Source organism: Patiria miniata, unplaced genomic scaffold, assembly GCF_015706575.1.
Source record: "Patiria miniata isolate m_02_andy unplaced genomic scaffold, ASM1570657v1 HiC_scaffold_23, whole genome shotgun sequence".
In the NCBI taxonomy this organism is placed as follows: Eukaryota; Metazoa; Echinodermata; class Asteroidea; order Valvatida; family Asterinidae; genus Patiria; species Patiria miniata.
Window position 1 is genome coordinate 4,782,418 of NW_024037062.1, and position 56,548 is coordinate 4,838,965.

Sequence of the window (56,548 nt, forward strand, 5' to 3'; positions counted from 1 at the left end):
GCTAGGCTGAGCCGCAGGTGCAGCATGCCCACTGTCACATTCCAACCTGGTTGCCTAGAAATACTGTTGCTAGGGAGGCTCCCCTGTGATGTCCCAGACTGCCGGTTGCGTAGCCAGAAAATCTTGCATGTGAGAGAGGGTGTGACTATTTTCTCGATTGCTGACGCTTTGGGGACATTTGTGAAGGCAACAAACAAAAAAAGTTCTGATTCCGATTATTTTTACATGGCGTTCAAAAATACGGTGTGTACGGTAGGTAGGGAATGTATTTTTAATTTTTGTTGACATTTTTTTTGGGTAGGATCATTATGGAGACGTCTGCGTGTAATCAAGGGTAAAAGGTAGACATTCATGGTATTGGGTGTTTTGTTCTCATTTTCACATATAAAAATAGGGTAGGTAGGGAACCTGAAGCAGAAGTTTCTTTTGTCCTAAGATGCAGCTTCTATTTTGTTTAATATTTTTTTTTTAAAGAAAATCTGAGCTTGTACGTTACGTACAAAATACAAATAAATGATCTTCCTCAGGCCTGGAAAATGTCTTTCTTGAAGTGACATTTTTGAAGTGACAGTGACACTAGATTTGACAACACTAGCAGAAGATTGAGTTCTTTTTTATTTGTATTTCGCCTCAGGAAAATTGTTGTTTTCTTCCTAACATTTTCGTATTCCCCCCCCCAAAAAAGAATTCACAGGCAGCCTCTCAAAGAAAGAAGCCTGATTTCCCCCCGGCATGATACTATATAGGTCGTTTTTTAGACCGCTCTATGGATACGTACGTACTATACAGTCTATACTGTAGAACGTTTTCGTGAAATGTTCTGAAAACCGGTATCCACTCATCATACTCATACTGTAGTGTAGCGGCCTGTTGGTACACATGCACATGTATGAGTGCAGAATTACTCCAGGTAACAATGTTATTTCGCAGTGTTTGCTAAGGATTAAGCACAGATAAGAAGCGTTCGCCGACCTCATAAAAACGAACTACCACTGCGAGATCTGCCTGTGGTTGATTGGTAAACAAAACAACGTGTACTGCAGCAATATAACAATATAGACTTACCGCTTGACCGCAGGATCGTTTGTGGTTTTTTAATCCCCGATAATCAGCCTTCCGTAGTGGGCAGGGCTGAAACCCTTTGACGAAGAACGTGTTTACCGTTTATCGGGAATTATTAACGCTGAGCGGTACTGTACGGCAAAGGTGCTTTACAAAATTTGCGGTGCAGTTTTGTTAGGCTGGTCCTGCTTTCGGTGACCAGAAACGGGGTAGAATTAGGCCCATGTTCAGCTGTCAAGCACAGTGTGAAGAGCATCAGGCAGGTACCGGTAGTTATTTGCCACATGGTGCAATACAGTTGAATATGGTAATCGTACTGAGGTACCTTGAGAGTTCTGCTCCGGATCAGCTGTATATATGTATGTATCTTGCTGGTTACATTTCACATACACAGGGATGATAAGTTCAACAGGTCCAAAAAGAACACATCAAATGGTCAAAATGTCAAAATATACAGTTCAGACGACGGTGCAAACATGAAGGTATAAATCAGCAATAAAAAGTTGGCTCGATGGCACCATACATGTACGACATGAATTTAAAACGATTTTAATTTAAAAAGACGGAGAGTAGATTTTTAAAATGGCAGCAGCTGAACAGCGCCCTGTAGTTAGTGAATCAGTATTTGGATTGTTTGTAACATTCCGTCACCTTTGGGGGATGGGATGTCATGACATGACATGTTTCACTGTGCGCCTTGTGCAAAGTCTTTCACGCCTTGTGCAAAGTCTACAATGCCCCTGATGTGAAGACTAACCCCGCACTACACACGTGTTTGTAATGTCAAAAGTCAAAGTATCATGAAAGTTTGCTCCAGATTTCCGTAGTTTTCATCATTCTTTGTAATTCAAGGAATCACACACAGTTGTTGAAATAATTTAAACACTGTAAAACAGACCAAAATGTGTACTTCAATGGTACATCACATTAAATGAGAAGACAGTTAATTCTAACAACGAGAACTTTGTGATCTTGTGACAACTGGTAGGTTCACGTATAAGTTGCGTCATTTGGAACACACTAAAACATGAAGTTATAAGGTTTGAGGAAGTACGTCATCGTCCTTGGAAATATCACAATTAAAGTCGCCAGCTACAATGATTTCTCTACATTCACATGAGGCTCTATCTATAACACTACTGATTTTATCTACGAACTCAACAGAACTTGAAAATAGAACTTGTAAGCACAGGCTTCCTTTGCTTTCAACCCATAAACCCTTGCCATCATCTGTTTCTAGGTCATCACGGCGGATGAATGTTAAATTAGTTTGGATAGGGGCCTATACATTGCCACCCCAAACCCCTGACGGTTTCTATCTCTTCTGACAATAGAGTATTTGAGGTTCCCAACTATACGATGACATACATGGCATTAGCATAATAAACTCTGCATGGTACCTAGAGCATTGTCGTATCAATACCACATTGACTTGTCATGGTTCCGGACTATACGATGACGTATGCATTAGCACTATAAAATTTGTGAGATGTGCTCAGTATGTCGTGCACAATGTTTGCGTGCAAATCAGTGCGACTGTGCCTGTAGATTTGGTGAGAAACTTGTCTGGAAAATACACTTTTAGAAAAAATATAAAATATTAAAAAAATCGATGTGGGTGAATGAAAAACCAGCTGCACTTTGATTGAATGAATACGAGCTAGAATGGGGTTTCGAATGACGAGAACCAACACGCGAATGGTGTTCACTATTAAACAGGATTTTCATTCCCCACTTATTGCGGAGTAGATGAGGAACGTCAAGAACAAAGATAGTGGACTTACATGTAGACCACATACCACAACCACAACATGTGTTAATCTTGTGGATAAACTTAAAAAAGCATTAATTGCTATGTGGTTTTAAAAGTGGCTACACAGGCTGAATGAACCAGGCTGGGAAGCTGGACTGATTCGGTATGTACAGGTTAACCCCCCCCCCCTAAAATGTACCATTTTAGGGGGGGGGGGGAGGGGTTAATGGCCTATGTGGCATCGTTACTTTTTTGAGAGATTGAATGTGAGCATTAATAATGTCAAAATAGCAGGGGGAAAAATGAGAAATAACCACTTTTTATAGGAAATTTCATCACTGTAACACCTCCTGATTTAAAATAATTAAAGTGGTCCATGAAGTGAGACAACTTACCCAGAAGAACCCCCATCAAATTCAAGTTAAGTACAGAGTTATTATAAGCTTACCATGTGTGCTAGTATTTGGCATGCATCACACAGCAATTGGTCTGGCATGTGCAGTGAGTGATGGTCCTCATCATCAAGGTCAGGAGTTGTAAAGGACATCTTACCAGATGAGGCAAATCCAGAATCGTACACCTTTAAACAATGGTAACATATCATGTTAATATGCAATCAGTTCATTTAAACTTAATAAAAATATATCTACAGAACTACAAGGCCGATCGGGTTCAAACATTGCATGTACCGGTATACGTACTAGGCCTGTACCACTAGTGAATTTCAATAGTTGCGGTGACTATCGATAAAAAGTCATGACTACTGGTATAGTGTTTAATTGGCTGTTTCAGCAACCGGCCTAAACAGCCTTTGTTTTCGTTAAAGTTTTTATTTTTAAATTTTTTTTGGGCTGTTTCGGCAACCAGCCGAAACAGCCTTTGTTTTCGTTAAAGTTTTTATTTATTAGCTGTTTCGGTGACACACCGAAACAGCTCTTGTTTTCGATAAGATTTTTTTTTTTCTTTTTTTTTTTTTTTTTTTTTCTCCTTTTTCAGACTTTTTCTCCATAGGTTTAACACACGTTTCTTCTACCAGTCCACTTTGCCATTTTTTATAATCCGATTGATTTCAGACTTGATACATATTTAGACCACCACCCACAGATGGTCCTAGAAGAAATTTGAGATCATGACGTCATCAGGTGTCAGGTTACATCACATTAAAGATGCATTTTTCCCCATATGTTTTGTACACGTTTTAAAACACTCCACTTTGGCCTCTTCGTAAATCCGATCGATCTCAGACTTGATACATACTTAGACCACCACCCACAGATGGTTCTAGAAGAAATTTTTGATCGTGACGTCATCTGGTGTTGGGCTACGTCACATTAAAGATGCATTTTTGCCCATAGGGTTTGTACACGTTATAAAACACTCCACTTTGGCACTTTTGTAAATCCGATCGACGTCAAACTTGGTACACACTTAGACTACCACCAACAGATGGTCCTAGAAGAAATTTGTGATCGTGACGTCATCAGGTGTTGGGTTACGTCACATTAAAGATGAATTTGTCCCAATAGGGTTTGTACACGTTTTGAAACATTCTACTTTGGCACTTTCGTAAATCCGATCGACGTTAGACTTGGTACAGACTTAGACCACCACCCACAGATGGTCCTAGAAGAAATTCGTGATCGTGACATCATCAGGTGTAAGGTTACTTCACATTAAAGATGCATTTTTCCGCATATGTTTTGTACACTTTTTTTTTCAATTCATACTTTGGCACTATATGTCTGATTGACTTTTCTCTTGGCAGATGACATTCGAAGTGACTTCATCAAGTGTTCATCACGTGCACAGAGTATTTCAAATATCCGAAACAGCTTGTGTTTGTCCACAAACACATTTCTAGTTTTATTTTAATTTTTTTTCCCTTCTTTTTCAGCCAATGCCCATAGCATTTGTACACGTTTTTACAGTGGAAGGCACTTTGGGCACTAAAATCAATCCGATTGACTTTATACTCGGCACACACTTAGACCAGCATCTAACGATGTGCGCCGAACATTGACGTCATCATGACGTCATCACGTGACCCATGACGTCACAATATAGGTGCATATTTTGAAGGCCTATATCTCCATAACTACAGGTCCAATTGGGTTGAAACTTAGTATGTACCTAAACAAGGATGTGTTATAGATGAAAATATAAATGACGTCACGATGACGTCATCACGTAACATGTGACGTTATATTAAATGTGCATATTTTAAAGGCCAATATCTACAGAACTACTGGTCTGATTGGGTTGAAACTTGGTATGTACCTAAACAGGGATGTGTTATAGATGAAAATTTAAGTAACGTCACGATGACGTCATCACTTGACATGTGACGTCATATTAAATGTGCATATTTTAAAGGCCAATATCTACAGAACTACAGGTCTGATTGGGTTGAAACTTGGTATGTACCTAAACTGGGATGTGTTATAGATGAGAATTTCAGTGACGTCACGATGACGTCATCACGTGACATGTGTCCTCATATTAAAAGTGCATATTTTGACAGCCAATATCTACAGAACTACATGTCTGATTATGTTGAATGTTGGTGTATACCTAGACGGTGATGTGTTATAGATGAAAATTGATGTAACGTCATCATGATGTAACGTCATAATCACGTGACATGTGACGTCATCATTCAAAGCCCTATGAAAATGTTGTCACCTATTATATGTCACCATTTATTATAAATAGAACTACACATCCTTCCTTATACTTGAAACTTTACATGTCACATGTCACAAAAAGTTACCGAAATAGCCCTATGTTTGTCCACAAACATACTTGACATCAATCTAGTTTTTCTTCTCTTTTTCTTCTTTTTCAGCCATTCCCCATAGTATTTGTACACGTTTTTACAGTGGAAGGCACTTTGGGCACTAAAATCAATCCGATTGACATTCTATACTCGGCACACAATTAGACCAGCATCTGAAGTTGTGCCCTGAACATTGACGTCATTATGACGTCATCACGAGTCACGTGACGTAACATTATATGCGATTTTTCTATTGTGACCATTTTCTAGCAGAATTCGGCTAGATCTGACAGATTGGGCTATATCTCCAGAACTACAGGTCCGATTGGGCTGAAAGTTAGTATGTACCTGGACTGGGATGTCTTATAGATGAAAATTAACTTGACGTCATGATGACGTCATCACGTGACATATGACGTCTAACATATATTTTGAAGGCCTTTATCTCCAGAACTGCAAGTCCGATTGGGTTGAAACTTGGTATGTACCTAAACCGGGAAGTGTTATAGATGAAAAATGAAGTGACGTCACGATGAATTCATCACGTGACATGTGACGTCATATTGAAAGAGCATATTTTGAAGGCATATATCTACAGAACTGCAGGTTCCATTGGGTTGAAACTTGGTATGTACCTAGACCGGGATGTTTTATAGATGAAAATTGAAGTGACGTCACGATGATGTCATCACGTGACATGTGACGTCATTTTAAAGACGACAGCTGACGTGCATATTTTGAAGGCTAATATTTACAGAACTGTATTGGTCCTGACCACTCTACCGCACATGTTGTCCTATCAGCCTGACATGACATAAAAATACAATAACAAATTATTTTCTTTTTTGATGTGACGTCATCATGACGTCATCACGTGACATGGGACGTCATAATTCAAAGCCCTATGAGAATGAAATCGCATATTTATATGCCACCATTTAATATATACATAACCACACATCCTTCCTGGATGGGACTTATACTTGAAACTATGTCACATACATATTTCACAAAAAGTTACCGAAACAGCCCTGTGTTTGTCCACAAACATAAATCTAGTTTTTTTTTCTTCTTTTTCAGCCATTCCTCATAGCATTTGTACACGTTTTTACAGCGGAAGGCACTTTGGGCACTAAAATCAATCTGATTGACTTTATTCTCGGCACACAATTAGACCAGCATCTGAAGTTGTGCCACGAACATTGACGTCATTATGACGTCATCACGAGTCACGTGACGTAACATTATATGCGAATTTTCTATTGTGACAATTTTCTAGCAGAATTCGGCTAGATCTGACAGATTGGGCTATATCTCCAGAACTACAGGTCCGATTGGGTTGAAAGTTGGTATGTACCTGGACCGGGATTTCTTATAGATGAAAATTAACTTGACGTCATCACGTGACATATGACATCATATAAAATAAACATATTTTGAAGGCCTATATCTCAAGAACTGCAAGTCCAATTGGGTTGAAACTTGGTACATGTATGTACCTAAACCGGAAAGTGTTGAAAAATGAAGTGACGTCACAATGACGTCATCACGTGACATGTGACGTCATATTAAACGTGCATATTTTGAAGGCCAATATCTATAGAACTGCAGGTCCGATTGGGTTAAAATTTGGTATGTACCTAAGCCGGGATGTGTTATAGATGAAAATTGAAGTGATGTCACGATGACGTCATGATGGGTCACGAGACGTCACGTTAAAGATTATTAGATTTAATCTTTAAAATTACTATAAAATCAACCGTGAACGACCTGAACTTGACGTTTGCAGGAATGGATAGAATAAATCCAGGGTCTTCATTTTTTATAGTATGTGCAAAATCACGTGACCCTTCCTTCTGGTTGAAACCGGAAGTGCCTTGTAATTTAAAATTGGTGAAAGAAGTGAACTTGCTTTCAACGATGTATGCTCTGGATATGTTGTTCTTTACCATAAAATTATAGTTATACATAAAAATTGATGTGATGTCATCATGACGTCATCACGTGACATGTGACGTCATAATTCAAACCCTATGAGAATGTAATCACATAGTATATGCCACCATTTATTATAAACAGAACTACACATTCTACCTTGATGGAACTTATACTTGAACCTTTAAATGTCACACGTCACAAAAAATTACCAAAACAGCCGTGTGTTTGTCTACAAACATAAATCTAGTTTTTTTCTTGTTTTTATATCTGATGAGAAGACATAAAGGCAGTGGGGCAAATAAACAATTTGTTTGAATAAATAAATGAATAAATATAACACTAAAAATTGTCTTTTCCTCTCGACCTTTCGGGGGGGGGGGGTGTTTTTTTTTTAGTTTCCCACCTGATGATCCATTGTCATACAATGGGTATATTTTGTATATTTATGCAAAACATACACACAAACATTTATTATCAACATTAGTTTGTGGAAAGAAATTTTTAGGGATAAACATTTACCAAAACTAAACTACATGTACTAAGAGGCGTACATTTATACAACTAATACCGCTAAATGGTCAGCAAGTAAATATATTTAAGCAGCTATGGCAAATAATGATAATCATCTCATACAAAGAAAGTTTGTGTACACTCTACAATGAGTGAGAAACCGGAGAGTTGGGAGTAAAACTATATGCATTTTTGTGGCCTTAATTAATATTATATATTTCTATTAAATCTTTAGGACTTTATAGAGTTATTCCAGGCCTGAACATATTTTTTTCTTTTTCTTTTTTATTTCACTAAAAAAAAATTACTTCATATATGCGGTTACGATTGTATTTCTTTTGATGTACTTGTGACGACCCAATGTGCTCTCGTGCTAGAGAAAGGGGCCTACTCATCCTAGCTTTTAGGTCCCTTACATAAGCGTAAGGTTCATCCTTTTCTTGGCTATTGGGCGGTGAGCTGAATACTAAGTCCACTGGTTGTCTAACTTCTCTGCCCAGCATCATTAAATTAGGGGTCATGCCTGTATACCGGTTTGGGAGACAGCGGATAGCGGCTGTTAATATGGGTCGATCTTTATCCCACTCAAGTACCATCCAGAGTTGCTGACTCGAGTCATGTGACTTGGACTCGAGTCGGACTCGAGTCGCTATTTTTGTGACTTGTGACTTGACTTGTAAATACCAGCTTTGACTTGTGACTTGACTTGGACTTGCAAACAATGACTTGTGACTGGACTTGGGATTGCAAAAAATGACTTGTTACCAACCCAAGTCAGACGCTACTCGAGCGACCCAATACACTTGAATTAAGCTATTATACTTTTAATTAGCTTTTTCATTCCAGAAAATAGACCTCAGTGACTGAATTCAGTAAAATGAATAGTTCCCACTAGTTTAAAAGTGTTCAATAAGACTGTCACAACAAACTATTGTTTTCAATGACCAATTGTCTCTTGCTTAATGTATTGGTTGAACAAACTTTGAAAGGAACCTTTCATGAAAAGAAAGCAGGCCTTTGTCAATTGCATGTAAAATACCGGATAGCCTAACCCATTGGTAGGCGTTTAGTATACATGAAAATTGAACAATAAAGTGTTAGTATACTACATGTAATCGAGTGAGGAAGTCTTTTTTTTACGGTCATCTCAACATTTATTTCTACAATGTAAAGTAAATTTATCAAAGTATACAAAGGGCTAATATCCGACAGATATGTGATAAACTACAAGAATAGTAATTGCAACACATTGAAAAAGGGGAATTAAGGAGGCATGTTCAAAATAACTCGTAAGTTCACGCCAGGTTAATTCTTTTAGCTTATTACAGCTGGACAAAATAATGTGCAACTTGACGTGTTCTTGGACAAAGATACTTGTGACTTGACTTGTTTTTAGACCAAATGACTTTTGACTTGACTTGTGACTGGACCTAAGGACTTGTGACTTGACTTGTGACTGGACCTAATGACTTGTGACTTGACTTGGACTTGCAAACAATGACTTGTGACTTGACTTGGACTTGCAAAAAATGACTTGCTGCCACCTCTGGTACCATCCCCTTTAAATGACACCTCATTACTTGTAAAAGCGTTCTGTTGTATTTACTCTTCTCTTCATTCTACAGAAATAAAACTTGGCCGTTTGAGCAAGGCCGATAAGGAGTTGTTCTGGTCTTTGCGATGTCAAGTAAATCACAGACTGTCTTAAAAAGAGAGCTTGTGAAGTTTTTACCCTGATCCGTGTGTATTTGCAGGGGGCACCCAAACCGAGAGATAAAATTGTCTATTACAGCTTTTGCAACCGTGTCCGCAGTTTGATCAGAAAGGGGATACGCCTCTATCCCTTTGGTAAATTGGCAGATCAACATTAGAATGTATTGGTTGCCTGATGACGATTGAGTGAATGGACCCAGAATGTCGAGATGTATCCGTTCAGCTGGTGCCCCCGCAAGGTATTTTGTCATTGGCGCATTTGCTTTGCGTGTTGGTTTCTTATATACATTGCATTCTCTACATGCCTTAACATGTAGAGTAACGTCTTTTGTCATCTTATACCAGAATGATGTTTGTCGCACTTTTTGTAATGTTCTAGTTATACCCGGATGCCCAGCCATTTTGGTGCCATGACAAAGATTAAGGACTTCACGCTGCAACGTTGCTGGAACGAATAATAACAACTTATGTGAATGATCATCATACCACTTGTAATACAGAACTCCGCCAGACAACTGGAGGAGGGGGGGGGGGCGTTTGTCCACAGGTATTTTACTGCAGGAGATGGAGCTTGCAGTTCATACTGTTGGGGTGCAAACGTACCTGCCGTTTTTATTGATTCTTCTTTCCATTTAACCAAGTGTTTGAGATCGGGGTCTTTGAGCTGTAAGTCCCTTAACTGTAAACTGGAGTATTTGGTGAATATTGATACTTCTTCAGTTGACTGTTGGGTAATTCCCTCATCCAGCATGTGCTGGTTGTTAGGGTTTAACCCATTTGAACTTGCTGTATTTTCCTTTGTTGGAACTACAGATGCATTCCCCAGTACAGGTTGGTTATTAGAATCAGGACCTCCACAGTCAAAACGTGTAGGTGGTGGGGCTACAGAGACCTTTCCCTCATCCAGCAAAAACTGGTTGTCAGGGTCAAGGCCCCCGTTACCATGATATCAGCAATTGTTTGTGTTGGATTTGCACTGAATGGTGAGATGTTTTATTCCTAGTGATTTTGTGGACGGCCAGAGGAATGACATCGTCAACGTCATCCTCGAATCGCTGCCATTGGGTGTGAACACGCGAGCAGTGCTTGCAGCCTCTGCATGGGAGGTTCTGAACGTCACACCCCGCGAAATAGCAGTCACAACTTGATATGTCGCTTGGGATCCGAGAGAGTGAATCTGCATTGATATGTTTTGTCCCTTTCCTATGCAAAATTACCATGTCATATTGTATTGACTAAGTTCCTCCATCCACCTTGCCAACATTCCAGATATGTTCTTAAATCACATTAACCATACAAGACTACTGTGGTCCATTCGGACATAGAATCTACGACCCTGGACATAGTGACAGAACTGGCGCGTAAATCTAACTACTGCAAGGAGCTCCTTACGAGTAGTACAGTACTTCCTTTGGGCTGGCGACAATATGTAACTCCCGTACCCCAGTACTCGTTCAACCCCATCCTGAACTTGAAGTAATTCTGCTCCAATAGCAAATTCAGAGGCATCGGTACCTATGATAAAAGGGTTGTCGTTGTTTTTTCTAGGAAAGGACAATACCGGACTCGTAGTAAGTGCTCGTTTTAGTTGCTGCAATGCATGTTCATGTTCACTTAGCCAGGCAAATTTCTTGGTAAGTTCATATAGGGGTTGTGCCAATTTTGCCAAGTCTTTGATATGTGCTCTATGGTAGTTGACAAGCCTCATGAATTTCTCTACATCTTTACTCGAAATGGGTATGGGCCAATTTTGAACTGCTGTGATGCTACTAAGGTTCTAGCGAGATTCCCCTATCACTGACTAGTTTCCCCAGAAAAATTACTTCTGTCTGAAGCAATTGGCATTTTTTGGCTTTTAGCTTGATGTTATGTTTTTGGAACCTTGCTAAGACAGTTATGAGTTTTCGTACCGATCCCTCAAAGTCTTTGCCCAGAAAAATCATTTCATCTAGATATGCAAGGACCTCCTTCCAAGTAAGTCCTTTGAGTATGAGGGTCATTGCGCACTGAAATGTGGCCAGGGCTTTGCATAGTCTGAACGGCATGCGTTGATACTCAAATAACCAGTATTTGGTAGTGAAAGCTGTTTTATGCATGTCATTCTCATCAAGTTCAATTTGGTAATATCTGCTACTCATATCTAGAGTGCTGAAAAACTTGGTGCCTTCGAGTATGTCTAAGCATTCGTCAATATTTGGCAGAGGGAAAGCGTCTTCGACAGTTACACTGTTTAGAGCTCGATAATCAATGCAATAGCGGACCTTCCCATTTTTTTCCTAATTAGTACAGGGGGAGAGGCCCTGTCTGAAGATGAGGGTTTGATCACACCTGTTGCTAGAAAGGCATCTAGATGGACCTTTTCCTCTTGTTCGAACCCCAAAGGCGTTCTTCTCATCTTTTGCTTTTTTGGCCTTGCATCCCTGGTATTAATTGGATGTTTTATCGAGGAGAATCTCCCTAAATCAGTGTCATCTCTTGAAAACACATCACCGAATTCAGAAAGGACATTGGCTAGTGTGTTTGTTTGATCAGGGGTTACATTTTTGCTAGAATGTTGCCAAAGCTCAACAACATGTAAGGGTAATTCTTGTATCTGTCGTACAGTAATTTCCTGGCTTTCGCCATTTGACTGACATTGCTGGTATATCTCAAGGTCTGGGGGGGGGGGCATCTGTTGAATGTTCACTATCTGATATAACTTCTTCAGCCCTACCGATCAAGTGTCCCCCTTTAAGGTGTATATATCGATCACTATCGTTCCGCAGAGTTACGAAAGGACCGTTTTTGGCTGTATGCAAGTGTTTTGTGTTATCCTTTAAGGAGACCAGACTGTAAGGTATACTCAAACCTTTATGAACAAGCTCAGGCGCATGAATCATGTAGAGCTTGTCGGAATCGTGACTGAATTTAACTTCTGCGCTAACCAGTGAATTAGGAGGTACAACAGTTTTCCTTTTCAGTTCAACTCTTTGTACAGAATAAAGTTGATCTTGATTCTTCCGCATATCTGCATGTATTAGATTACCATTGAGAATAACGGCATCGTTTGACAAATCAATTCTGGCATTGTTTGCTTTTAGAAAGTCCAACCCAAGTATGAATTCATCTACAATCGGTGCAACTAGGATATCCCAAGGGTAATCAATGCCTCCTATTTCTAGTGGTAGTCTTGGGACTCTGGCGGCGATCATATTACTGGACTTTTCAGCACCTCTGAGTAAGACCTTTTCTGTCGTTTTCAGTGGTGGGCTTAATTGTTTCGCCAATCCCTCACTTGTTATTGACACTTGAGCAGCGGTATCGACAATTGCATAAGTGGGGACTCCTTGTATTTTTATTGGTATTACAAGACTAATCCCATGATAAATTGTGATGCGATCAAGCTAAATGAGTTGTTTGTCAGGAATTTTTATTTGGAGATACAGGCCAAAATAGGGCCACTTCATCACATCACTTCATCACATCTCTTGGTGTTTCAACTTCCATAATTAGTGAACTAATGATGGCATCAGCATGCGGTTTTCACAGCAGTAATGCTGAGGTTGTACTCTTTTCAAATCTGCAATAAAAAAAAAAATTTGACCAGGGTCGACAAACGACTCATGTAGCTTGATCGCATCACATTTGATGATACCTGCACCTCTCTTAACTGGATCCCCAAGTTGTTTTGTTGGGAAATATTCTCTCCAAACGCATTTTGTTCTAGCAAGACCCTTGGTTACAGCCGGACGGTGGTCAACACGACCTGCTTCTAACAGTTTAAAGGTCGCGCCCTACTTGTGGGAGATGGTGATCGTGATTTTATTCTCCTGTTTGGACAATCCCGAGCAAAATGGCCTGCCTGATTTCAATTAAAGCAAATGAGCTGTGATGGTGATCCAGCTCGTGCACGAGCCGATGGACTTGAGCCACGTGCGGTGAGTTTGAGTTTCGAGGAGGCAGGGACTTTAGCTTGGAATTTGGTGGTTTAATTGGCACCCATGTACCATCTTTGGCGTGTTATCTGCGGAAACCATTCTGGAACCTGTCGAATTACTACTACAGGTATGTGGATTCCTTATGTATGAAAGGATTCCATGCATGTTTTGGTTGATTTCAGACCAGTCTAGCTTTCTGGCTCTTGCCAAGCGTAGCAATCTAACGCTTTACCGCTTAGCGCACCCACAAGCTGCAAAAGTTTTGTGGATTCTTCCCATTGGCAGCACTCAGCCACCACTTCAAATTTAATTATGAACGCATGGAAGTCATTTTTTCCATCATAGGGGAGTAACTTGGGCACTGAAATGGCCGATGCTCTTGTAGAAGCCATGTTGCGGCTTGAGGGGGTTGTTGATGCAGGCATGGCAGTGTGTTGTAAAGGATTTGCATGGCTTGAAATTCCAAGGCTTTGAGTTTTTGTGTTTTGCCCAGGTAATTGATTAGGATTCGGTTCTGACCCTGCTTGCCTGGGAGCGAACAATGGCTTTTGTTCTGCTTGTTTCACTTGGTTTTTGAGAGGGGAGTTTTCAGATCCTGAATGCCACGAAGGCAACAATGGCTTTTGTTCTGCTTGTTCACTTTGAATTTGGAAGGGGAGTTTTTCAGATCCCGAATGGCAGGGAGCGATCAATGGCTTTTGTTCTGCTTGATCACCCTGCTCTGGGTGAGGCTTTTGATCATTCCCATTTTCTGATTTATTTTGTTGAATCGAACCAAGAATAAGCGTTGGCAATGGAGGGGCCTTTTCTCCTATGACCTTAAGAGTAGCGTCTACCACTTTGTCCCCAAGTTATTTCTGTTTTTGTGTGCAATTCTTCTTGGGACTCGGTCTTCAGCATACTTGAAATCTTTTCTTCAAGGTGTTTGTTTTGGGCACATAGTTTTTCTACGGCTTCGGTCATGGCTCCCATGGACGATGTTAGAGTACTGACAACTGTGACAGTGTTATCTTCTACAACCTTTGACAAGACACCAATATGTTTCGTTAAAATGTCGATGCTATGAATCATTTTATCTAGTTTATCTTCCTTTCCCTGTTCCGCTTGGCCAAGTGGAGTGGCGATATCTGGATCATGGAATGAGATTAAGTCTTTTTCCACTAGTTCGTGGAGTTTGGTTTGCAGTGCAGGGGTTTCATGAAAGTTATCTATTACTACCGTACCCTTAGTTTCTCTCATGGAAATTATGGTCTGGGCGTATTTAATGCCAATGCCTGACAAAGTTGTCAATTCCTTAAGGGAAGCCTTATTAATGTTCAGGGCCATATTGGCTTACAGGTTCATACTTAGAACACAAATTGGCAAAATCAAATTAACGAAATATGAAAGTTGGTATTTAATGAGTGGCTTTAATTGCCCGTCACTTGTGATATACATATACGTGCACTGTCAACGCCCCTGTTGAAGTGACGCACAACAGATTGACCTGATTGACAGTACCAATGTACATTGAACTTTGAATGCGTATCGCCAAAAATAAATGAACTTTAATTTTCAATTTCCGTTAGGCAATTTGGACAAATTTAACGTAGAACATGACGCTCGCAGGAATACCAACTTTCTATATACATAGAGTATACATAATTTTATCAATATACAAGTAACCAGAGATTTAAAATAGTCAAAAAATTTCAGCGTATTTCAATACTTTCAGCAAATGCAGATTGTATCGAAATAAATGCTCAAAGAGGATAAGGCAGACTACATGTATATCGTAATATTTGAATTCGACCGACGTCAACAACATTTGACAAAAAGATTATTGTCGACGAACAAATTTAGTCTACATTTGTAAATGTATTTTGCCTACTCTGAAAGCTGAATATAGGTGTATTCCAAAATAGTTTTCTGAAATTCTTAAATGTGCTGAAAATGTTGGTCTGTAATTTTCAAAATATTCTTAGAAAAACTGCATGAGAAAATTCCAAAAATCTCACACAGTATAGATAGTTTTTACCAACTAGTAATTTCACATCAACAATTGAGAATATTATCGCACGTAACTATTTATGCTCGTCGCCAATGTTGTAATTCGTACCTTAAGTTAATAGGTCGGAGCCCGTGCCCGCTGGTCCTGGAGGGAACAGACAACAAATTGACGCTCACTCTGGTATTGCTGGACATGGACTGCCTTGCAGCAGGGCTGCAGGATGCCCAGCCACCGGTCACGCCTGACTGGTTTATTACGCAACACTTATAAACATAGTCATTATGTGTATTCACTACAAATGCTTGCTTATATTGACAGGCTGTTCTTGCAGGTTATGAACAAACAAATTGTGTAGACCATGGATATTTCGTTGGTGCAAGCATGCCGTGCATGCCATGGTCGGTCATAAATCGCATTGTACTTCGTCTTTCCCTACAGATCTATGCCTTTAATGAATTGAGAGGGGGGGGGGTTTCCAGGTAGGCGAATGGCAATAAAGTCTCGGACATTTCATAAGGGAAATATCGTGCCTGTTCTGGTTTTGGCGGACAAGTTTCATATGAAACACTGGTGAACTTAAAACATGACCTCAGTTTTGTGGCACTGTATGCTGCACCAAGCCATGTGCTGTGCGGAGTCCACCCGAACGTAAATGGGGTCCACAAACATGCATAATGCATGACACACGTCAGTCACGTTCACGTGACTTAGTGGCGATGAATCGTCCGCAATTTTCAAACAACAAATCCCAGGATTAAATATCTGAAATAGTTCCGGTAACTGAAAAGCTCCACATGCATACGAGGTGAGATAAAAGCATTTTTATACAGGTCTTAACACACTCGTGAACAAAACACCAGACAAGCGTAAACGAGGGGAAAATCTTGCTTGCACATGTACTGCGGAGCCATCACGTGGCTTGCCCAAGCAAGTTATTTCTTATCTTGGGGAATTCCCTTGTAGATGAGTACGTGCTTATTTAATGACCGTACTATCCTTTGATTGGCAATTTGGCTTCATTTCGATTTTCCATGACTCCATCACGTGATGTTTTAAGTGAAGGGACACAAAACATGGTTCTTTAACCAATAGTATAGAGCAGTGCTGTAGTCGAGTCCACCCCATCTAAGTACGGAAGATAGCTGGAGTAAAGTAGAGGCAGCTGTTTTTTGGTTGAGAAGAAATCGATCCCATTTTTTCATCAATCATGGACGGAAAAGGTTACGTGGAAAAACAAGGCTCCATGCAAATTACTGCTTCTTCATTTCTAACAGGAATATTCTCAAAACGATGTCCGTTATTTGTCAATTGTGAAGTTTGCTTATACCTTTTATTGCTTTGATACTGTAACGAAACCTACTCGGGGATCCGCCAGTTAAATGAAAGCAACACAACAATAATTTTAGAAGGAACAAGACGTTTCAATTCTGTTAGCCACTGATAATTTTCTTGTGGCCTTTAATTCAAAAATTCCCAAAATCCAAAGGGATTTTCCATTCTAGTAAGAAAATACTCACCTCTGTTTACCTACATTTGCATATCAGCGTGCATGCGCACAAACATTCGCTGAAAAGAATAGCGCCCAAGCCACACCCTCATTGTCCACTGCATGCCCCACGCCCACAAAGGACCCTGTAACGTAATAGCTCGTCCTAGTTTTTTTTTTTTTTTTTTTTTAAAGGGAGGGATGGTAAACAGAGGTGAGTATTTTCTTACTAGAATGGAAAATCCCTTTGGATATTGGGAATTCCATTACAGAAAATACCTCACCTCTGTTTACCTACATTTGCAGAGTAGCACCGAAAGTCTCAAGGGGGGGGGGGGGGGGGGAGGGACATGCAGTGGTTCTTAAAAGTCTAAACTAGGCCTACATGCAATTCTAAATGGCATAAAAAGGTTGCTTAGACATACCCGGGTGCTGCCTATCTATTCTAAAGGAGCTTTGCGGGCTTTGCGAGCTGCTGATTGTGCAGTTTCCTGGAAGACTTTCTGCTAATGCAACCCTCTGCTTGCACAACAGCTATAAGCAAGGTGTGACAGTGTAAGGGTTCTTCCAGCAGTCCGCTTTTCTGATACCTGAAAAAGAGAGTACTGTTCCCTGTGTCTGAAAAGGAAGCTCCAAGCAGTTGAGTTCAGGAAGTTGTCACGCTGGGTGTTTCCTGAGCTTGAGATTTAGATCCTCGATTTCGGGAGGGCACTCTTTGGTGGCACCAACAATCGAGCGATCATGGTCACAGAGGCTTGAAGATGATGCTAGATGACTGTACGAGCATTTGCTTGATGATGAAGCCTCTTGAAGGCCATCAGTGTGAGCATTGTAGTTCTGCAGAGCTCGCATGGGGCACCACCATATCCTTTGCTACATATGGAGAGGATGTCAACTTGGCCGGAAATATCTGGTCTGAAAATAAGTTGATTTATGCCTTGTGTTGAAATTCATCTATGGAATAAAATAAATGCAGTCATGTGCCAATGGCTATGACCTGGTAACTTAGTGAAATTCCCTTCTTAAGGCAAGCTACTGCAGCAGCCAGTAAGAATATGGGTTTCGCAACCTGACAGAAAGGAGAGTTTCAATGTACCTGTTGGTTCCGCATGGGGCTAAGGCAAGTGACCCAAGGATGATACCGCGTATCATGTGAGAAATTGATGTATTGGATGAGGTTGTTGTGCCATCATGGAAACCCTGATGAAGGACACCAATAGCTGTAGCCCTTAATTGTTGAAATTTGAAGGCCTGAATTAAAAAGGTGAAGAAAGAAATCCCCAATCGAAGTTACAGATGCAGAACGGGGATTGACAGCTCTTTGGTGAAGTGGAGAAGTCTACTACCATTAAAAATTCTTCTGGTGGATCTCTGTCTGCTCTTGGTTGCCAAGGACGTAGCTTCCTCCGAAAGTCCAGCTGATCGGAAGGGGACTTTGAGAGCATCCAGGCACAAAGATGGAGAGTGGATGGATCCGGATGCAGAATGTGAGACCCGAGTTGTGACAGGAAGTCTGGCCGGTTGGGAAGTATGAGGGGTGAGGAACCAGGTGATCCAGAAGGCGAGGAAACTATGGCTGTCTTGGCCAGAAGGGAGCTATGAGGACTACTCTGGATAGCTCTGACTCTATCTTTGTCAGGACCCGTTGAATGAGAGAGATCGGGGGGAAGGCATAAGCATGCATTCCTGTCCAGTCGAAGCTGAGGGCATCTACCTTCCACGCCAGAGGATGAGTGTGACAGGTTGCCAATCGCCCGACTTTTTCGGCGCAAGGAAAAGGTTGAGGTGACGCCAAGAGTGGACCCCGTTGGAAGCAGAATGATGGCATTCTTGTCTATCAGAGAGAAGATTTCTATCTCCAAAGCTGCCCGGCGTGCAGGATCTGAGGGAACAGGAGTTGGTCGTCTTGGAGGTCGTAGAGGAGGGTTGCTGGTGAATTCCAGACGGTACCCTGTCGAGATAGTTTGAAGAACCCAAGTGTCCGAGGTTACGAGAGACCATCTCTGACTGAACTCCCCAAGACGACCACCTACTGGACCCAAAGCTGGAGTGATGAAAACTGCGTTGTAGTCAAAGGCCCTTGTAACCTCGCGACCCCCAGGACTTGACGGGCAGCGAATATCTGGGGTGCTGTCTCCTGGTGTAGCTGGGGGAAGACGAAGAAGACTGATGCCCCTGATTCTTGGAATGGTTGGAGCCCTTGTCGGTAGAAAACGGGGGTTGATACTTCTTGCTGGGCTGGGGGCAAATGTAGAGGGGCGTTTGGCTGAACGCCGACGAAGATCGAACTTGTCTTCAGCTTTGAGGCGTTGGGCTTCATGTAACATAGTCTCGTCGACCCTGTTGTCAAAGAGATCACGCCCAGCCAGGGGAAGGTTTAGCATGCGATCCTTCGCCCCAAGTGAAGGGAGAAACAACTTGTCTACAACAAGGGAGCGTCGCAGCAACGAAGTTGAAGCAAAACCCAAACTAAATTCCTTGAGGCAAAAACTCAGACAATCAATCAGGAAGGATCTCCATAACATCGAGCAAGGGTATCCGACAACAGGATGGAGAAAGAGGCCACTTTGGCCCCTTGACGCAGATGGCTATCCAAGTAGACAATTCTTTTGTCAAGTGTTTTCGTCTTAGCATCAAAAATTTGCTGATGAGATTGCGGATTCTCACGTCTCAGCAAGTCTTTGGCCTCAGAAGACAAGGAAGGGGTAGAAAAGAATCTATCAGTGTCCGCTTTATTGGTGTTGAACATGCCTGCAAACCTGCTCGGTCCCCAAGAGAGAGATTGCTTGTTTTGCACCTGACTAAGGAACTCATTCATAGAGTCAGCACACATTCTATCAATAGGAAAAGTGGGCTGCGAAGGCTTAGATTTACGAGTACCAGAATCTCTGCGATATGAAGGTCGAGTAGATTCGACTGGGGAAGGGGGTGGAAACTGAAGGATCTTACCCACTTCCGTCATCGTAAGATTAGCCCGTTGGACCTTGGAGAGACTATCTTCATCCACTGTCTGGCCCGAGGAAAAAGAAGACCTTGAAGGAGATCTAGAATAAGAGTGTCGGCTTCGATGACCAGAATCCGACCGTGAGTAATCAGGATCATGACGAGAAGAATGATGTCGGCGCCGATGTCGATCGTCGGAGTCCGAGCGGGACCGCGCGCGCACGAGACCGGGAACAGCGCCGTGAATCGCGGCGTTCTCTCCCCGCCCGGCTGGTGTGTTCACCGAAGCGTTGCGGAGAACGGAGTCTTAGTCCTGTGAAAGGTACGCCATGATCTCGCGGAGAATGTGAAGAATTACCCTGATAAGGTGTGTAATAGTGTGAAAATCCCATCGGAAAAGTCTGGGGATAAACCCGCGGGTCGTAGGTTGGAACACTGAGTGGATACGGAGTGCGAGTATTGTGGTCGAAGTGACGAGGATCGTTCGGGAAAAAGGACCACGTGTGAGGCTCCGAATGATGAAGAAAATCTCGCCGAGATTCGCTTGTAAAACTAGGTTGAGAATACGAACCCCTAGTATGGCTGACTGAAGATGCTGGTGGTGGTGGTGGTGCCCCAAGCCTCTGTGACCTGGCGGGGCTGGTCGGATTACCGAGGGACCATTGGGTTTCAAACGCCAAGCCCCGCCGTCCCGCCTGCACATGCGAGTCGACCTGTTGTTCCGAAGCGTGCATGTGCTCCTGCAGACTGCCGTAAGAATGCGGGATTTGTCGGGGAGTGGCCGTAATTCTCATTGGAGAATTCTTTGACCCCGGAGAAATTCCAACTGCCGAACCCGGGAGATTGGACCCAGTCGTAGCAGAGAAATTATCACGCTTGGATTGAGTAGAGGGTGACTTTCCAGTAGAACGGCTTGAGACAGTTTTCTTCTTGGTTTTGGAGGAGTCCACCATTTTGTAATCACAGCGAGAACAGCTAAAAATTGTATGTCTTTACACTACGCGTCGCTGAAAAAACTAGGACGAGCTATTACGTTACAGGGTCCTTTGTGGGCGTGGGGCATGCAGTGGACAATGAGGGTGTGGCTTGGGCGCCATTCTTTTCAGCGAATGTTTGTGCGCATGCGCGCTGATATGCAAATGTAGGTAAACAGAGGTAAGGTTATTTTCTGTAATGGAATACTTAAATTATTATTATTATTATTATTTACATCAAATTTGGCAGTATGGATTCAGTGATTATAAATAAATTAAGAATGATTGAATAACGCGAAGTACATGTCGGACAAATGTAAGAACATATAAGTTTGAATATTGGGCGAACAGCTCAACCACGCCCACCAAAAATGTGTTCTAGTTCCAATTTAAATTGGTAGTTGAACACAAACAAGGCCAAAACAAGGGAAAAAAATAACAAACAAGTTTACTTGTACTTCCTGTGCATATTGGCCTATAAAATGGCAAATCGCCCTTTAATAAATATTTCCTAGATTGCTATCCAAGGGGGACGAATCAACCCCTCGCCGATAAGCAACCAACCCTGCCAAAAAGCACCCACCAAAACAGGAAAGCCACATGCACAGAAAGTAAATCAGGCAAACAATTATAATAACAGTCTAGCAAATTTGACTATCACAATTTAATACAATCATAAGATGTTTGTGGACAAACACAGGGCTGTTTCGGTAACTTTTTGTGACATGTGACATGTAAAGTTTCAAGTACCGGTATATGTTCCATCAAGCAAGAAACTGTTCAATTGAGCACTACGTTCTGTTTATAATAAATGATGGCATATAATATGTGATTCCATTCTCATAGGGCTTTGAATGATGACTTCACATGTCACGTGATGGCGTCATGATGACGTCACATAAAGTTTCATCTATAACTATAATATTATGGTAAAGAAGAACTTAGCCAGAGCATACATCGTTGAAAGCAAGTTCACATCTTTCACCAATTTTAAATTACAAGGCACTTCCCGTTTCAACCAGAAGAAAGGGTCACGTGATTTTGCACATATTTAAAAAAATGAAGACCCTCAATAATTCTATCAATTCCCGCAAAAATCATGTTCAGGTCTCTCACGGTTGATTTTATATTGATTTTTAAAGATTAAATCTATTAATCTTTAACGAGACGTCACATAACCCATGGTGACGTCATCATGACGTCACTTCAATTTTCATCTATAACACATCCCGGTCTAGTTACATGTACATACCAACTTTCAATCCAATTGGACCAGTGGTTCTGTAGATATTGGCCTTCGTAATATGCACGTTTAGTATGACGTCACATGTCACGTGATGATGTCATCATGAAGTCACTTCAATTTTCATCTATAACACATTCCGGTTCAAGTACATACCAAGTTTCAACCCAATCAGACCTGTAGTTCTGTAGATATTGGCCTTGAAAATATGCACATTTGATATGGCGTCACGTGATGACTAAATCATGACGTCACTTAAATTTTCATCTAAAACACATCCCAGTTTAGGTGCATACCAAGTTTCAACCCAATCAGACCTGTAGTTCTGTAGATATTGGCCTTCAAAATATGCAATTTTTAAAATGACGTCACATGTCAGGTGACGACGTCACATCACGTGATGACGTCATCGTAACGTCACTTAAATTTTCATCTATAACACATCCCGGTTTATAGGTACCGGTACATACCAAGTTTCAACCCAATCGGACCTGTAGTCATGGAGATATAGGCCTTCAAAATATGCACCTATATTGTGACGTCACATGTCACGTGATGATGTCATCATGACATCACTTAAATTTTCATCTATAACACATCCCGGTTTAGGTACATACTAAGTTTCAACCCAATCGGACCTGTAGTCATGGCGATATAGGCCTTCAAAATATGCACCTATATTGTGATGTCACATGTCACGTAATGACATCATCGTGATGTCATTTAAATTTTTATCTATAACACATTCCGGTTTAGCTACGTACCAACTTTCAATCCAATCGGACCTGTAGTTCTGGAGATATAGCCCAATCTGTCAGATCTAGCCGAATTCTGCTAGAAAACGGTCACCATAGAAAAATGGCATATAATGTGACGTCACGTGACTCATGATGACGTCACGATGATGTCAATGTTCGGCACACAACTTCAGATGCTGGTCTAAGTGTGTGCCAAGTATAAAGTCAATCGGATTGATTTTAGTGCCCTAAGTGCCGGTAACAAAAAAAAGTGTACAAATGCTATGGGCAAAATGACTGAAAAGGGAAAAAAAAAACTAGAGCTGTATGTCTGTTTGCAAACAGAACACAGGGCTTTTTCGCATTTTACAAATATTTATGTTTCGTTGGTCCTTTTGCAATCACTTTTCAGAGTGCATCATGCAGTTAAAGGTTGTTCAAAATGCTTAGAATAATTCCTAAAATATAATTTTATCACATGACGTCACATGCCCTTCAATGACGTCATCTTTGAAACCCTTCTCAATGCGCATCTTGTCATTGTGGCCTTGATTTGAACCAAGTTTAATGTCAATCCGATGAAAAAAGTGTGCAATGTTTTGAAGCAGAATAAAATTATAAATATTTAAAAAATCATTAAAAAAACGATGACGTCATCGTGACGTCACTTCGGTTTTTGCATACTAGTACGATTATCTACCTACCCACCAAGTTTCATGACAATCGAACCTTTCCTTATATGTGTTTTGAAAAATCGCATTTTGATGACGTCATGATAACGCCACGCATTTTTCAAAATTTTGTGCTAATACCTACATTGTATTACCTAACAGACCAAATACAAAAAGAATTTTGAATTTTGCATGTTGCGTTCGTGAGATATGGCTAAAAGGTCAAAAAATTCAAATATTCATATAAAATCTCAGGATGACGTCATCATAACGTCATCTCATTTTTTACCTACAAAACATCCCGGTCTAGCCACATACCAAGTTTCAACCTAATCGGACTTACAGTTCTGTAGGTATAGGTTTTCAGAATATGCACGTAAATTGTCAAAAATCAATAAAAAATTAGGTGACGACGTCATCATGACCGTCAATGATGTCATAGTCTTGGCATAATTTGTGTATGAGGGTCTTCCTTGGCTGTAACTTTGATGACGATTCCAGATCGCCAAGTTGTAAAAATGGTGGCTTGAAAACGTGTACAAAGTCAATGGGCTAAAAATCCCACTGCAGAAAAACTGCACCTTTAAATACGTGATTTGCCTTTAAACTGAAACATTTTTATAAAATATTACTTGATATTCTGACTCTTGGGAATATTTTCAATCAAATGAAAGAGAATAAAAAATACGATTTTTTTTCCTTCTCATAGTAATTCTCGGCCGAAGTTCAGAACTACTCAGTAAGATACAATGTATATCAGTGTTGTATAGGAAAAGACTGGTGCAGAAAGCTGTGTACAAAGTCTATGGGAAAAATTAATTATTCATAAAACCATAATAAATCACTTGATGACGTCACCATGACGTCAATCTTCGGGACAGAACTTTGCTATAGGGACTATGCCTGTGGTAACTTTCAATGATTCCGCATTATGATTTGTTTTTATCAATAATACGGCCCTGACTATGCATGAACATAAAATCTGTCAAGTTAGCCGAAAATCGGCTAAAACGGTCACTGTGAACAGGATTTGACCTCGGCGGCAACACGTGCGCTGCTGGCTGACTGGCATACGATATGTACATGTACAACGTACGTGCATGTACATGTACATTGTGGACATCCTGTGCATGTTTTAAAGCAGAGGTATTGTCAACCTGATGTTTTAAGCGTGCGCAGGGCATGTCCGAGTTCGCTTATTGCCTCAGGAGCTTTGAAATGTTTTAGACCTACCCTTAAATCGACATTTAAAGTAAAAACTACATGTAATATAAAAACTTCCATGGTTGATTTTTCAGGAATTTTCAAAGGAAAAACAGTCTTTTCATTATAACTTCCGGTCTGATGACGTCTTACGCCTAAAACTTCGCACACGTCTTAAGAGGGTCAAGGTCATCATATACGCCAATATTTAGGCAATTCCGACAAACTTCGCCACAGACATCTATTCAAAATACATTTTTGAAAATGTTCAACCTGTCGCTAGAGGGCGCTCGAAGATTGCATGACGTCATCTGTAGATGATTTGAAGAATACTATTACCCAAGAGACGAACACCGTTGAAAGCAAGTTCACATCTATTACCACTTTTAAATAATAAGCCACTTCCGGTTTTGGCCTTTTTCGACCGGAAGCAAGGGTCACGTGATTGCACGCACACTAGTCCGGTGGCTTAGAGCTAATTTTGGGCAAGATTGTGACACGCCGGATTAAAGCACCAAATTTGGTACACTTACTGTATAGGTCCCTAGAAGACATTCTAGAGGGGGGTGCCCGGTTTTGGGGGCCTAGGTCAAGGTCAGGCCAAGGTCAAAGTTCACAAGGTGTACAATACTGCATATAGTTGTCGTAAATTTCCCCAAAAGTCTGAAATTTAAAGTTCTGAATAGCATAAAAGGATGTCAGGCAACTATAAGACCAACCATATCAGAAAAAAATCCATCCAAACCTTTTAGTGGCCTATTTATTAGAAAGTTATCTCCAGAGCACGCACTTAGCCAGACAAAAGAACCGGGTCAGCGCACCTGTGCCCTAATTATCCCGCCAACAATGCGCCCGCCGGAGCTCGGCTGGCGATTTTATTATCTTTAGGGTGGGTTGCTGAAATGTCACCCTTCGTGTTTTGGGTACACAGCTTATAATACATCCCCTGTGGGCAAACAAGGAAATAGTGCTTTGCACGTGTCAAGCTGGGGCGTGTGTATGCTGCGCCCAGGCCCATTATTTGCATAAACTTAAATATGCATTTACAATTCAAAGACCCATATTTCATTGAATAAAGACATTAAATATCATAGGTTTTTTTCTTGGAGTTTTTGGTTGTTGAGAATAAGTTTATTTAAAATGATATAAAATCATTTCCTCAATTCTTGGTGACAAAAGTGCGAGTTGTTACTATAAAAGTGATTTTTTATCCTCAATACTGTGACTAGGAAGTACACTGTTTTGTAGACTTTTATAGATATGCTCGGTTCCTGTTTGCGAGTTAAGGGTCGGAGAGTCACAATAGCTGACGCCACCCGCCGTGTTTGGGGTTCACGGCTTAATACGTCCCCCATGCAAACAAGGAATCCTTCACTCTAGCTTCTCTGGTGATTGTTAATCTTTAAATTACTGACGACTGAAGAACAACTGATTGTTGTCAAATACCTGACTTACCTGTGAAGAAATCATGCATGGCATGCCGAAATGCTCACGTACATTGACTACATGTACATGTATGGCATATTTTTGCTTGAGGGAATTTGGAATGGCCAAATAACCGAATATTCGAATATTCGATCGATTGGAAGGTCGAATATTCGAATATTCAATTATTCGAATTGACTCAGCCCTACTCATCAGGAATTTGACTCCAGCTCCAGTGCTCATCAGGAATTCGACATGTGGAATTCCTGATGAGCATTGGAGCTGGAGTTACTCCAGACCCGTGAACGTGGCTTTACAACGCCACGTTCACGGGTCTAGAGTTACTCAAGCTACCATTTTATACAGTTGCAAATACGATTAAGGAAATCGCGATTTCGCCGCACTCCCTATGATGCTGTAACGGTCGAACATTGTCTGACATGGATGTTACATCGTCAGACCTCCTCAAGCTACGCGCTCTTATTTCCGTGCACTCGCTATACAACGCCACGTTCACGGGTCTAGAGTTACTCAAGCTACCATTTTATACAGTTGCAAATACGATTAAGGAAATCGCGATTTCGCCGCACTCCCTATGATGCCGTAACGGTCGAACATTGTCTGACAAGGATGTTACATCGTCAGACCTCCTCAAGCTACGCGCTCTTATTTCCGCGCACTCGCTATACAACGCCACGTTCACGGGTCTACAGTTACTCAAGCTACCATTTTATACAGTTGCAAATACGATTAAGGAAATCGCGATTTCGCCGCACTCCCTATGATGCCGTAACGGTCGAACATTGTCTGACATGGATGTTACATCGTCAGACCTCCTCAAGCTACGCGCTCTTATTTCCGTGCACTCACTATACAACGCCACGTTCACGGGTCTAGAGTTACTCAAGCTACCATTTTATACAGTTGCAAATACGATTTAGAAAATCGTGATTTCGCCGCACTCCCTATGACGCCGTAACAGTCGAACGTTGTCTGACATGAATGTTACATCGTCAGACCTCCTCAAGCTACACGCTCCTATTGCTGCGCACTCGCCTTTAAGTTATATTTTGCAAGGCGTGCATTCTAAAAAATTACATACATTCACTGGGATCGAACTTTAACCAGAAGCCGAACAAATGTGGAAATTCCTATCGGGAATTCTGGCAAAAAATTGAAAACAACGGCATTTTACAGCTTATTACTAAGTAAAAATGCAGCCAGATGCTTCCGGACCTGCAGAAGTCGAAAATATGACCGAAAGGTGACCTTTCTTGGTCTCCCAATATCATCAGCATTATAGTCAAGATGTCATAGGCCTAGCCCAGAATGGGACCGTGAGTGCATAAAAACGTGCAAAATTACTACCGACGTTTTTTTACTCACCATTAGGCTAATTAATGCCCACACAACACATACATCAAAATGATAAAGTTGCAAGCATGTCACCTACGAAATTTGAGACCTTAAATCCAATTTTAAGGCAAGTTTTTGGCAGTTCAAAAACCATCCACGTCAATCTCCATGCTCTGGAAATGGGTGTGTGATTCCCAATGTATTCTGGGTAGGTGTAGGAAGTGCCTTGCAGCTTACTTGTTTTTTAATTGATAGCCAAATGAACACAGCGCCCTCTGTTAAAAAATGAAACATTCTACATTCACTCAGATCAACAAGAGGGCGCTGTTTTATCTACAAGATGAAAATGTTCTAGCTAGGGAGTTTTTTTGCACAATGCATTGCAGTACACATCAACATGATGTCTCACGTTTGGATTTCGATAACTCTCTGCAAAATTAGAATTAAAAGCTGAATTTTTGGTGATGCAATGCTCACAACAGCAACTTTGCGAGGCATAAGTTTCGGGGATTATTGAGGAAACTGTAGTGAGTAAAATTTCCAGATTCATTTTTACACGTACACGTATCAAAATTTCAACATGAAATTCACAAAAATTAGACATCTGAAAAAGGCAGCACTTTCTGACTAGCCTATAAAGAGGGTGAGTATGCTTCTAAAGCAAAAAAATCCTACAAACTAAGCCTAAATGTGAAAATCAAAATTTGGCAACGTCGACACGATTTTTGTACATGTGGATGTGTGGCCTATGTTTACGGAGGCAGTCCAGTAAATAGGCCACATTTATGGGGCTATCATAGGCCTAGATAAGAATTTGCAGTTTCTACAAGGTTGTAAAACTTATGTTGCAACTAAAAAGACACATGTCTTCTATTATTATGAAATTTGTTTGATCATAAGTTTTAAAATCCGACATCTTAAAAACTGTCTCTGTTGATTGGTCTATTTATGTAAAAAATATGTAAATATTGGCCTTTGTATAAATCTCCACAACAGGATATTGAAAATAATCTTGAAATTACGAAATGTATTGGCATTGAAAAAAAAAAGGAAAAAGAAAGAAAATACGTTTGAAAAGCTCAGGAAATATATTTTCCTAAAGCCAACAAGTCTAAGTTATTAAAAAAAAAATTAATATTGAGTTACATGGCCCAGACAGCACATATTTTTCATGAAGCGTCCCCTGCGCAGAATTAGGCAGGATTCTTTTCTACAACGCCAAAACTGCACGCTTTGGAATTCCCCGCTTGCTGCCACAAATAAAGAGACCCAAGTTACTCCTAGAACTATGAGGCTCCACGTATCCACTACGTGGAGCCTCATACTTGTCATAGTTCTTGAAGTAGCCCTAAGTAACAGTCCTGAATCCTCTAATTTCAATATAATTTTGCACACCCCCTAGGCTAGGGAGTTAGGGTTAATCGGTACGGTGGATGATCATTCATAATCCATAAACCAACAAGATAAGTTTTGGTAATCCTTACTTTTAGGACCCCGTTCCTATATAGGAAGGGAAAGACTCACCAAAACAGTTGACTTAATGACACTCATAATTGACATTCTGATATTTCTTGACACATCTGAACAATTGGCAATGACACCTTCTTGAATATCAGCAGGTTTAATTTTGTGGAAAGAGGGCAGGGCTTTGATTTATGAGGGAAATTTTGGGGTAAAGGGCGACGATGACAACCAGAAAACAGACTCCAAAACCAAGATGGCAAACATGAAAGCTCGATGCAATGAAAGCTCGATGCTGATTGGCTGATAAAAAATAAACATCTTATTTATTTTTTTAGCAGCCAATCAGCATTCGGCTTTCATTATGTAAGGCTTTCACTACTTGTGTTGTGAGAACTACAACTTGACGTCTGACTGCAAAAAAAGGTAGGAAAGTCACATTTTCTTTGAAAGTGCTTTCAAAATTACAACTAACTTGAGTTTATGAAGAAAAAAGACTGCTTTAGCCTGCAAAAGTCACTTTGGTACTGGAAAGTCATCTGCAAAAGTCAGTTTTGAACAGAACTCATAAAAAATAGAGGTGTCCTAAAAGTAAGGATTACCTAAGTTTTGTTGAGGAAAACAGTGGCTGCTTTGCTATTTTTAAGCTACTTGGTTGCAAAGCCTTATCTGCGCAGATATAGGATCGAGGATAGTTGAAATGTACCTACCTCCGCATCTTCGTCGGGTTCGAACTTCATTCCTCCTCCACCAATCACGTGCACTATTGCCCCATTAATAAACAGGACGGCGATGATGAAGACGAACTTGCAGAGGAGCTCACGAATCATAATGTTCGACGTTTTCGCAAGCCAAAGGTTTCGTTTTGAATACTGTGCCCTGAGAACTGCAATTATCTTTCTGTTGTTTAACTTTGACCAAGTGGGCCGGCCCTTGACTTTGTAGAATCACATCACAAACTGACCATGGAGTGCACCTTCCCACTGCTATACCATCGCCCGTGACCATAATGCGCGACGCGGACAAATTGCTTACGGACACGTGTATTTACGGTGCGCGGGCCCGGGTACGGGTTATTTCAACCTCGTCCCCAGGGTGTCGAGCAGTACGCGCCCACCACTACCTGCTCTCTCACCCCTAGGCCCTGGTATTGCATGTATTGGATCATTTGCATGTGCAAGATTTTTGCACACGTATGCAAATGAGGAACAGTCTGGTGCCTGGATATGCGTTACACATTAGCGTTTGTTTTTGTATGCGGTGTCTGGGGTAAAAACAGAGTCAATTCGTAGCAGCGCGAGCACGGCGTGAGTTACGAAAACACGATATTTGAAATCAAACTGTTACGATCTTATCGAGACAACATGCAGTATCATATTTCATATTAATATGAGCAACTTGGAAAGGAAATTAGTATTTTCGAGAAGGCGTGGACGAATGATCGTGAAAACACGTACTGCACGTTGTGAAGCACCAAGTACACGATAAAAACCATTACTAGCCAATTGCGGTATCCAATCACTGATCTCTATATAAAGACTGGATAGCTAATACAGAGCCGCACAATGTACGAATTTGACGCCATATTGGTGAGACCGGCTGGTGATCTACAAAGGACAAGTTGCCGTCTTTATAGACAGCATGATTTCTTTTGTAACGTCGCGGTTCACTTGACTTATATTTTGACCACCATCACTGACCAAGGTTAACTACAATTTTTTTAACGTCGTGGTTACTAAAATGCCGCAAATATAACTTTTTCGGCGTTTTGAAATAATAATCACTACGGAAGTGTGTCCCGTTTAGAACATCATAATATGTGTACGTGACCAAAATGCGCGTCAACTGTTGATACAACGCGCGCGTATTTACGCGTAGATCGTTCGTATTATACGCGGCCATCTTCGTGAGACCGGGGGCGAATTGGTCAATATGCGAAGTCTACTGTGTGAATGTTGTATGCTTATCCGCTATCCAGTCTTTATATAGAGAGAGATCAGTGTATCCAATCAGGATACAGGAAGAAAGTTTCCTATCCAGGGTTTACTATTGGAAACGCGGTTGGAAATAAAGTAAGCACTGGGGACGAGGTTGGGGTTATTTACGGTCGCGATTGTTTTTCTGTACCACACTTATTCGCTGCAGTGCTATAGGGAATTACGCTGGAGGGCGCTATGTATACGTGGATGCTGGGTGTGATCAACCTCGTTCCCAGGGTGTCAAGCAGTACGCGCCCACTACTACCTCCTCTCTCCTCTCTCAAATCATGGTATTGGACACAGTAGTTAATCCCGGGACATACCGTTATTTCGTTATACCGTTTTGCATTTCCTCAAAAACAAAAACAGTAAACGCACCGTTGACCGTTTATTCGTTTTACAGTTTTGTAAAACAGTCAAACGGTATTAGGTCACAAAAAACAATGACCTTTTTGTTGTTTTTCTTAATTGTTGAAAGCGATAAATGGTTAGCTGCTTCATTTCAGAGTGTTGTTTTACAAGAACATGACAATGAAAAACGGTCAATAGTCCTGTCGACCATTTTTTGAGTTAGGTTCGGCAATTAAGCAATACACTATAGAAATGTTAATGCGTCCTAATGGGATCGAGTCATTGCCTGGGACCCAAATTACCCTCCTCACATTTCGTTCTCACGACATAGTTTTCGAACTGGCTATTGAAGAGCCGCGCCGAACTCCAATTTCCTTCAAATATCTGCAACTTTTTCAAACGTATTACCATCCTGTATCCATTGTAAAAAGTAATGTCCTCCCTTGAAGTTTTCCAGCGCCATTTTTGCTTGCAACTCTTAAGCCCCACCAACTGAGAAAGGGGTCAGGGTCACGCCAGGAATCATCACACCACGCATTATGCCGAGGTAACACTTTTTCATGTAAAGCATGGTCCCCCCCCACCCCCCTTGCCCAGCACCACAAAATGCACCACGGACTGTTCACTATGACACTGAAATAAAAAAACAGTCTGTATTCAATACTGACCGTTTTGCTATTTTTCAAAGTTATTTGTGTAAAACTGTAAAACAAAAATCATTGATCGTTATGCTGTAATGAATTTTATTAAACTTATAAAACAGAGAAACCGTATTTATCTTAATACCGTTTGACCGTTTTACAAAACTGTAAAACGATAAAACGGTCAATGGTTTGTTTACTGTTTTTGTTTTGAGGAAATGCAAAACGGTAAAACGAAATAACGGTATGTCCCGGGATTACAGTTGCATACTGTGCAAGATTTCACGAAAAAAACAAAGTTCACGAAAAAAACAAAGTTCACGGAACGAGAATTAAAACATCAGAGAAGAAGGGGAGATCCGGAGACGTCAAAGGACTGCAACAGGCGGGAAACTTCCGGAAGAAAGCAACTCATCAGGGGACAGCGAGGGGTGTGATGAAGGAATTAAGCTGATGTGATGGAGGAAGCTAGCGAACAGAAAATCGTCACACAGCTCCACAATGGTAGAAGTAGTAGTGCACAGCTAGGTCTCGTCCTCGTCCAAAATGACAAACGGCAGGAGAACCTGTGCCAGGAAAATGATGGGTTTACAAAATAATGAAAGTGTAACAGCGGTGATTCCAGTCCAGAGCAAGGAGAGTGATGTACTCTACACCAGAGCAAGGAAAGGAATCATAATTAACTAAATTATTTTATAAACAAGTCATATAAAAAATAACCAACGGAATATCAACTAAAATATATGAAAAACTATACCTAAAAAATAACTAAGGTCATCAGAAGAAGATCCATAAAATCCTTCTTAAAACCAAAACACTGAAACTATTCCCACAGTTCATTAATCTGGGCTCACACTGAGATAACCAAAACACAAGCCTAAGGCCAGTTCTTAAGTAAAGATAAACAACGAACACAGTGCGACCAGCCTACAACAGGTGGATGATGATAAAACAACATTCATAAATACCTCAGACAGTTTAGCTATTCCTATTGGTCGAGAGCCCGTCACGTGGCCGGTCTTAAACGGATGATAAAGACATGGCTAGCTGGTCTTAAACACTTTTCCAGTGTCACAATAAAATGTGGACTCCTAAAAATCCAGTGCCTCTTATCGTTTCATTGGTTGAACGTTCACAATCCTCACGTAGGCATGCGCAACACTACCAGGGAGTCAGAATTTTATAGTTCTAAATTCAAAATGCAACGCGCCAGGTGCGTTCTGCGCGACATCGCGCAGAACATGATACGCGCGCGTCAATCTCCATAAAAGGGTTGTTTACATCTTACTCGCCAGCTGAACACTCCATTATTTTGCAAGAGGGATGTTTCAAAAAGCATTAAGTGAATTTGTTGAACAAAATCGGGATGTTTTGAACGAATTATATGATTTTTTCTTACCGAAAAGGTATTTATGAATGGGAATAAATATGTGCTCCGTCGGTATTTATCACTCTGTTTAAGACCACTTAGACTCTAAGTGGTCTTAAACAGAGTGATAAAAACCTCCAGAGCACACATTTATTCCCTTAGTAAATTCTCGTGCATACGAAATGAGCAATCTACAGTGTACCCAAGGTCAACCAAAACTTTCACACACTCTGGCCTGGTCTGGACCCTGGACAGAGTCTTGCACACAAGATTTACAAGATAAGATCAGTGCTAGAATGTCTCAGATAACAGAGCAACTGGACCCACACGTGGTCAGGCTAACTTAGAGTGGCAGAACTGTGACTAGTGACTATGATGGTACAAAAAATGTGTTTGGCTAAATCATAGGCTAAATACACTTACAGTTAAAGGAGCAAACTGAGAGAATCAAATCTAAAGCAATTAAACAAACCAATTCCTACAATGAATGAATTGTCCTATCTCAGAAATGGCACGATTCATACAAGTCTCAGACATCTATTAAACTTCAAGTTATATCTGATCTAATCAAAAGGAAATGCTCAACTAATCTAAAGAATAAAATAACTATTCAGCAATCAATAAGCAAGGAAAGCTCAAGTAAGTTCAAAATGTTCAAGCAACCCCATGATGTGAAATCATAAATCAGCATCAACTTGAAAAGTTAAAAGCCATAGGTTGAACATATATCTACATCAACTTCAATCTTTCTAATCATCATTCAGAAACTCCAAACAGTTCAAATGAAATATAAATGAATCAGATCATTAAATATCTTTCATGGAAAATACTGAATCCATGGACCATGGAAGTGATCCACTCAAGAAAACTTTCAAAACAGAAGTCATAAAGATCCATTCAAATATAGAGCAGAATATTGTAACGACATCATGAATTGGAATCAGACGCAATCAATATGTACAAGGAAAGAACTCGTTCAAATAAGTTTCATAGTGGAAAATAACTATCGACTCATGATCATGGAAGTTGAGAATAAAAAGTAAATATTCTCTGAAAATACTCAAGACAACTAATAGTTCGCTTATGAACTTATACTAGTGATAAATAAATACTTAAATGAAGACAAATTTGGAAAACTTACCTGTGCCAGGAAAATGATGGGTTTACAAAATAATGAAAGTGTAACAGCGGTGATTCCAGTCCAGAGCAAGGAGAGTGGTGTACTCTACACCAGAGCAAGGAAAGGAATGCCGCACCCGCGCACCAACAACCCATCACTCCAGGCCAGGCTGTTGCCCCCCACATTGTCTTACATAATACATGTGAACCATGCCTGACACAGGGCAACACCACAGAGGGTACAAGAAGAAGGAATTTGATGAGGCAGCATAACCACCTTGAAAACAATAGACTTGCTTTAGTCATACACAAATTAAAATAATGGCAAATTTGGGGGGTATGACACATATTAATATTAACAAATTAGAAAGGAAATACATATTTTCGAGAAGACGTGAACGAATGATCGCGAAAACACGTACTGCACGTTGTGCAAATCAACACCAAGTACACGATATAAATCAATTTCTAGCAAATTGCGGTATCGAATTCGGAAAGAGGGAAAAAGTTTCCTATCCAGGGCTTACTATTGGAAACGAGGTAGGAAATAAAGTAAGCACTGGTGGGGTGTTATATTTAGCCGTTTCGGCAATTCAGCCCCAAACAGCTCTTGTTTTCGTTTAGATATGGGGTTTTTCTCATTTTTTCCCCCCTTTTCTTTTTCAAACGCTTCTCCATAGGAATTGTTCACGTTTGTCTTCTACCAGACCCTCGACCCTCCTCTATCTGCGCAGGTAACGCTTGCATACGCCGGCGCGCGTTGTCACACACAAATTGAAGGTAAATGCGTAGAAAAAGGACCGCGTAGCTTTAAGCCCAGTTCATACTCTGCGCGAAAGCGAAAGCGAGCGCGAATTTGTGACGTCATGGCAAGTGTTTGAGAATTGCGCTGCGAATTCGTAAAAGTTGAACATATTTCAACATTTTTTTCTGAACAAGTTTCCTTTTCAAAAAAGAAGTGGTGCCCTTTTTTGTGGCATCTGCCGTTTGGGGTGCCTTTTTAAGAATTTCGCACATGTATCACCCTGAAAAGCACCATATGTTGGCCCATTATCGGACAGGTGGTATCAGCCCCTCTCCCCCCCCCCCCCCCCCCCCCGCCCATCTATTTCACAACGGATGTGTACGGAAGCGTATTTAGGACATGACCAAAAAAAAAAAAATTCTGGCCCACTAATTCGCCCGTGCGGATTACTATTTCGCCCGGGCAGATTACTAATTCGCCCGGGCGGATTACATTCTGAGCAGTTTTTGAGCTCAAAACAACTCAAATTAACCCAATTTTGGAATTAATATGAATTTGCTAGTATTTTAGGAACATTTTGGGGGCTTAATATTCTCAAAAACCGTTTGTTGGGTAATTGGGCTGTTAGGCCTAATCTCACTTTTTCAAGTTGGGGGGGAGGGGAATAGCATCATTCTCCGCAACTTTTCTTCGAAACGGTTCAAATCATAAACTTGAAACTCTGACTGAACATCCTGACAGAAAGTGGTACATTATAACCGTGACGTTATTGTAACGTCATCAAATATTACAATTATAGGTTTTTACGGGATTTTCGTTCATTTATAAGTTATGAACTAAACGGGGAAAAAAAATCATGTTAAAGTTAGTATATAAGTGGTTTTCCAAAATTCGATTTTCTTTTCCGAACGAAATGTAAAGGAATATAATGCCCTTTAACAAATAAATTTGCTTGTTTGCTTCTTCAGGCCTTTATGTACCTTTTTAAACAGTGTATTTTAAATGGCGCGCTCCGGTTCAGAAATAATGTGAACACTATTCAGAACGAATGAGGAGCGTCTTACTCTTCATTCAAAAGTTCAATTTAATTAATTGTTTACTTGTGCGATGTCTCATTGGAAAGCTCATAACTAATGTAATGCTAGAAAAGTATCAATTCAATTTGAAAATCTATTTTACAAGGTGCTACACCCCAGAAGAACCAACCTTAGTGCTCTCTTATTTGATCGACCAGACATTGATAAACATAATGTATTAAATACATTATGTTTATCAATGTCTGGTCGATTGTATTTTGAGCTCAAAACAGCTCAAATGAATCCGTTGGCGTTCAACTTTGAGCTAATGTTACTACCCGTAATTAAATGTAATAGGCTTTGTCCACGCATAATGTTAATAACAATATTCAATTTAATATTCACTCTTAAATTTCGTCCCATTAACTAAAATGACCCATATATGTTTTCAATCTGTAAAGTACTCAGAAAAAGACCCGCAATGTAATAAGTATGAATTTGCAGAATCCTACTACATGTACATGACTTTTAGGGACATTTTGAGGAACATGGAACTTTTCAAGGTGATATGCTTGTTTAATAATGTTAGGTTTTGGGGACTATTTGGACAAAAAAATCTGTGCGACCTTTCTTCAAAACGTTCATAGCAATATGAACTTGAAACTTATCCTGACGTCCTATTACTGTCACATCATTTTGACGTCATCAGGTACTTCATTCAGCGGTTTTCTTTAAGAACATGATTTTGATCATTATCACGTATAAACAACATGCTACTTTTTTGACATTGATAAACATATTTGATGTCCAAAAACAAAGTCACTTGACCATTACTTCCGAGTTAACCGGAAGGTCAAACTTAGGTTATTTACAAAATGCAGACAGACGCCTCATAATTAAAAAAAAAAAAGTTCAAACGGGTGGTGGGATGTACATAAAACACAGTATGAAAATGACATAATGACGCCATAACCTAAACGAGCGCCCTCTAGCAGTACGTTCAAGTATTTAACCATTTGCTAACATTTTACAAAATTACCATGACGATTTAGGTATGTAATGACGTCATGAAATTGTTATAAAATGTTGTTTCTCACAACCATGACTCGGAGCATATTTTATATCCTTATTTAGCTCCCCAAAATATTTAGCTCCCCAACATGATCATAAAAACAAGCAAATTCATATTTCGTCCCTAAATATTAGCAAATTCATACTTATTATATCTTATATCTCGTCCTTCTTCTGATTACATTACAGATCGAAAACACCTATAAACATTACGGGTCACTCAGTTATTACATGACAAAATTTGAGGGTGCATATTAAATTACGCGCCGATTAATAAACATTATGGGTCCATTGTTACATTTAATTTCGGGTAGTAACATTAGGGAGATTTAGATGCACGTTACGTGCATCATCATCTCATCATCTAGGCGCTTGCGCTCTCTGTAAGTGTCCTCCACTGCTGTCTGTCTAATGTCACATGCCAGGTGCATCGATCCTTGATGTTGACCCCCGTGGTTTTCAGGTCCTTGTTTACTCTCTTCAGCCACGTGGTTCGTTGTCCCCCTCTTGGTTGCTTGTTCCTGCGGATTGCCTCTAGAAGTGCTTGCTTGGCAGGAGTTTCCTAGGGTAGTCTCAGGAGATGGCCTGTCCACCTAAGACGTCTTCGGGTAATGGCAGTACTCCAAGGGGTCTCGTTGGTTCTCTTGTACAGTTCTTTATTGTTGATTTTCTTTGGCATTTTGTGCCAAGGATTGAACGCAAGAGCCTTCTGTGAAATGCATCAATGTTCTCTTCGTGTGACTTAGTCACTGTCCAAAGTTCACTGTAACGTTGTATAGAAATACAGTTGCTATGAAGGCGCGGAATGTTTTGAGTTTCGTGTTGTTAGAGATTGCATCACTGTTGAAGACATTCCTGAATTTGTTGAAAGATGCCATCGAAAGAATTTTCCTCCTGGTAATATATCTTGCTCAGTGTCAAGTAAAGATCCCAAGTATTTGCATTTCTTCCAACTGGTGTTGTTTCCGTTTCTACTGATGAGGTGTTTCTCTGTCTTAGACGTGTTTACTGTGAGGTTTCGCTCAGTAGTACCTCAGGTGCCTTCCTCTCCACAGCTGCTATCGGGTGGATATTGTTACTTGCCCAAGTGATGTCATCACTCATCAGCCATACTGTAACCCCATCTCAAAGTATACTGGTGGGCAAATAGGGTAGCTGTGGTTCTCGAGTTCCACAGGAAGCGATTGGGACTGTGTCTGCGTGCAGTAATTGTGATCCTGAAGAGTGAATGGTGTCTCGGGTGTTTCCGGGTCAAGTTGTCTCAGTGCTTTTGCCAGGTATTGAGTGAAGAGAATGGGACTTAGGCAACTTTAAGATGGAATTTTGCGTCGGGGTGATATAAATCAAATTAGGTTTTGCCCTTCACCGACGTTTTTTTTAAACACTGTATACTCAGTGTGTTACCTCCCGAGTGAAAGTTGGAAAAAATCACTCGGGTGGGACTCGAACCCACGACCTCCTACTTAGGCAGTCTCCTTGAGGCACGCCGATGTTGGTTTTGAAGGGCTTACCCAACTGGACAGTTCCCACTCTGACTTGTAATCGAAAGCAAGATTGCCAGTAAGTGGAGTTCGTCTTGCTCTAGTATCTCTTTGAGATCCTCAAAGAGAACTATATACTCTCCTCACCGAGTCAAGAGCCTTTGACATGTCGAGCAGCAGCAGTAGGTGGTGAAGGCCTTCTCTGCTAAGATCTTTAAGGCAAAGACCTGCTCAGTGGTGCCTCTGCCGTGTCGATAGGCTGCTTGGGAAGCTGGTATGTGGTCGTCTAATCTGTCGGCGTTACGTTAGTGTCGGCGATACGTTATCTGTCGGCGTTCGCGTATGTGCGTTACGTGCACGCGCGCATACGCGAACGCGCATTGTTACCACTGATCTCTATATAAAGACTGGATAGCTAATAGAGAGCCGCACAATGTACGAATTTGACGCCATATTGGTGAGACCGGCTGGTGATCTACAAAGGACAAGTTGCCGTCTTTATAGACAGCTTGATTTCTTTTGTAACGTCGCGGCTCACTTGACTTATATTTTGGCCACCACCACTGACCAACTGACCAAGGTTTACTACAATTTTTCTAACGTAGTGGTTACTTTTATAATGCTACAAATCACTTTTTCGGCGTTTTTGAAATAATAATCACTACGGAAATGTGTTCCTTTTAGAACATCATAATATGTGTACGTGACCAAAATGCGCGTCAACTGTTGATACAACGCGCGCGTATTTACGCGTAGAACGTTCGTATTATACGCGGCCATCTTCGTGAGACCGGGGGCGAATTGGTCCATATGCAAAGTCTACTGTGTGAATGTTGTATGCATATCCGCTTCTTCTTCTTCTTGCGTGTGAAAACCAAAACAAAGAGGTAGTTAGATCTCTGGGTGCTTGCTGAGAAGCCACTCTCGGGTTGCTGCATCAACATCAACATCGATCAGGCCTTGGTACTCATTTGGGGGGCGATAGAGGGGGCACTCGGAGATGATGTGGTCAGCAGTCTGCTGCTCCGCTCCACATTCGCAAGCTGGGCTCTGGGGATAGGCCCCACCTCCACATGTCAGCATTGAAACGCCCGACTCCGGTGCGGAGCCTGTTTAGTTTAACCCATGCCTGTCGTGGGAGATCAGATCCTGGGCAACTTCTGGATGGTACAGGAATGTATCTATGCAGATGGTTAGGGGATGACTGCCACTTCTGTGTCCACATCCTGGCCATCCAGTGGGCCTTTGACTCAGTGGGTTGGATAGTTGACAATAGATCCTTTCCACTTGAGGCAAAGGGGCGCCGGGATTTGAGTCTGGGTTGTGTCTGTTCCCTGCTGATAGCTTGGTGGAGGAGGTGATCTGGATCATATCCGCTATCCAGTCTGTATATAGAGATCAGTGATTGTTACTCACGTACCACGTACTAGGCCTAGCCTAGGCACTACCAGGAAATACAGGAATTCGGACGGACGTCCAATACGTGTAAAATGGTAAGTTCACGTCGGGTCAAAACGTGAGTAATTGCAACATTGTTTTAAACGTTTTTGGACAGTGCAATGAAAATATTTCTCTTTAGAATGAAAGTTCACTGATTATAAAGATGTACTTAATGGTCAAACTTCAGTCCACTTCGATGCATTTCTGATGTGCAAAAAGACCCTTGCTTGTGAAGTTTTCATGTTGGAAAGCATCGTGCATGTGCATCTATTACTATACGTTGCATGTAGCATGTAGCATACGTGTAGCGTAGACATGTAGGCCTATGCCCTTATGCAGCTCAGGCCTAACCATGGCGTGCTAACGTGTTTACATGAGCACCGTCATAAGTCTATACACGCGTAGACTATCCAGTTGTTTTGTTGTTGCTGTTGCTGTTCAGCATTGTTATTATTCTCTTGTGATTTCTGATGGAGACGTCCAAAACTAGGCCAGAAAATACGAGGACCATAATTATACTGAGTCAGTGAGTATAGGCACGTGGAGGATACAGAGGGAGTCCAGTAGATTTTGTTTTAGCATAGGCCTTAGCCCAAGTCTTTCTGTCCAGCAACATATTAATATTATAACTAGGAATATAGACAAAGATCATGAAAATGATTCGCAGATTTTGTTTCAAGAAAGCCAAGGACAAAAATAGGATTCATCAACATGTGGCAGGGCCAAGTTTTACTTGTGTATTTTCATAGTGTAATAAATAGGTGTAGCTCCCCTTCGAAAAAGAAAATCATTTTAGTTGAAGTTTAGATGCCCCCCCCCCTTTGTTGGTAGTGTGACCCCCTGTTTGTTTACTTAAGCCCACAAGTCCCCCCTATATACATTTTGTAAAGGCTGCCACATTGTCATGCCACAGTCATTATTAACCAGCAGACCAGCAGACAGACAAGATAAGGCCAAAAAAAAAAAGGCTCCGGTTTCTGGTATGGAGCTTGCCCAAAAAGTAGTGCGGCGACGCGGCTTTTTTTTTTTTTACCTGATTTTTTTTGCTTCAAATGTCTGGCTGATGACTACAAATGGTGCCCGACTAAACTTAGTGCAAATATATGGGAGTCCAGAGAGGCCACATAAAGCTTATTCTCGACCATAACCCAATCTAAAAACACGTTAAAATTGTGCAGCAGCAGGATTCCAGTCAAACCAGTTGAGTTTGGCGGTTTTGAGACATTTTCTTTCATGGAAAAAAACCCTTTTTCATTTTGCCGACGCGTATGGCTACGGCGACGCGCGCGCATACCAGAAACCCAAGACTTTTTTTTGGGCCTAACATAGCCTTTTATTTTCCTCCTAATTAGAGAGTGTTTTCCTGCTTGGATTTGTCTGCTTGTGGGGTCATTGGTGAGTTTTCTTTTGTATATTGTCCACTTTTCATTGATCATTTATAAGTATTTTTAGAACTTTATTTTGGTATTTCTTTTGGAAGTTTGTTAGATTTTTAGTTCAAGTAAAAGTGGGTTTGAGTCGGCTTTAAGCTTTGAAGAAATGCCAGTTCTGAAGTTAAGATATGGCCCTTTTCACATTATTTGGCTTAAGACATACATGTAAGTGTTTTCACTTCTTTTGATGAAGGTTGTTTTATCCTGCTTTTGGTGAGGAAGTTTTAGTTTTCAATTAAGACCTCTTTTTGAGTTTTTTTGAGAAATGTTTCTTAGTTGTTTTGTTTGTTTTCCGCAGCCTTGGTTTTACTTAAGGATACATTTTTTGGCCTTGTTTTATTATTAAGAAAGGTTGAAAGTTCATTTGGATTCTAGATTTTTGTGTTTTCCTGGTACATTTTCTTAGTGTTAAATATTTTCTTAAATTCTTGACCATGTGCTTTGGTTTTATCTAAAGAGATTTAATTCCTTTGTTCCCACGGTTCAATGGCCTAGTGTACAGAGTTTGGAGCCAGTAGAGTTAATTATTTTATGATGTGCTAATCCTTCACTTTGGGGATTAGTGTCTCCCACTTCCTTTGTATCTTAGAACTTGTTTATTGTGACATGACTATTCATTACGTTATTTTCTTATATGTTTTCTCTTTTGTTTTTTCTTGTTACAGGTTTTTAGTTCATTTCTGTACTTTAAAAGTCATTTTCCACTAGTGCTGTGTGGGTTTCCCTTTTTCCCCCTTTTTTCCTTTGGTTTTTATTCTTTTAACTTAGTTTTTTTGTAATCATCTCAAAAATGTATCCAATTGTTAATTTTTTTATCTTTGGCAAATTCTTTGGAGTGTTTAGAATTCATTCGTTTGATCCAGATTGAGAATTTTTTTATCTTGAAGTATTTCTAAAGACTTGTTTTTGCTTAAGGATAGAAATTGTTTGTTTTGTTCAGAAGATCTTTTTTTTTGTGAGACTGAATTAAATTTTTGAGAAGTCTATTTTTGTTTCCTTGATTTCTTTTCTTTTCTTTTTTTTGTCCCAGTTTAAAAAGTAAATCGTGACTAATCATTGAACCAGGATTTTCTTCAGTGAACCATTTTTCTACGCTACAAACAGCTGCTTACATACTAGGGCCTCCTTATTTTTTTCTTCAGAATTTGTTCTTTTGAAACTGGAATGCAACATCCTTGGAAATGATAGACAGTAGGTCAAACATCTCTATGTACTTTTAGTTTAATGGACAAAAGACACTAACTATACATTCATGGCAATAACAAAAGGCAATGTCTTGTGATGGTTGGCGTAGCGGTACTTTCCTCGCCTTCCACCGCTGTGACCCGGGTTAGAATCCCACCTGGGCCAATATGTGGATTGGGTTTTCAGCCCCTGCCTGATTCCGTGGGTTTTCCCCAGGATATTCTTCAAGGGTTTTCCTCCCACCTCTAAAACTGTAACTTCTTCTCATTGTCTTCTCTTCGCAGGTTTATCAGGCTTGCAAGCTACAGTGCCTAGGGCGCTTTTGAGGAATCCTTGGTTTCCTTACGAGAAATGATAATAATAATAATAATAATAATAATAATAATGGTTAAGTCAAAATTTAGCTTGATATTGCACATTTTGATCTAAAAACAGTCTAGATCTGGCCTAGTCTAGGGTCTAGGGTCAAGTGGCATATACTCTACTATATGGGGCCCATATGGGAAGTATCTGGGCAACCTGGGTATGGGCAAACCTCTATGTATCCCATATGGGACCCATATGGGTTATCCCATATGGGGGTCTTCCTGGGCTTTCCCATATGGGTGTCATATGTGGGAAAACTGCGCAAACCCATATGGGCTAGGAAATGGGAAGAAACTGGGCAAGCCCATTCGAGCAGAATATGGGCTGGCCCATATGGGTGTCATTAGGGAAAAAGCTGGGCAAGCCAATGTGGGGAAAATACGGGCTGACCCATGTGGGCGTCATATGGGATAAACCTGGGCACGCTCATATGGGCAAAATATGGGCTGGCCCATACGGGTGTCATTAGGGAAAAAGCTGGGCAAGCCCATGTGGGGAAAATACGGGCTGATCCATGTGGGCGTCATATGGGATAAACCTGGGCACGCTCTTATGGGCAAAATATGGGCTGGCCCATATGGGTGTCATAAGGGAAAAAGCTAGGCAAGCCCATGTGGGGAAAATACGGGCTGACCCATTTGGGCGTCATATGGGATAAACCTGGGCACGCTCATTATGGGCAAAATACAGGCTGGCCGATATGGGTGTCATTGGGAAACAAACCTGGGCAAACCCATATTGGGAAAATACGGGCTGACCCATGAGGGCGTCATGTGGGATAAACCTGGGCACGCTCATAATGGACAAAATACGGGCTGGCCCATATGGGTGTCATTGGGGAAAAAACTGGGCAAACCCATGTAGGCGGAATACTATACTGGCTGGCCCATGTGAATCCCGGAACATACCGTTATTTCGTTTTACCGTTTTGCATTTCCTCAAAACAAAAACAGTAAACAAACCATTGACCGTTTTGTCGTTTTACAGTTTTGTAAAACGGTCAAACGGTATCAAGATAAATACGGTCTCTCTGTTTTATAAGTTTAATAAAATTCATTACAGCATAACGCTCAATGATTTTTGTTTTACAGTTTTACACAAATAACTTTGAAAAACAGCAAAACCGTCAGTATTGAATACAGACTGTTTTTTTTTATGTCAGTGTCATATAGTGAGCAGTCCGTGGTGCATTTTGTGGTGCTGGGCAAGGGGGATGGAGGGGGAACATGCTTTACATGAAAAAAGTGTTACCTCGGCATAATGCGTGGTGTGATTCCTGGCGTGACCCTCACCCCCTTCTCACGCGAGGCAGTTGGTGGGGCTTAAGAGATGCAAGCAAAAATGGCGCTGGCAATGCCCCCCCCCCCTCTCAAAAAAAGAAATTACCAATTGCCCATTTCTTTTCTTTCTTTTTTACTCAGTGAGTAAAATTCCAGCAAGTTCAATATGCATGTTCTCCATTTTATAAAACTTGAGTTTGTCAACTCGCTATTACACAAAGCTGCGAAAAACGGGGGAAATTTTATTTCAAGAAATAAAAAGGTCATCGTATCCACGTTTAGGTATATAAAAAGTCGGCGATCGTAATGCGCAAGAAATAAATCTATGAAGATATGAAAACTATAGTAAGATATATCAAGTTAAACATTCAGCAAATAGATTTGTAAAAATATAGAAAATTCTTCAGGGATCAGTGGAGAGTACTATCACTCGGTTCCCTCGTATTTTGGAAGTAAAAGAAGCAGCAAATGACGGATGGAGATGAATAGCTTGCCTAGTAGAGTGATGTACATCGAAATTCCGAGAAACAAAATTAATGGATTGAAGAGTATAAGGTATTGGAATAGACCGATACTTTGCGGGGGAAAAATACGGCGAATGTACCGCATATACGAATACATAATTTCAGCCAAAGTGCATGTTCATGAAACAGGTTCGTTTTTTTGTACAAGACATTTAAATCATTTGTTCATGACGGGAGTTCCGAAGTTTAGAGGGTTCTTTTTTACACGCATGTATGAAGGCAAAGCGCAGACTGGAGCTGACAATCCTTTAAGTGTTTCCAACTATATATTAAGACTCTGAGTATATGAAGACTGTATGTACAATAGCATAGTGGTACCAGTCATCGTCCACAGACCGCGGGGTCCGGGGTTCGAAACGGACCGCGGTGCATTGTTTTTGTTTTCAGTACACGCGCTCAATCATTTACTTAAGAGTCTTAATTTCCCGTCGTCAAATACCAACCGACCTTAGCTCAATCAGTTAAGTCACCGGCTGGGACTGTCTGCAAAGTCCAGGTTATGCATCTACTCATAGGTACGGGGCTCTTTTGCTGTCTCGGCAGCAAGACATAGGGCGTCGCCTCGTTTCCTCCCTTAACGGTGCTTGGCCCTCCGGGGTTACATGGATGGATAGGGAAGGAGGTGTGGTGGGCCGGGGAATCCGAGACCCAGGAAGAGTCCTATATGGGAGTTGGTAACCAATCGCGACCCCTGAATGCTTGGTCAACACCACATAATTTTTTGTTTTTCTTTATCTCATTATTTTTTTCATTGTCGAGGCTTTAGGCCTATAAGGTACAGTAAAAACGAAAAGGTTTTCTTCAAAAAGAAATTCGCCCTTAACATTTTTCCAGTTGGGCTACTGAAACAGATTCTTAATTTTAAGAAGCCCGCATGTTTTTCTTTTAGTATGTCTTATAAACAAGATTGTACACACATGTAAAACATGGGGCTACTTAGGCTAGCGGACCACCGCTGAAGTCGAACCCTGAACTTATGTAACAGCTGTAGGCCTACATGTACTAACATTTCAAACACAACTAGAGGTCAAGGCGTTTGTGAGTTACAAACGCAGAGTGGACACCGTTGAGGGCTTCGAACTTGATGTTAAAACAAAATGGGTGAAAGCCGTACACAGGAGTGTGAGCTCGTGTTTCTGTGATATTTGCATGAAATTGGGCCCAAAAGTTGCTCTATTTTGCAATGGAGCGCATATGCATTTTGCAAAATGGCGATGGGCCACAGGACTACTTTTTCGGAATGACATCATTTGATGGAATTTTCTCCCAAACGTTATAGGATAAATGCACAAAAATAATGAAAATATAAGATGATGAAATAAGCTTTGATATGGTGGGTGTCTCAAACGCACGGTTCTGCACCTTGGAGAGTTGTGGGTAACATAGACTGATTACAGAATCTAATGCATATATATTTTTCATTTGTTACATTACCAAGAATATGGATCTAGAGGTTCTAGGTTTTTCCCCTGGTTGGGAGCCTATAATTAGAGCCAGTTACAAATGAGAATAAAAGAAATGCCTCGGTTGCTATTTTAAATCCTAACACGAAAAACACGCAACTAGAACTGTTTTGGCGAATGACGTTACCATTTTGAAACAGCCAATTATACGAGAACTACTTTTCGTACGTTCAACTCCCAAAACAAACTGCGCGTAGGCTTGACCGTTAAACTTGAATAGCGCCCTCAGTCAGCTAAAGGTAATCGCACAACTGATCGTCACTGTACACTGTACAATTATTATGTAACCACAAACAATTCTTTCTAATCACAACAACAAATGATCCCTTTATCTATCTTTAATATCAATATGAACACACGTAATTAAAAGGAGCTGTATCGGCAAACTACGTCGCCGAGACAGCTAATTATCTGCGAACTACTTTTCGTACGTATAACCCACCAACCAAACCTGCGTAGGTTTGACCGTTAAACTGAAATAGTGCCCTCAATTGACTGAGAGTATCGCCACAAACATTCATCATTGAACAATGTACTCGAATTCCTTCCAATCACTACAGCACCAAGGAATTCGATAAAAGCACCTTACTTTCTCTTCCAATATCGGGCGTTTACACTATTGACAGCGCATTCTGTTACGTAATGTTTTTAGCGCGTTCATTGTGACACCGAATTGCCTATTCAACTGCACTCTCGATGGAGGAACCACCCCTCACTCAAACTATTCTTCCTTTGTTTCACTTCTTGCAATCGCGCGACCGTTCAGTCCGGTACTGCATGGTCTCGCACTCACGAATGTATCAGGCCAAACAGTGGGGGGTTTTTAAGGCGGGCCAAAATTTTTTTTTGGTTCCCCGAAAAAAAATGTTTTTTTTTTTTTTTTTCATGTTGTACGCTGGTGGCTGTCTTTTTTGCGACGTCATCTTCAAAAGATATGGTTTTGGTGATTTTTATTTGGGGGGGGGGGGGGGGGGTGGCCCCTGTTGCCCCCTCCCCCATCCACCATTGTGTTTATATGTCCCTATTCATCTGTGGCATCTTGACAAAGCCGATTGGTTGTAACCGACTTTTTTCCCATTGAGTAAAATTCCAATGCATGTATTCCACCTCATAAATCTTGAGTTTTCAACTCGTTATCAATTATGCGATCGAAGTCATCGATTCGTGTTTTACAAAATTTTTGATTCAGGAAATAAAAAGGTCATCATATTTTGGTATATAAAAATGGAATTCATAGCTCTTGCGGAAGTTATTAACATATCCCATCCCTGTCCAGTTTATGAACTGTAGGTTGTTCGATATAAGGAGGGGCTTGGAAAAGAGTAATTGCTGGGGCGTTTCTGTTTAGTTTCAATACCGTATCTCGCTTCCAATGCAACAGACCCGAATACCGTCTAAATGCAGGTTGATCGGGTAAAGTGGTGTGTGCCCTATTCGCTCTTTGTATCGCGATGTTGGAACAAAAGCGGAGAAACCTGAAATGGCGACTTCGCGTTCACAAAAAAATTACGTAACGGTGGGAGAAGTCCGTTGCACCCAAAAGTAAAAGAAAGCATGAAGTAACTTTTCCATGGTGAACCATTGTGCATGCATTATGTGGTTTGATCCTTCGGAAACAACGCTTCGAGTCGCTCGCGCGAGACCAAAACCTCTCTGTGCAGTCTCACAACAAACCAGGTATTGTGACGACGCGCCGTACGGTGAACCGGCCCGCCGCCCGCCGCCCGCCGCCCGCCGCCCGCCGCCCGCCGCCCGCCGCCCGCCGCCCGCCGCCCGCCGCCCGCCGCCCGCCGCCCGCCGCCCGCCGCCCGCCGCCCGCCGCCCGCCGCCCGCCGCCCGCCGCCCGCCGCCCGCCGCCCGCCGCCCGCCGCCCGCCGCCCGCACCTCTCTGTGCAGTCTCACAACAAACCAGGTATTGTGACGACGCGCCGTACGGTGAACCGGCCCGCCGGTGGGTGCGGCTTTCGAAATTTCTTTGGACAGACACTTAAAAGACCTTTTCGTATTCCACAGGCAACCCCCGCGGGTGTGCACGGTTTATGGGGTAAACGACATTAAAGATGACACCCGTGCTGTTTACATGCCTTTTTCATCAAGGCTAACTTGTTGTCGATGTGTTTCTTTTATTTTAACGAGAACATTTTCTTTTATTCCAATTTTGGGCGTCTGCAACCCTCTGAAAAAGGAGTTTTCATTTTGCACACAAATGAACCCGACCTGCGTGAGCTGAATTAATATATGACAGCCATTATTTCGAAGAAATAAGTCCGTTTCTACTCGTCAATTTTCGAGGTGAAACGCAGCGAGAAGACGCATCGTTAACAATTGAACCTGTGATATTTTCGGCTTGTACTCGCTCCCCAACAACAAAACATTTCATTGTGAAATCGCTAATTTTCTAGCATTATAAATGTTCTTCACTTTTGCATATAAGACATGATATAGGTTGGTACCCAACACCCTATTATGTTCGAGAATGGATTGGAAACCAGTTCAGTTGCTCGACAGGTCTGTTTGTTATGTGCGCAAACGCAACCTGAAATAAAACGCTACTTATTTGGACGCCCCCCTCCCATTAAACTAATAATATTAATAAACATACTTTGGGGGAGGGGAGGTTGAGCAGAACTCCAAAGAAAAACAGCGATAAAGAAAGAACTAGAAGATAGGCCTAATTGGGTACATTTAAAGAAAAAAAGGAGAAAAACATTGTCCAAAGAATAATGAAATAATAGCATTTACAGGGAGCGTAAATAACACATTCTTATTGCTTTAATTTTGAGCTGCAGTATTAATTTCATCAGATTTATATCCAACTTCCGATTCAACATTGACTCTCGTAGCAAAGCGCACATGTAAACAAAGCGTGACGTAATTATGTCTTAGGTCTTTTGGGCGACATGCAGACACTTTCGGGTATCAATACCGTATCATTCTTAACATGCAACAGGCCTTCACCGTCCAAACACAGGTAAATAGCCGGTATATGCCCCATTCGCTCTTGTATCACGAGAAGTTGAACGTGCGAAGGCTTCCATTACATTTCAATAACGTTTACGTTTTGAACAAAAAAGTTACGTAACGGAGGACTCGTACGAACAGTGCGCTGCACCCGTCGTGAAACAAAGACCGTATCTTGATCGAAAGCAACTCTTCCACGGTGAAACCAATGAATTGATCTCTGCAAAGAAGCTAGTGAACAATAGTATTCGGAAACAAAGCTCAGGAGTCGCTTGCGCGAGACCGAAACCTCTCCCTCGGTCTTTAAACAAACTACACTAGGAATAGACGACACATCGTGACCAGCATAACCTGCTCCACACATGCTCACACTACTCCCGTCCCTCGACTATGTGATAATACGGGCACCCGTACGATGAGCCGGGCCCGCCGCTTTCACAATGCCTTCCGAACCAGATACTTTTGCGATACGTGTTAAAAAAAAAGCACCGACACAAGGTCAAAGTGAAAGGACTTACCTGCATGTTCAAATGTTTCGTTATAGAAGTCAGTTCAGTCAGTTCAGTTCATTTTATTTCCAGCGTTCACAAATCAGTGTATGAGTGCACAAAAATTGCACGAAAATCCGTTTCGAACCCCGGACCCCGCGGTCTGTGGACAAGTACCCTAACCACTAGGCTATTGTATATATACAGTCTTTAAACCACTGAGTCTTAATATTTAGTTGGAAACACTTGGAGGATTGTTAGCTCAATCTGCGCTTTGTATTGATACATGCATGTAAGAAAAAACTTCTAAACTCCCGTAATAAACAAACGATTTAAATGACTTGTAAACGAACCTGTTTCATTAAGGCATTTTTTTAAAATTCGTATACGGTACATTCGCCGTTTACAAAATTTATTCTGCTGAATTTTACTTTGATATGTTATTTATTCCTGACATTCTTTTGTTGGCTTATAAAATTATTGATATGTACCCTTGTTTTTCTTTGCATGTAAACATTTTGCTTGATTGACACTTAGTGTCTGAACATTAGGCCTACTGTGTTATAGGTCCCATGCCTATATACAAGCTGTGTTTTCTTATGGATTCCTCTACAATTTTTGCTTGGACATGTACATGTACACCCTTACATACTGATTTGTGAACACTGGAAATAAATGAAAAGAACTGACTTCTATAACGAAACATATAAGGTAAGTTCATGTTGCAGTATCCACTGACTACTCGATGTCCTTTCCTCTTTCCTTTCACTTTTACCTTGTGTCTGCTTTTAATTTATTTTGTTGTAGAATTTTAAGCTAACGTTTGTAAGACGGGTTCGATTTTCACGGTCGGTTTTTTTTTATCACGTATAAAAAGTAAAAGTATCTTGCTAAGGCACTTTGAAAGCGGCGGGCCCGGCTCACCATACGAGTGCCCGTATTATTATTACATAGTCTAGGGACGGTAGCTGACTATGAGCACGACTTGTGTGGAGCATGTTGGTATAGTTTATTTTTAAGACTGCGGGGCGAGTTTCGGTCTCGCGCGAGTGACTCTTGAGCTTTGTTTGTTCACCAGTTTCTTTGCAGAGGATCAAATCATTGGTTTCACCGTGGAGGAGTTGCGAACAGTATGCGCTGCACCCGTCGTGAAACATAGGTACTGTTCGCAGAGTCCTCCGTTACGTAAGTTTTTGTTCAAAAGGTATAGTAATTGTAATGTAATGGAAGCCTTTGCCCGTTCAACTTCTGCGCTTTTGTTCCAATATCGTGATACAAGAGCGAATGGGGCATATACCGGCTTTTATTAACCTGTGCTTGGGCGGTGTATGCCTGTTAACTCAGTGTCTGCATGTCGCCCAAAAGACCTATAAGACATAATGACGTCACGCTTTGTTTACATGTGCGCTTTGCTATGGCCGGGAGCCAAAGTTGAATCGGATGTAGGATATGAATCTGATGAAATTAATACTACAGCAACAAAATTAATTAGAATGTGTTATTTACGCTCCCTATCAATGCTGTTATTTTAGGGTGTCTTAAAAACACATATTGCAAGTTCCGTCGATGGGAGCAGCTAAAAAAAAGTCATTTACGTGACATCTTTGGACGTGTTTGGACAATGTATTTCTCCCTTTTTATCCCCCTGGCTGTAAGCCGGAGGGAGATATTGCGATAGGGATGTGTTGCACGGTACCCTCTCCGGGATACATGTGAATTGAGGTGTGTTGATGTGTTGCAAATTGAAGTATTTTGTGTAGGCCTAAGGGATATTAAGTCAAATTTCTGCTCAGGAAATTCATTCTGGTTAAAATAGGAGCATTTTGAAAGTATACTTTTAAACTCGAAAACTTTAGTACACGACAACAAAGAAATGACTCCACACGGAAACAAATTCTCGAATGTATTCCTTCTGTGTGTATTTCTTTAGGTATGTATGTCTGTATATATGCTTGCGTTTGTTTATGGTGTAAATCGAGGACAAACACGTGCAACATCATCGGTGAATCGAGGACAGGAACCAAATCAAGGACCCCTCTGTTGGAAAACGTGTACAAAACCAATGAGAGCTGTTGCGAAAAAGTTAGTATACAAACAAAAAGGTAAAGGGAAGAGGAACAAAAGGAAATCATCGATTTCCACCATAAACAAACGTGGGTGTCTGCAGTTGTGTTATTTTTTGGTTAGATTAGCTCTTGTCAGCACGATAACTTGAGAAATGCTTTACTTAGGAACTTGAAATTTGGTTTGTGGGTTGTTCTTTGTAGTCTCAAGAAGCCTATTGCTTTTGGGGCCGACAGGTCAAAGGTTAAAGTCACTATTGCTAAAACAATAGAAATCTTCCATTTTGGTTAGGGACACTGACTTTATAAAAAAAAAGCTGCCAGCATGCCAGGGGATTGCGCAAGTCTCACTTGCAGTATTTGGGGACTTCCTTTGTTCTCGTGTACAAATTTTTTTTCCAACCCACCTTGGAAATTCCTAGTTTTTGAGTAAAATCCATATATCTATTTCGTGAAAAACTTGTGGGGTACCAAAACGGTACCCCGCATGTCGGTGGGCATTCCTTATGGGGTACCTCCCATTGTTCCGGTACTCCATAAGGCAGTGTTTATACGTTCACAATGGTTCACCATGGAAACGTTACTTGATACTTTCTTTTACTTTTAGGTGCAACGCACTTCTCCTGCCGTTGCGTAACTTTTTTGAACGCGAAGTCGCCAGTTCAGCTTCTCCGCTTTTGTTCCAACATCGCGATACAAAGAGCGAATGGGGCACACACCACTTTACCCGATCAACCTGTATTTAGATGGTATTCGGGTCTGTTGCATCGGAAGCGAGATACAGTATTGAAACTAAAACAGAAACGCCCCAGCATGTACACTCTTTCCAAGCCCCTTCTAAATTACCCAACAACCTACTGTTCATAAACTGGGCAGGGATGTGATAGGTTCATAGCTTCCGCAAGAGCTTATACAAAAAAATTGTACCAAAATATGATGAACTTTTTATGTCCTGAAACAAAAATTCCCCAGTTAATCACAGCTGTGTGTAGACCCTAAAGCACGAATCAATTACTTCCATCGCATAATTATAGGGAGTTAAAAAAACCCTCAAGATTTATAAAATGAAATAGGCCTGCATGCATTTGGAACTTGCTAAAATTTTACTTAATGAGAAAAAAAATCGGTTAAAACCAATTGGCTCTGTCATCAAGATGCCACAGGTGACTATGGACAATCATATGTAAAAACGTTGGGCAAAATGGATTGTAGACCAATGTTGGTCCAAACATTCAACAGGTTAAATTTACTCTTGTGCAAATTCTTCCCGAGAGTTGGGGGGGGGGGGGGCCAAAAGGAAATCACCAAATCCATTTCTTTCTTTAAAAACAAAAACAAACGCAGCCACAAAAGAAGAATAGTGTGAGAGAGGGGCGGTTCCTCCATCCAGTACAATCTTGTTTATAAGAGATACTAAAAGAAAAACATGCGGGCTTGTTAAAATTAAGAGTCTGTTTCAGTAGCCCAACTGGAAAAATGTTAAGGGCGAATTTCTTTTTGAAGAAAACCTTTTCGTTTTTACTGTACCTTATAGGCCTAAAGCCTCGACAATGAAAAAAATAATGAGATAAAGAAAAACAAAACGTTATGTGGTGTTGACCAAGCATTCAGGGGTCGCGATTGGTTACCAACTCCCATATAGGGCTCTTCCTGGGTCTCGGATTCCCCGGCCCACCACACCTCCTTCCCTGTCCATCCATGTAACCCCGGAGAGCCAAGCACCGTTAAGGGAGGAAACGAGGCGACACCCCATGCCTTGCTGCCGAGACAGCAAAAGAGCCCCGTACCTATGAGTAGATGCATTACCTGGACTTCGCAGACAGTCCCAGCCGGTGACTTAACTGATTGAGCTAAGGTCGGTTGGTATTTGACGACGGAAAATTAAGACTCTTGAAGTAAATGATTGAGCGCGTGTATTGAAAACAAAAACAATGCACCACGGTCCGTTTCGAACCCCGGACCCCGCGGTCTGTGGACGGTGACTCGTACCACTATGCTATTGTACATACAGTCTTCATACTCGGAGTCTTAATATAAAGTTGGAACCACTTAGAGGATTGTCAGCTCCAGTCTGCGCTTTGCCTTCATACATGCATTGCAAAAAAAAACCCATCTAAACTTCTTAACTCCGCAAGAAGGCGCTATCACGACCAACCAATATCGCCCACGGAATTGTCAAAACAACGTCTAGGGAATCCGCTGAAATCTCCCCCCCCCCCCAAAAATGGAGGAAACTAATGCGCATGCGACTACAGATAACAAAAGAGCTGCCCAGTGAAGTTGCACAGAGGTGCGCGCGCATTACACAACCAATACGAGTTTCCCTAGACGTTGTTAGTTCTGACAAGTCCGTGGGCGATATTGGTTAGTCGTGATAACACCCTTTCGCAGCGGCGGGTTGTCGCGGCCCCGGGTTATCAATCCCGGGACTTACCGTTATTTCGTTTTACCGTTTTGCATTTCCTCAAAACAAAAACAGTAAACAAACCATTGACCGTTTTGTCGTTTTACAGTTTTGTAAAACGGACAAACGGTATTAAGATAAATACGGTTTCTCTGTTTTATAAGTTTAATAAAATTCATTACAGCATAACGATCAATGATTTTTGTGTTACAGTTTTACACAAATAACTTTGAAAAACAGCAAAACGGTCAGTATTGAATACAGACTGATTTTTTTTTTAATTTCAGTGTCATAGTGAGCAGTCCGTGGTGCATTTTGTGGTGCTTGGGCAAGGGGGATGGAGGGGGACCATGCTTTACATGAAAAAGTGTTACCTCGGCATAATGCGTGGTGTGATTCCTGGCGTGACCCTGACCCCCTTCTCACGCGATTCAGTTGCAGATATTTGAAGGAAATTGGAGTTCGGCGCGGCTTTTCATTAGCCAGTTCGAAAACTATGTCGTGAGAACGAAATGTGAGGAGGGTAATTTGGGTCCCAGGCAATGACTCGATTCCATGAGGACGCATCAACATTCCTAGGTGCATTGCTTAATTGCCGAACCTAAATCAAAAATGACCGTTTTTCATTGTCATGTTCTTGTAAAACAACACTCTGAAATGAAGCAACTAACCGTTTATCGCTTTCAACAATCAAGAACAACAACAAAAAGGTCACTGTTTTTTGTGACCTAATACCGTTTGACCGTTTTACACAACTGTAAAACGACAAAACGGTCAATGGTTTAACTGTTTTTGTTTTGAGGAAATGCAAAACGGTAAAACGAAATAACGGTATGTCCCGGGATTGTTTACTATTTTTGTTTTTGAGGAAATCCAAAACGGTAAAACGAAATAACGGTATGTCCCGGGATTCATGTGGGTGTCATAATGGAAAAAACCTGGGCAAGCCCGTGTGGGCAAAATACGGGATGGCCCGTATTGGTGTCATAATACTGGGCAACTCCATGTAGGCAGAATACAGACTGACCCATATGGGGTAAATGGTAAAAACCGGGTGTGTGGGCAAAATACGGGCTGGCCCATGGGTGTCATTAGGGAAAAAGCTGGGCAAACCCATGTTCGCGCTGGCCTATAAGGGTATCACATGGGAAAACCGTGGGCAGAACCAAGTGGACAGAACACCGCCTGGCCCATTATGGGTGTCATAATGGGGAAAAGCGGCAATCCAATATGGGTTAAATACGGGTGGGCTCATGTGGGTGTCACATGGGAAAAACCTGGGCAGGCTTATGTGGGCAGAATATGGGCCGGCCCATATGGGTGTTACATGGGGAAAAGCTGTTCTAAGTTTGAACTTCCGGTCGAGCCGGAAGTAAATGTCGAAGGAGGTCATGTACAGTTTGCAAATGTTGATCTATGAATGTAGCATCGCATTGCAAAGTATGAACACGATTGGTGATATTGTTGAACAGTTATAAGAGAAATAATTGATCATATTTTGAACATCCGGTAGAGCCGGAAGTTAAGGTCAAACGAGGTTGTGCACACTGCCAAGTTGTTGTTCAGTGAATTGTCTATGGAATGGGAAAGTATTCACAAGATCGACGGTGTTTATAGTCAAGAGTTATAAGCTAAAGAAGTTGTTTAGAAAATGTCTTGTTGGTCATTAAGAGTTGGTATGCAAATAGTCATGAATATTTATACATAACTGAGCATGCTCACTTGCGAAACAAAGCTGTGGGAGGAGCTTGAAAATTTGCTAACTGTGATTTAGAAAATGGAAATTATTGGGCATATATATAGGAAGTGTGCACACAAAAGATGTAATTAGAAAGGACAGAGAGGGAGGGATGATTATGGTGGATGTGATTACGGATATAGGGGATGTGATTACGGGTATATTATGGTTGTAGATGATATTTGGGAGGATTAAGGGATTAATTAGGAGAAGTAAAGTTGGAAAGTTGGACGGAGCATTATGAGATGTATTAGCGAGGAATGTGACTAGGGA

At 41.2% G+C, this 56,548-nt stretch overlaps 1 protein-coding gene and 1 long non-coding RNA gene across 2 annotated transcripts; one reads left to right on the forward strand and one right to left on the reverse strand.

Annotated features, from left to right (window-relative positions):
• Positions 1-3,263: 3,263 nt before the first annotated feature.
• On the reverse strand, positions 3,264-30,245 carry LOC119731292 (marginal zone B- and B1-cell-specific protein-like; the record flags this gene model as incomplete). Its single annotated transcript, XM_038204428.1, is given in 2 exon segments — positions 3,264-3,395; positions 29,869-30,245. Coding segments are annotated over 2 exon segments (252 nt in total), but the record flags the coding sequence as incomplete, so codon positions are not given.
• Positions 30,246-41,771: 11,526 nt separating this feature from the next.
• Positions 41,772-56,236, forward strand: LOC119731321. The gene is made up of 3 exons (XR_005271447.1): positions 41,772-42,404; positions 42,992-42,994; positions 56,226-56,236. It is a non-coding gene; the product is annotated as an uncharacterized LOC119731321 (long non-coding RNA).
• Positions 56,237-56,548: the final 312 nt, after the last annotated feature.